At 36.5% G+C, this 72,089-nt stretch overlaps 2 protein-coding genes and 1 long non-coding RNA gene across 3 annotated transcripts in view; 1 reads left to right on the top strand and 2 right to left on the bottom strand.

Moving 5' to 3' along the window:
- ercc6 (excision repair cross-complementation group 6) overlaps window positions 1–18,749 on the bottom strand; it is an 18,868-nt gene extending 119 nt beyond the window's left edge. Inside the window, exons 1-20 of the mRNA XM_082154941.1 lie at window positions 18,606–18,749; window positions 17,744–18,139; window positions 17,507–17,627; window positions 17,114–17,222; window positions 15,761–16,469; window positions 14,020–14,151; window positions 13,005–13,163; window positions 11,115–11,250; window positions 10,162–10,332; window positions 9,593–9,769; window positions 6,521–6,637; window positions 6,182–6,277; window positions 4,268–4,486; window positions 3,722–3,832; window positions 3,499–3,618; window positions 3,282–3,376; window positions 2,713–2,858; window positions 1,690–2,377; window positions 1,022–1,100; window positions 1–941 (exon numbers count right to left, since the gene is read on the bottom strand). The exon at window positions 1–941 is cut by the window's left edge and continues 119 nt beyond it. Of these exons, the coding sequence (XP_082011067.1) occupies window positions 510–941; window positions 1,022–1,100; window positions 1,690–2,377; window positions 2,713–2,858; window positions 3,282–3,376; window positions 3,499–3,618; window positions 3,722–3,832; window positions 4,268–4,486; window positions 6,182–6,277; window positions 6,521–6,637; window positions 9,593–9,769; window positions 10,162–10,332; window positions 11,115–11,250; window positions 13,005–13,163; window positions 14,020–14,151; window positions 15,761–16,469; window positions 17,114–17,222; window positions 17,507–17,627; window positions 17,744–18,129 (4,203 nt within the window). The 5' untranslated portion in view covers window positions 18,130–18,139; window positions 18,606–18,749 and the 3' untranslated portion in view covers window positions 1–509. The remainder of the gene's footprint in view (window positions 942–1,021; window positions 1,101–1,689; window positions 2,378–2,712; window positions 2,859–3,281; window positions 3,377–3,498; window positions 3,619–3,721; window positions 3,833–4,267; window positions 4,487–6,181; window positions 6,278–6,520; window positions 6,638–9,592; window positions 9,770–10,161; window positions 10,333–11,114; window positions 11,251–13,004; window positions 13,164–14,019; window positions 14,152–15,760; window positions 16,470–17,113; window positions 17,223–17,506; window positions 17,628–17,743; window positions 18,140–18,605) is intronic.
- A 24,830-nt stretch (window positions 18,750–43,579) lies between these two features.
- LOC309486066 lies at window positions 43,580–48,203 on the top strand. Its single transcript, XR_014201375.1, has 2 exons — window positions 43,580–44,377; window positions 44,560–48,203. It is a non-coding gene; the product is annotated as an uncharacterized lncRNA (long non-coding RNA).
- cxcl12a (chemokine (C-X-C motif) ligand 12a (stromal cell-derived factor 1)) lies at window positions 47,131–54,807 on the bottom strand. The gene is made up of 4 exons (XM_082153163.1): window positions 54,648–54,807; window positions 52,827–52,944; window positions 50,324–50,407; window positions 47,131–48,832 (listed from the first exon to the last, which is right to left on the bottom strand). The coding sequence occupies exons 1-4, from the start codon at window positions 54,712–54,714 to the stop codon at window positions 48,802–48,804; spliced, it is 300 nt and encodes a 99-aa protein (XP_082009289.1). The 5' UTR covers window positions 54,715–54,807; the 3' UTR covers window positions 47,131–48,801.
- Window positions 54,808–72,089: the final 17,282 nt, after the last annotated feature.

Here is a 72,089-nt window from a genome sequence, read left to right as displayed (position 1 = left end):
TCATTTGTTCCCAATGAACAAACATTAAGTGGGAGGTAGAGGTATACTCTCAAGACATTAAATAATGTTGGCTATAACTTTAAAAGCCACCTATACTCACTAAAACGTCATGTAAACAATTTGGCACCAAGCACCTTTAGGGTGGAAGCACTATATAAATGTACATTTTCCATTATTAAAAAAAGATTACAATAGTATTACAATGGTATTGCAATAGTATTATAATATAGTACAGCAAAACAAATACTGGTCTCATCAATAGTTATCTGACCAACACAGTTTTAAGGAAATTTCCAAGTTCAAGTAATTTCCAGGAATTTTACAAAAGCAAAGAAAAAACAGCAAGCAATAAAAATGACAATTCTTTTCATACAATAGGAGTGTTTTACAATAATAGGGCCAATACAATTATTTTTTTGTACTTTTTATGGCCAACCTGGAAAGTTCTGGAAAGTTTATTGAAATGTGCATTTGCACATTTCATAATCTTTTAATATGCTCCGCTCCGTTTACCTGAAGTCAGCTTTAAGCTTCCACATCCCTTCCTGCCCGGAAAGTCTGTGGAACTCACAAATATTTCTCAGCAGTTCTCTGAACACTGGTGTTTGTGTGGAAGTGAGTCTTGGGGTGAAGTACTCCAGGATCTCCTTGGTGCTCGCCTGGCCATCCACCTGAGCTTGGAAGGCCACAAAGTTCCTCAGGTCGACCAGAAGCTCATCGTGTTCAGTAGGAGTCACATGCACGGCGGCAGACTGAGTCTCTCTCTCTTCCTCTTCCTCATCCTCTTGTCTTTGTGGTTGATTGAGGTGATTCCTGGCTCTCATTTTAGCGAGAAGAGAGGATGAGGAGAGAGAAGCGGATTCCTCCTGTGCTCCATCACCGCTGAAGTGAGCAGCAGATCCTGGCTTCTTTACCACTGACTTCTTTATAATAGCTGCATCCTATATTAAAAAAAAACTTGCTTAACATCATTTATTATTTTATTGGGGGTTCACAGGATATTGTACCCATATAGACGTACCTTGCATTTCTCTGCTGCTTTTCCCGTTGTTCCAGATGACTGAGAAAGAAGTGAGTTTTTCTTCTGTCCAAACCTTCTCCTAAGAGAAAAAATTATGTTAAAACAGCCTTATTTTATCATTGACATTTTATAATATTACAAGACACACAATATTGTTTACTTGTTTACTTATAAAATTAAAGGGTCAGTTTACCCAAACATGAAAATTCTGTCATGGATTACTCACCCTCATGTCGTTCCAAACCTGTAAGACATTTGTTCATTTTCTGAACACAAATGAAGATCTTTTTGAATGAAATCAGAGAGCTTTCTGTCCCTCCATTGACAGTCTACGCAACTACCACTTTCAAGCCCCAGAAAGGTAGTAAAATCATCATAAAAGTAATCCATGTGACTCCAGTGGTTTAACCTCAATTTTATGAAGTGACGAGAGTTTTGTTTGCGCAAAAAAACCCAACAGAAGTACTTTATTTACAAAATATAATCTTCAACGCACGTTCACGCAACAGCGTCTGCTCTCACATCAACACAACATATAAGCGTCGTGGCATATATTCATTTGTGTTCCGAAGATGAATGAAAGTCTTACGGGTTTGGAACGACATGAGGGTGAGTAATTATTGACAATTTAAATTTTGGGGTAAAATAACCCTTTAAAGGAGACGTACTTGACTGGAGATGGGGTTGCTGTCGCAGACCCTCTTGAGAAAGGCAGCCTGCAGTTTTGCCTGGAGACCTTCAGAGCTCTCAGCGCATCCTTCGCAACCCTATTGGCCTCAGCTTCCACAAGTACATAGTCAGGGTTCGATGACTCCATGATGCTGTCATGCTTCATGACACTGTGTATCCCTGATTTTTTAAAGAGTTTGGCTAGAACATAATCGTCACTCTTTTTCTCATTTTTTCTCTCCTCCTCCTCTTCCTCTTTTGTGTATCTCTTTTTCTTCACCAGGTGAGAAATACGGCAGCCCTCAAACCTGACATCCTCAGAATGCTTGCGTTTTTTATGCTTACGCTTGGGTCCGTCTGAGGGTAACGTGTCCTTTTCTGGCATTTCACAGTGCTTTTTCTTCTCTCTGTGCTTTTGAGGGCTGTTCGTAGAAGAAAGATCTTTACTAGTGCTGTTTGTCAAACGGTCAGCAATGGAATGAGGTTCAAGGTTATTGTTCGGTGGCCCAGAAGCACTGTTGTTTGAGAGACCGTTGACTGAGGTAGCGTTTCTGTTTCCTGATAGCGATGTGGAATCTTGGTCTTCAACGCAAAATGCAGATGAATGAGACTGTGATGGTCTCAAGGTCCCCTGAGATGGACGAGTGGTCTTGTGTTTTTTTGGAGCCTGCACATCTGATCCTGTGCCTATGAAATAATAACAAATACAACACAATTCAAAAGAGTTCTGTACTGTATCTACAAATGGACATCTTTATATCTTATTTACCCCTGAAAGCTGCATTGTAGTACTTTAAGGGTTCATATTATTACTCTAAGTTAATAATATACACCTTTTTCGAGTAGATAAGGTACAAAGTTGTCCCTTTAAGGGTACCGTCTTTGCATTGTACCAAACATTGTTTAGATTCTGTTTACATTGCCTGATTTTAACACATCTCCTCTTTGTCACCTCAGCCAAATGAACAGAGCTGTTCTTGCAAAGAAAATATGCTCAAATGGTTAACATATCCATGAATTACCTGCAAATATTGCACTGGTTTCTGTTCCCTGGGAGCCGTCAGGATTGCTCAGCGTGAAAAGTTCATAAATGTCGTTAGACTTGAAAAAACGTCTCTGCTTAGGATCTTTTAGCACTCGGTTGGTGAGAAACTGTTTGAAGATTTGTCTATAGAAAGAGACAAGAAATACTGTAGTTGTTTTTTAATCGCCATTAAGATACACTCTAGCCCCACATTTCCTGAATTATTTCCTTTATAGCCTAAACACTGATATGCCAAAATCTCACCCTGCTGGATGGTTTATCAGTTTAACAAATGCAGGTTAGTTTGAAATTGCAAAATTAATATGCCAACAATCCCACTCTTCGCGGTGTTTCGAAATTCCCATTGCCTCCCTACAAATAACCCAGTAGTCTACGACAGCCTTTAGCGACCAATTAGCGAATTTGTGTTGATATCTAATTAAAAAAATAATGCATTTCAATTACTGTCTATTGAGCTCCTGCAGACAGAAGTAGGATATTATGGATTGTAATAGTCCTCCTCACCATTACCAGCTCCATCTCAATGCCCAGTCCCAGGAAACTAACCTGTGGTAAATCTTCTCCTCAATAGTTCCAGCTGTCAGCAGCCTGTAAACCGTCACCTGCTGTTTCTGCCCGATCCTCCAGGCACGCTCACGAGCCTACAGGAAGAGGTCAATAGTTCAGATCATTACCGATCAACGGTGCATGCTACAAGCTGAACATTTTGCATCAGGTACAGCAAGAACATGCGTTTTGGATGTGAAATACAGCTTTGGCAGACCTGAGTGTCTGTGCTAGGGTTCCAGTCTGGGTCGTAGATTACAACCCGATTTGCTCCAGTCAGATTGACTCCCAAACCTCCAACTCTTGTTGTCAGGAGAAAGACGAAGATGTCCTTGTTCTGTAAAAAGGGGGGAAAACAACTGAATGGATTAATAAATTGGTTCAAAAGCAACGTTACCATCACAGAGAGCATAAAACACGCCCTGCTATCCCATATTTACCTGGTTGAACTGAGCAATGAGAGGCTGTCTGGACCCAATGGTAGTGGTGCCATCCATTTTGAGATAGGAGAAGCCATTCTCCCTCACGAACACCTCTAAGATCTCCAGCATCTGTGTGTGTGTGGGAGAAAGGGTTTCAGACAGAGCATAAAGAACAGGATTAGTGCTAATAGGATTAAGTGAGATTAATATTACATGTACAGAAGTACCAACTGTGTGGGTTTTAGGTTCTCTCTGAAGCCAAATCTCATTTCTATTGAACAAAGACAGCTGGGTCCTGACAGACACCCTACAATGCAATAAGATCTCCTAATGAATTCTATTAGAGGGCAAAATGACATAATAACTTTATTGGTCCTTTAGTGGTTCTGCTGGAGATGGTGAGAGTGCAGCTTATCCATCAATACTGTGGGTTTATTCGCACTCCTTTACTTCAGCGACGGCCTGATGGATCTATTTATGTGAATTTGGCTGAAATCACCCAATCACATCTTTGCTGTTGTGCATTTTGTCAATCCTTCTTTTCACCGGTCTTTTCTTACTGACCTGCCTGGATTGGGTGAAAAGCAACACTCGGTGTCCCTGTTTGAACCACAGGCGCAGCAGTGACTCCACCACAATCATTTTCCCAGAGCGTTTCCAGTAACCGAAGTGCTCCTCCTCGGTCAGCTGGTCATCAGGGATGCCTCGGAGCAGCCGTGGCCCGCCTGTGAACAGATCCGGGTGGTTGCACATCTTCCTCAGAGCTATGAGACCTGAGAAGACCTAGAACCACAGTGCAGAGGATTGAGATTAATACACCGGATGGATATGTTAATACTTTTAATGGAGGGAGAAAAACAATTCTCTTTCCATGTAAGAAATAGGAAACACAAATCTTAATATTAATAAACTTGGTTAATTTAATGAAGGTAATTGACCAGAGCAAAGTAAAGTCTCTTCCTTGAAGTAAATGCAGCAGTCTTTGCATTATATATGTGGCTTAATGGAGTTTGTGACCACATAAGAGGGGTTTGTAAACTGCTCTGCAACCCACAGCTTTTGTCAACTCAAAACACATTTAGAGCATTGTGATGAATAGTTTGTATAAAGGAGCTTTTCCTTGCTATGACACTTTGCACATAAAGAGAGTCAATAATTCACAAGGACTATTTTTTTTATGCAACAAGGCAAGCATCTTCACAGGTGTGTAAGGCTGACAAATTTGCCAATTAAACAGATTCTGCATCACTGTGATAAGGTAATTCACAGAAAAGCAAAAGTATCTGTACACATTACGAATAGTACAAGTCCAGTTTAACATATTTCATACTTTTTCCATTTCACATTGGTGTTAGCATAACAATTTGCGTGAAAAAAAAAGTAAAATAAAATGTTAGCAAATTTGTACTAGTAGTTTGAGCTATGTTTGCTTTTATGAGAGCTGTGCGAACTAGAACTGTTGTCTTGGATAACTTGACAAAATGATCATTTTTAGTGACCAAGAAATAATGGCAAATCATACAATCATTATTATTCATTTTACATGATAAAATGCCTTAAAATACTAAAACTTTACTTTTAGGTTTAAATTAGATTTTGAATCCCAGTGTGGACTTTTGAATCCCACTATGGATTGGAGTGTTCAAACATCCCACTATACAAATTCCAGAAGCTCTCTAAATGTTTTTTCTTTACACTCTTTTAAACAAGCACAATTGTGTTTAAAAAATAGCAGTACAACATCAGTAACCCGATGAACCATTGTAATAGTGTAATAGTGTAATGGAAAGACAACAAACCCAGCTGTCATGACATTTGATTTGATTAAAAAGTTGATTGGTGAGGGGAAAATGTATTAAAAAAGCAGCAAATTATAGGATGCTCAGCTAAAATGTTCTCAAATGCTTTAAAATGGCAACAAAAACCTGAAACACGCAGAAGTAAATTACTTCAACCCCATTGGTGACATTAAAATTCACAGGAACTGTGGAATGTAGTTTGTTCATGGCTGAAATACCTGTTTCTACTGTAGGTGCCAGAAGTTGATTGACTCGATGCAACGCAGATACATAGAAGTTATCAAAAACAATGGTTATGTAACTAAATATTAGTTCAGTAATTTAAAGTGAAGTCAACACTGCTGTTTTTTTGGTTTTTAACAGATTAATAATCATTTTCTTTTCTTCCTGTAAAAGAATAACACAGACTTGATAAGCTTTAATTTGGGAATTGAACGTGTAATGTTTTAAGTACATTTGAAATATGGAAATAAAAGCTATTGAAAAATATTTGCACTTTATTCACTTTTATTAATGCACTGCTATTTATTTGACCACAACTGTATGTGAACATATAATGATAGGGGATGTCACCACTCTCAAGTGGACTGAATAATGAATAAGGCTTTTTACATAGTGGGGAATAGATCATCATCAATTTTGAGCAATCACACTGGTGTTTTACACATGTATCCCTTACATGCATGTCTCCATTCAGAATTTGATAAACCTCTTTGGAGTCCAAAAAAGTCTGGTAAACCTGCCGCTGATCTTCCGTTAATCTGCAGAACAGGACCTGTTTGGACAATAAAACATTATGGGCTGTAACTGAGTTGATGTTTGTCTTCTAGTCAACATATATTTGATTATTCAACACTAGGAAGTTTCAATGTTTCAAGCTTTGACTTTCCTTGGAACTACTTTTTCAGATGAACTAACTGGCCAAACTGCCTAAAATGCAAGTGATGTTGTCATGCAAGGAATACAAAGATAACTAGTGGAGTATAGATTCACATCTTATTAAGTATTGCATGGGCACCTGTTCGTTTTTGTCAGGTAAAGAGAGGTTTGCTTTCACATCAGCCTTCATTCTCCTCAGCAGGTAAGGGTTAATCGTGTCCCGAAGAACACAAGCACATTTATAGGCTGTCTGGACCTGAGGATTATAAATAAAACACATAAATTCATTTGTGACAACAAAAAAAAGGTCTCCACAAAAATATTAAGCAGCACAACACTGATAATAATAAGCAATGATTACTTAACACCAAATCAGTATATTAGAATGATTTCTGAAGGATCATAATAATGTCTCTAAAAATCAGAGTAATGTCTGCTGTAAATGACGCTTTGTCATCACATGAATAAATTATATTTTAAAATACATTAAAATAGAAAACAGTTATTTTCACAATATTATTTTGATTAAATATAATATATATATTTTTTATAAAATATATGCAGCTTTGGTGAGCATAATAGACTTCTTTCAAAAACATTAAATAATCTTACAGACCCCAAACTTACAGTAGTGTACATGTTTGAACTTTTTGCAAGCAAACACACCAACTAAAATATATTTATGTTTATGTTTTTTGCTAATTAACAAGCATCCACTTCAATACATTTTATGAAAGCCAAATAAATGAGTGTGTCCTGAGGCATGTCAACAGCCGCTTGTTCTCTTTCTCTCCTCCTATCAGCAGATTGACACATTAAAGATTCATAAGAGTGCTGCTGGACTCCAGAGGGGGGCTACACTCTTTTATCAATAATGTTCTCCTGATCCAGCGTTAGGCCAAATGCCATTTAGCTGTAATTTAAAGGGGTTCGCAGATCAAAAGAAAGCCTGCAGTGGAACCACAACACTGCAGGGCATACAACGAGCCCAGATTAGGGCCCATTTGAGAGGACAAAAGATAAAGAGAGAGAGAGAGAGAGAGCAAGAGTGAGAGAGAGAAGCAGAGGTTAGATGTGTGAATAAGTAGTGATACAGCATATGCTTCATAATAGAGCTGGCTGCAAAAGAGCTAAAGACTTAATGTTTACATTTTTTATTTCTTTAAAGGTAGGGTAGGTAATCATTTTTCTAAAAAAAAAACATTCCAAATTTGTTTAAACTGTCTTTATATACCAATACATAATTAAAATGTAAGTACTCTGAAAAAGAAAATTTAAAAATCGAGTGACTGTAGACCTTTTAATCTGCAATAAACACAGCTCATTATTTCCATTCACTCCACCCCCTCCCTTCTGAGCTCCTTCAAAAGCCACGCCCCCAAAACACATGAACGCGCGACGCCAAACGCTCAGGCTGGAACAAGACGCATTTATTACCTGAGACGAGTGGAGAGGAAGGAGCGCAGTACATACAGTGACATCATGTCAGAATCACATGTAATAAAATACCTAACTTTATCACTATGAATATAAACAAATAAGATTTCTTTTAGTACTCACTATCAAGCTAGCATATCGATAATGGTAAAGTTTCATTCGGTAACGAGCTATATTTATAAGGCAAAACTAAAAACAGGTTGCATTGATACACGTTTTTCCATTACCATCAGTTACACTGTGATGAAGATGAATTTCGTGTAAGATTCATAACATATATGGTGTTTTGCATGTAAGAGTTTCCATGATGAAAACATTGTTGACTCTAATGAAGACTAACGTACACTCCGAGTCCGGAGACAAGTACCGCATCGTCGGTTCGAGGACAGGTCCGGGGTCGAGGGCGAAGCAGAGGAGGTCGTTCAAGAGCGCGGGCAGGGTCCGAGGAAGTAGTTTTTGCCTTGTTTGCCTTCGCTGACTGCATATGCAGGTGCTTTGAGCTGAATATTTCCGGGAACGGTGACATGTGATGAGTGCACGCAGGGCAGCGCGCGCAGTGGGGCTCGGGGCGGGCACGAGACATGAAGGCATCTGATTGGTTCTTTACATTCGCACCGAATGGCAGTGATTGGTCAGAGTTTTTACTGTCCTGCAGCTGCTACAGAGGTCTGATTTTTTTCATTCCTTTTTCTAAACACATAATGTATTGACTACTATCAGGATGGAAGGACCATTTCACCCAGTATAAAAAAAAGTGTTTCTGAACAGGATTACCTACCCTACCTTTAATAATTTCATTATCACTTTTAAGTTTTTCAAAATTTTTAAAGACCCCTTTTGTTGTGTTTGCAGAGTTATTGTGTAGCCACTAGATGTCTGTGCTTGCTTCTTTATTTTATTACAAGACATACAAACATCACACCCTTTATTTTTCCCTAGTTCGTTTTAAACGGTCCTGCAATGTGAAAGAATATTTGTACTTTTAAAAATAAATGTATCTCTGAATTAATATACGGTCATACATGCATAATTATAAAAGAATTAGATACATGTTTAAAAGGCTCTTAAACCTTTCTATAATATCAAAATGTTTCTTTTTTTTTTTTTTACAAAAAGAACTCCAGATTTAAACTCTGAAACACATACTTTTAAAGTAGAATGTCAAACACACACAAACGAGATTGCAACATGATTTGAATTAGTGCACAGGACAGACGTTAGTTAATTTTTCATATATTTTTGGTGCAAAGAAATATGTACAGCATAAAGTGTGTAAATTCGAATTGCAAGATTGTAAAGTCTTCTCTCATTTCTCAAATGAATATCCATTAAAAGAAAATGTATGAACGTATGAGGCTGGTCAGCAGGACTATGCAGACAGCTGAGAAAGGAGAGAGCACCATGAGTCAGGGGTTAGCTATCTTCAACCATTTAATAACATTAATAATTAGTAAAGGTTTTTATTATTGGCAAAGGAAACATCAATAGCCTTTTAAAGCAGTTCGGAAATGAAATCCATAAAGTAAGTGTGCTATTAAAAAGGTTTCCTAATAATGGCACATCTACATTCCATTCACCATGCAGCCATCAGTACGCTGTTAGAAGGTTTTTATATGCCTTTGAATTAATACAGGCACTTCCATCTCCGTGTAATATACAGTGTGTTCTGCGTTCATTACGCCGTTATATTTGATGTAAATGATAGGTTTATATATGAATAATAAGAGAATTATAACTGCACTGATCAGTAAGCTCTGGGTGATGAGTGGTTCACCTGAACTGGAGACGCATTAGAGTATCCTCCCATGGTAATGGGCACAGAGAACTGCTCCATGAAGACGGGCAGGGTCCCCAGCTTCCCTGGAAACACAAAGTCAAAGAGCGACCACAGCTCTTTGAGGTTGTTCTGCATGGGTGAGCCCGAGAGGATGAAACGGTGGGGTGTCCGGAACTGTGTACAGGGGAAAAAAAAGAAATCAGTGACAATCCTTCATAACAAGATGTGAGTTGATCAAGTAATCAAAATAGTTTTGGAGCCTACCTGTGCAAGCGGTCAGATACTACTTGACAGTGAAACCCCGTTTAAGATGGATTTGGTTTTAAAGCTCCATTAGCTTCAGTTTATTCAATACCAAATCAAAGTTTTGAGAAATTTCCAATTGATTTTTTTTATATAGCGATCAATAGCTCTGGAGCTCATTTAACTGGATGCAGACTGAACGAAGTTCATTTCGAAAAGGGTCAACTAGCTTTACTTGCGTGCTTTGTGAAAACCGCAAGTCTTTATTTGACAGCTTGATTGTAAAATGCAGGAAAAATCTCTGAAAAGAAAGCAACGGTCACCTGCTTGCACGCCATAGTCACCCCAGCGTTGGGGTTCCTAATCTTGTGGCCCTCATCCAGGATGACGTAATGCCAGTCGTACTTCTGGATGTAATCTTGCATAATGCGTATGTATGAGTAGGAAGTGATGAGGATACCGTGACCTGCCACTATTTCCGGGATGAGCTTCTCCTGAAAATAAGGAATAAAGTAAAACCGGAAAGTAAACTCACTCGCACAACAATGTCTTTTTTGGCTGTTAATTAAATTGAGGAAATTGCAATAGGTTGCCGGTATCAGGCCCCTGGCGATAGCGTCTTCATCAGAATGACGAGTCTATACGTCTGCTTTGACGTCTCACATGAACGGTCTCAAGAGTGTTCCAATTATAGACGTGCAAAGCGACTAACCTCTGTTCCCAACCCCCCCTCCACACTTTTTTTTTTTTTACTTTGTAGCCAATTAATCAGGTACATCTGCTCTACAGGAGTGTTAGTGTTAGCGTGAAGGCGGTATCATTAGGTGCCAACGCTGCATAAACGTTCCTCTGTCTCTCTCCCACAAGCTCTTGAGACCAACTCTCCACCTAGAGGGCAAAGCACGGACTGCCAGACAACAACCCCCATTAATCACTGTGTCAGGCAGGATGGGGAGGGGGGCAGTGAAGACCACTCACAGTAAACACTTCACAGCCGCCCCACAGCAGCTCCTGCTACCTTAGCTTTAATTAATTTAACATTTCCTTGGAGCCAATTCGACTCCACACACTAGGATATTTGCTGACAAGGGGAAAATCTCACGCTGGCATAAACGTTACAGGCCAAAGCGACACAGTTCATCTTAATCTTGTTGTCATGTTGCTTGTATAGAAAAGTTAGAGCATTGAGATTACATATGTTGAGAGTAAACAAAACAGTTTACATTATGGAAGTCACAAGAATGGACATCCTCAGCTCCAGTAGAGCGTGTCTCACCTTTTTGCTGGTGAAGGAGCCCGTGTCGTGGAGGACAGCAACACGGAAAGGAGGCCACCATGTGTGGAACTCTTTCACCCACTGATGCATGACTGTAGCTGGACACACAATGACCGTGGGTCCCAGTCCAGCATACCTATAGGAGAAGGGAATGTGGTCACAACACTGGAGAAACTAAGTTTTTACTAGGTGTTTAATATGCAATAAGTCATCTGCTTTTCATTTGGGGTAAATGAAAGCCTTCGATTAAAAATCATTCCTGCACAGCATTCCTCAGCACCAAAGCAATAATATATATATATATCAGAAATTTGGGTAAGTATTAAGTAAGTTTTTTTTAATTAGAAATTAATAGGAGCTATTAATATATAGTAAATAGGAAAATAATACTATTCAGTAAGGATGTATTAAATTGATAAAAAGTGACAGTAAAGAGTTATAATGTCATAAAAGGATTGTTTAATTTATTCAAATAAATGCTGTTCTTTTAACTTTTTTTATTTATCAAATTAGAATGATTTCTGAAGGATTATGTGAGACTGGAGAAATGGCTGCAGAAAATTCAGCTTTGCCATCACAGCATTTAAATGAATCAATAAATATGTATGGATTCAATTTACTGTGGAATTGGGCTACACTATGTTTTACATTATGTATGTGTGTGTGTGTGTGTGTGTGTGTGTGTGTGTGTGTATATATATATATATATATATATATATATACACACAGTATATACACATACAGTAAAACACATACTGTATATATACAAACAGTAAAACAGTGTGGGCCAAGTCCTCACTGAATTGAATCCATCACAGCAGTTAGTGAATCATCATCTGACTCACTTACTGAACAAGTTACAATATTTCCAGTGATGTCATCCTTATCGAAATGAGGGTAAGTTTTGTGTCAATATAATTACTGGCTGATTGTCCATTTTACATTTTGGAGAAATCCTAAAATGTTTTACTTGCAATTACACATTAAACTTTAAGGTGATGAACCCCATGAGCTTACACCACAGCTGTTCTGGTCTTCCTCTCCATCTGAGTGTTCACTAAAGAAATGAACTGAAAAAACATGCACTAAATGGCTTTAGGAGCATTACGGCTTGATATGATATTCCGGACTGTGAAAGCCATTGATAGCGAGCCATAATTGAGTTTGCAAACAATCAATTTGCGGATGGGCGACGCCAGACAGCTTATTGACCAGCCAGGAGGGCCTCCACCCCGAGAGTGTTTGGCAAGAAAAGCAAAAAAAGTAAAAAGGCACTACCTTAAACGTGTTTAATTACATGTTTCATGTTTCATTTTCCACCCTCCCCTCCCAACAAGCAGTCTCTATTTCATGTCACGTCCTTGTTTCTCCTTTGATGTCGCCACTAAGAGAATTAGAGGAATATCATAATTGAAACGTCTTTAATAATTCACGGCAAGCCTCTCTCCACCAGAAATCCAGCTGCTGAAATATTCATCGCAATCGAGACTTTGAGTCTGGGATGGGTGGGGGAGACAGCCGACGTCTGTGTTTATGTGTGCTCGTGTTTATGAGTGTTTGTACACATGTATGGGTGCATGTTGGACTCGGTGGCTGATGATGATGAGCGTGTTTTGGAAAGGAAGAGACTCAAAGCACAAAAACAGAATGAAGAAAAAGAGCGAGAGAAGGTATAAACACTATGGAAGCCCATTTCAACCTCAGATAAAGACATTAAAAATATATATACGTAATTATAATATATAAATAATATGCAGTGTATAATTTTTATTCTCATATAGAAATGATTAATTACGTAGAAATGATTTGTATTCTGAGGTAGAAAAAAGATTTTCATAAATTAAATTAGATAAATACAGTAAAAGTCTACAAGCATGTAGGGTCCCTTGCCTGTAATTGGAGCCACGTGTTTTTAGCTTGCTGTAGCTCAGGCCTGCCAGGAAGGCAATTATCTGTATCGTCTTGCCCAGGCCCATCTCGTCTCCCAGAATGCCTCCTGCCTGCTGGCAGTGCAGTTCCCAAATCCACCTGACACCTGTCTGCTGATACCTGGACAACAAAAGCAAACGCTTTGTCACACAAAACGCAGCCACAGCACAAACACAGTGGCTGATGAATTAATCATAGGGCCATTATCACTATTGATTCTGGATAAATGGGCCATAAGTGTTGCCCAATTGATGTGCTGTAAAACACATCCAGAACACAACAGCCTGAGTACTTCTTTCTAAGCCTAAAGCACTTCACAGCTCAGCTTTCAGGACTCATACATTTAAAATTGTGAGTAATTTTTGTACACATTTAATATTTCACATTGGCTGTGTCCGAAAACTTTGGCAGCTGACTTGTTGCCTCGCTGCTTTATCAGGCGATGACTTTGCAGGCAACCTTTGCACCTCACAAAACTGATTTCGGAGAGACTTCGAAAACGTAATGGTAAAGGTAATGATCCACAGAAAAAAAAAGAAAAAAAAAAAGTGAGAGCTTTGGTGAAACCTACGAATATTTAATTACTACAATAGTAATTTCTCACTATAAATGACATCAAAAGTTGAAAACTTTGGTCAAAAATTTACATTTACACACAAACTGACCACCATCCGCAACTTTCAGTAAATCTTTATTTGTTTAGCTTAACAGTTACGGAATGGAATGCACAGGATGGTGGGATATCAAAGGCAGCGAAAGATACATCTATGCTGCCTTTAAAAATCAATCAGATGAAGGTATCTCGGGAGACAAGAAATGAAGCTAACACTGGATTCAGGCGGGCCATGATGCCTTCTTACCTCGGAACGCATCCTCAGAAGGAAGCATTTTTTAACTTTCGGACGCAGCCATTGCATGTGTATGTGTAAGTTATTGATTGTTTTCTTTCACTATGTGTGATTTGTGCGAGCCATACTTGAAGAGTTTCTTCCAAAGGAAACCAGGCACTTTAAATCCTTCATCAAACTCCGCGTCACTCTCCTCAGTCTCCTCTTCCCCTGCTTCTCTCTTTGCCTCTTTTTCCCGAAGTCTTTGCCTTTTCCACTTCCTGCAAGAAGACAAAACCACAACATTACCACTACATTTGTAATGCCCTATTCACAACCGGCATCAGCTTGAAGCCTCTTGAAGCTGCACATAATCACAGTGCATTCACCAACTATCAACTAGGACTACAGAATCAAGAAGATGCTATCTAATGAATAAACCTGTTTACTTTACAGGGCTTTTTCTTTTTCAACTTAAAATGATTCTGTTCACATTGATTTGTTTCTAAATAACATCATGTAAAATAAATATAAATTTCATTGCATTGATTCATTTCCAATCTTTAAATGAAACGTGATGTAAGTGTGATGTCATTTATATCGGCTTTACATTGGCCTTTGACCACCTTGCACTCTAAGTTATCAGCATCAGCTATCAAAAGTATAAATCTTTAAAAATCTTTTAAAAAATCTTTAAAATAATGAAATGTGAAATTTTTAAATGAAATGTGATTTAAGTGTGACATACTGTATATAACAGATTTATATTGGCCTACAACAACCCTTCTCTCTAAGATATCAGCAAGGCCTTAAAAAAATCCTTATCGGCCGACCACTAAGCACAAGGTTCAGTAACAAAATGGCTTGAGTAGCCGTGCATCATCGTGTTAAAAAATAGAAACAGGCCACAAACCGGTGTGGACACAGCGTCAAGCTAAACGACAGACCCCATCGAGACATTTCCCATGCTGAAGACTTCACATAACGTATTTGATTAACGATCTTCTCAAACTAAAACAAGTCTACTGCTGACATTTAAAATTTGACTCCGTTAAAGATGCCTCCAATGGGAAAGTCAGCAAGGTACAGTCAGGTACCAAAAGTCCCTGGCCTCGGTTTTTAATTTCCTAGCCAAAGAACTACAGACAGACAAAGACAGAAACAGAAGAGAGAGTGAGAGCAAGAGCGAGAGACCTTTTCTTTCCTCTGCCCCTCACTCCAGCAGGCCAGATTTAATTGACCCACTTCTGGCTTCAGGGAAAGCTACAGCAGTTAGTGGTAGTGTCGTCAGAAAAGCAAATTAAGATTGATACAGACAATTAGGAGTTTGAGCTCCCGAAGAAAGGAACGGAGAGAGGAGTGTAGGGAAAAAAATCCATCTTCATTTGGGGTTGGTCCTGTCACTCTGCAATGAAACTGTTCCCTTTATCTGGGGCTTCCGAGACTGCACTTGTAATTAAGTCAAGACTAAGCATTGGTTCAGTTAATTATGTTTTTTTCCCCCCTTTCCTCCACCACTCAGCATTGCTGCGCTCCACCATAGCAGAAGAGAGTGGCTGCATTCACATTTAAACCAACCAGAGCAGGGAAACTATGGAGAGAGAGAGCATGCCAACTCAATTTGCTTACTATAAATACGAATGCATAAATCTTGTTAGGTTTGCTTCCATCTATTTGCACGTCAACACTGGAATAAATACATGCATACCATAATGAGAAAATATGAATAGGCATAGAATTTGCTTAGTCAAGGAACAGCAGCCAATTTCATCAGTGGATTAGACTATCTGTTCTAGCATACATGCTAGGCAAAGTAACTAAACATATGAATGGCCTTTGACTGTAATGATTGTGACAGTTTAGGAAATGATGGATTCAGACTAAACTTACCTAATCCTTTGCCTGTAACACTCAATATCTCCATCATCTTTACATTTCTTGACTTTTCCGTCTTTCTGAGAGTCTTCATCCTCTGAGCTGCTAGGGATGTACTCGTCGCTCTCGTCCTCCTTCTTGGGTTTCTTGGTTTTGGCCTGGTTCTTTTTCTTGTACGGTTTAAGTTCGTATTCTTCATCTTTATCCACCCAGAACTCATCATCATCATCTCTCTCTGGTTCCTCAGGATCCATCAGCTCATCACTCGGGACATACTCCGAACCCTCGCTATCTGACGTCTGTTCCCCATCGCCTTTCCTCCTCCTGGCTCGGGACGGCTCCTTCTCCACCCTAGGCCTAGCTTTGGGGTGAGCCCTCAAGGCGGTCCTCTGGAGCTTACGCATTCGCTTTTGGAGCTTCTTATCTTTGCTGGAGAGGGATCCGTTCGTTTGCTCTTTGCCATGCGTCGTCTCTCCTGAGAGCTTCTTGGTGATCTTCTTCTTTAAGATGGGTCTCTTCCTGCTATCCGCTAACATGGCTTGATCGTCAAGGTACTTGTCAAATCCTGAGTTCTCGCTGAGCATAACCTTCCGCGGCTCTTTCTTCTCTTGCTTTTGAGGGATCCGTGAACCGAAAGGGGTCATGTGACCTGTGCGGATGAGCTCTTCCCATTCGGACTCCTGAGCTGGCATAAGCATGCTGCCCAGAGTGGATGGGCCTGGTTCTAACAGAGACAAACAGAGTATAGATTAGTTCCACTATTGTCATGAAAGCATTTTAAAGCAAACAATCAAAGGAACACAACGAGAGAAATTAACTGGATCACACTTTCCATGATACAGCCATTCTGTAACATTCTGTTGAAATGTTTTCACAGTGTTTTTTAAGAATGAAAGAATAAATAAATAACCTCTGAAAACACTGTACATAAAGCACTCCAAAATATTTCAATTGCATTAGAGAATTTATTGTGTTATCATAATTTTTAACATAATTTAATATAATATTTAAAAGCAATAATTGTCAATATTATAATTTATTTAAACTGATTGAGTCAGTGGTCAAACATTTCAAATATGCTGTAAAGTTTTATGATTAGACAACAATATATAGTGAATATAAGGTAAAAAAAAAAGAAGAAAAAAAAAGGCGCCAGCGTTGCCCCTTAAAAAATACCACTACTGGTCCCACAATAGCATATCAAAACAAACATCCAAGATACAGACATTCTGAAAGTGTATAATTTATGGCGCCCATGGCATATAAGCAAAGTGATTGTTCAGCAAGATCAAAGGAGTATATGATGCACCAATGATAAGGCTAATAATGTATGTAAAGCTTCTGCAAAGGTCTGTGCTTCAAACTTACCTTCATCATCCTCAATCAATAATTCTGCCTCAAGCTTCTGGATATCCTCTCCATCAAGAACAGCCTGCAATCTCTTCTGCTTGGCTCTGATCTTTTTTAACTGCTTCTCCTGTAAAAGATAACAGGCTTCTGAAGTATTGTGTGGTAAGGGTTACAACAACAACCAACAATGTGTTATTGAAAATGACAAGCTCTTTTTTCATTATGAATATAACGTGTGTGTGTGTGTATATATATATATATATATATATATATATATATATATATATATATGATAGATTATGCTTTAAAACTGAGATGGCAGATATCTAATAAAATTCCAACAACGTAAAATCTATAGTGGTATAAGCTAAACCAAATTATAATAATAACAACAATCCAGCATATGCTCACCTTGTTCTCTTTTTGTCTTTTGACAGACTCAATTTTCCGACTGATGTCCTTGCTCGAGGCAGCATAAGGGGCTAACTGCTCTAAAATTTTGTTGATGTGCTTCAAAGCACTTGTACATGACCTGAAATACATTACAAGAAAGGTGACATCACATTCCAGCATTCACACTGAGATTTCATTCTTTGACAAATGTACATGTTCAATGTTTCAAGATCAACAAAGGAAGCATAAATTCACCTGACGTCATCCAGTACAGACTCATATTCTTTCTCTGCCTCTGCTTTGGCCGCAGACTGGTTGGCCTCCTGAATGGCCCTGTCCACCTGCTGCAACACACCTTGCTCGAGAACATCTTGGTCATATACATCCACTCCCAATCCCTGCAGCTCAGCAGCCTGAGAGTTGTGGTCCACTGATCGGATCTCATGACGGTTGATGTGGAGTAGGGGCTGCGATTTTCTAGGATTCTGTGCCCCAACATTATCCGGACATGTAGCCGCTGGCTCTTCCTTACTGCTTCCTGGGATGGAAAGGCCATTGTCTTCTTGGACTCCAGGAGTAAGGGCACTGACAGGGCTGGACATGGGAGGCAGGGCCTGGTCCTTGTTACCTTCTACTGGCATTGTTAAGTAACTGTGAATAAGGATGATCTAAGACTGTAACTTTGGACATATTTAATTAGACACCACAGTAAGAGTATTATCATAACAGGGAAACTCTACAATAATTGACAATGGCTTATGTATAGAATCATAAAGTTTATTTTTTTCGTAGTTATCTCTATAAATGGTAAAACATATAGACTGAGCAATTACAGTCACTGAAGAACACAACAAAAGACATACACAATGACTGAATGCTATAACACAGGCTCGGTTTTCACAGTAACGCACAATAACAACGCGACAAATTGATTAATTTGAAGACAAATGTGGTTATGCTGATATTTGATTATATCCTTTCCAAATAAAACAATTTAAAGAGTGTTTTAAGCAGTAGTATTGCTTATGTGCTAAATGCTAACTGCTAGCATATTATTATTGTCGTTTGTCCTCAACTTAACTCAGACTTTAAAAAAGCCCAGCAATAAACAACAAACCTTCACAACGACCCGACTCTTTCAAATGATTTATTCGTTTAACGTGAAATCCATTAAGATTCGTTGTTTCGTTGTGTACTACTATTTAGCATGTGAACTTGTTACACAATCAATGCATAATAAACTGTGAAGGAAGAGAGTTTAAGGCACCGTAAATGTCCCCGGCTGAGGAAACATGCCAAAATAAAAGTCGAGAAAAATTTCGAAAAAAACCATATTTAGATCCTCTGCTTATTTGTTAAATAAACCTCCGATATAATGATAAAACCTGGATGCATTTTTCTTTAAATGTTTAGAGTGTTTTTCTTGAATGAATGAATGAATGAATGAATGAACTCTGAAAACACAGAACACAAAGCACTCCCGAATATTTAAATGTTATTGGGGCATTTATTGTCTTATCATAAATTGTGCAATATTTACATCTATTTTTGAATTTTACATTAATTGTATTTAATATTTAACAGTCATAATTGAAGCCAGTATTAGAATTTATTTTAATTGATCGAGTTAGTTGTCATAAATTGACAATATGCTGTGGGATTATTATATGTTTAGAAATGTATAGCGAAAATAAGTTTTTAAAACATCTATAAAGAAAATATCTCCATGAAAACAAATTCCAAGGCGCCAACGTTGCGCTTAAAAAGATTCTTATCATACAGCGCCCTCTTGAGATCAGAATTTTTTACAATTCCTTCCATGAATTTACCATAGCAACCCTCTTGGTACCTTCTGATTTTTACAGGAGCAAGTAGCAACAGTAAGCTTTATTAAGGGGTTGAACTTAGTATCTAAAAACTATTTCTCTCTTGTTTAGTGTTGATTCGGTAGGTTAAGCAGGCTCGTGGTTGAATACTGGTGAATGAACTGTAGATGGCGGAAGCGAGTTGCTTGATATTACAAACTCTTAATCTTCAGTCACTACCTCCAAACTTCTAGAGCTGCAATCATTTGTGAAGTGCTGTCATATTTAAAGACAAAGGAAACATGGAGACGTTTGAAACCAAGCAGTAAAACCCGCAAGTATCATAGTTTTACTCTGTTTTCCAGTCGTGTTTGTCCTCAATGTCCCGAGGAAAGAATGAGTGACAGTGTTTGTGACACATCAAAGCAAGCGATCAGGAAAACAGCCATTCCATAATACCATGTGCTTGGTGTGCACATCTTTGATACTGTATTACTTTTTTTCCTGATGATACCATGCCAGCCAAATCCAATTGTTCTTAGTCCTTGAGTTTGCTGCCAAAATGTTTCTTCCATATGACAGGTTTTCCACTCCCATATGTTTCCTTCCAAAAGCCTGAAGGAAATCATATTATATTTATAGCGTTGTGTCAACCTGGGATTACTGAGGTACTAACTGATATATCCAGTGTTTTATTAATATCCTCTTCTAAGTGTTTTATCATTAAAATGAATGAATTTCTATCTGCTATAGCCTACTTGCCTTATAGTCCCATCATGTATCTGTGTCACATGATTTTATTCTTATTTTTAGTAGTGTATCTTACTCGACAAGTTCAATGAAATTTGTGTTTGAATTGTTTGCAGCAGTTTAAGGGGATTTTGAAGTGTCTGTTTTTGCAATAACGCCTCGTAATTGTGCAGAAATGCTATATAAGTTGCCAGTAAAAGACAAGACTTTATTGTAATCACATATTATTTATTTCAAGAACCCAAATCTAAAATAAAAAATCATTACTTTAGAATAAGAAATGAATTATAAAAAAGGTAGCCTACATAAAATCAACACCAAAAAGCAGATATGACACGTATTTTCTTCCTTTCCCATTTAGGACCCTGAGGACCATTAATTAATTAACTTAATAGTATATTAATGTTACAAAAAAAAAAAAATCCCTTTCTGTCATGCATAAGAAACATGAATCTAGGCTTTAAGTGATGAATTGCATCAAATGTTTTACTTCATATTGTAAAATACTACATATTGTGCTCCACCTGCAGGTTTCAGTGGATCACCCTGAGCGTTCGTGTGCATGAATCTTAGGCCATTCTTCTGATGATGCTATAAATTAAACTGTCACTTCTTTCCTTTACTTTGTAGTTTCTGACCCCCGAAGTTAGATCTTTGCGCAGTATGAAGGATAATATTACTTCTTTGGAGCTTCAGATGATTATTGATTGGTGAGCAAGTGTAGTGCATTGGATAAACCTCAAATGAACTTTTTCTTTTTCACAGAACCCTTCAGGAACTTGACTTGAAAAGAGATACGGCTACATCGGCTCTGTATATTTTACAAAATTCGTTCCTAATGTCTTGATATGATTTTTCTGTTTATTTTTTTGGCCTAGTTTTCTATACCATGAACAGAAACTGATGCAAAGCCGACGGTCTATGTGCAAAGCGTTTATTTACAGTGCATCTCAAAATAAACCGAGGATTTAATTAAAATCTTATTCACGCTTCACTCAGCCATTCACAAATGCAAAGGAATCTTAACCAAACATTGAAATTGTTCAAATATACACAGCATGTGGTGGCAGATTTCTTATGTTTGTACATTGTGAATGAACTTTTTAAAAGTCACGTAGGCCCACTGAGCAGAAGCAGAATAACTTATTGCATATCCATAAGGAGTTAATGCTAAAACTAAATAACAAGGTTTAAGCAACAAAGTTAAACTTTTGCTGGTGCTGTAAACAGATTTGCTTTGCTTCAAAAAGCAAACATTATTATTTTATTTATTTTTCATTATATTTAACCAATTACAAATGTTAAAGGTGTGCTATTCACTATTAATCTTCCTCTCTGGTGAACTGAGGAATCACTGTGGCTTCATCATTGTGTCAGTGAGCTCAACTTGAGAACTTGACTCGCAAACAAACTGATTCACATATGAATCATACAGACTGGTTTGATTCATTGAATCAACCTGAATTGGACATAGCTCAAAACTTCAGTAAAAAATAAAAACTCAAAAGTTTGTCTAACCAAACTTGAAATATAGTGCACATGTTGTATGACTACTTTTATAATTATTTTGATATTTTTGCATCCTTACATTTAAAATAACAAATTTTTAATCAGAATTCACTGAAAATTTGTATGGCACTATACAGGCCACTGTAAATCTCCTGCCATCATGAACAAATGTAAGTATGACGAAATCACTTAATCACTGCTTTACGTCTCTCTGCCCTCTGTGTGAATTCTTTTGAAGGTAGATGAGCAATTAAAATATTTACTCAGCATGTACAGTGCATGAAAAGAGGAAAGCTCAGAGGAGGGAAATGTAAATTGATGTTTGAATTGCTCCCAGCACAAGTCTGTACATGTTGCTCCGGGGGAGAGTCTAGCGGAGAAAGCTTACTCAAATAAACCACGCTGCCACAAATGAATTACCTCAGCAAGTGATATGCTCTTAATGTTGTTTGGAATCAAAGGCTGACCTGTTAGGAGGAATGTAAACTTGCTCCATACTTGGGGGGGAATTTTCCCTGATCTGACTTGCCTGCATATCTGAGCCGTTTATTGAATCTTTTAAGATGGTAGCCAACGAATTGGGCAACTCCCTAAATACGTAGATGTAATGGCTGTACGTATGTCCTTAGAAACCTGTTGGTGCTGGTAGATTAAAGTGCAGTGCATGTACATCTTGTACAACTTTATGTTCAATGCAGCCATGTTAAAAAGAAATATAAGTCCTATATATTTTCTGAGCACCAAATCAGCATATTAGAATGATTTCTGAAGGATCATGTGACATTGAAGATTGGAGTAATGATGCTGAAATTTCAGCTTTGCCATCACAGGAATAATTCACATTCTAAATATATATATATATATATATATTTTTTTTTTAAACAGACTGAACCCACACTTTTGAATGGCAGTTTAAAACCACATAGTAATCAGGATATACTCCCTCCCTTCCCCCATTTCAAATATAACAATAAAAATAAATAAATATTTACATAAATATTTACTAGTTTGTGTGTGTGTGTGCATCACTGTTGCATGACATGACTCTAATGTCAGATCTGGAGTTGGCATCTGCTCCCAATTCCCTGCCCTCTTAATTCAGCACTACTAAGTCTCGCCAAAATTCCCACAACAGTAGGGGAGATTGAAGACTAATATGTGATTTCTTTGAAGCAAATGAAGTGAACCGAAAGTCTTTTTCTTTTTTTTTTCTCTTACCTTTTGCTTGACATTGTCACCATGGGAACATAATGTGTTTGGAGACCCATAAGTTCCTAAAGATCTTTGCCACCACATCACAGATGCATTGAGCAGTTACCCACAACTGTGCGTACAAAGCAGGCACGTAACAATGGGTGGGCTAGCATGGACCTGCATTCGTGCCCACCCAGCCACAATGCACAATTTTGGAAACCAATCCGAATAGAAAATCCTGCCTACACCCCTGACACAAAGATCAACTGGGGCTTTTGATCAGATATTTAAATTTAAGTTGCCGTTTCAGTTGTGCAGGAGCAACTTTGTAGGATTGCACAAGCAGAAGGCACCAGAGCTAATAGACATGAAATAAATGCCACAAAAATAAATTTTTATTTGTATTTCATGGGGTCGTTAAACTCCTTATACTTGATTGCATGGCTTGTTTGTCGTTTAGTTCATTGTTTTCACTGGTATAGGTTTGAGAGAGGTTTACCGGAATAGGTTTAAGTGTTGAAAAAGTATCATCAATAATAATAATTTCGACTCTGGGTTAGGTGAGGTACAAAGAGAAAAGGGGCATTTTTTTAGGATTTAATTGCATAAGTGAAGCTTATCATTTTACAAATGCACTTATATCAGTTCTTATGTATTTGAGCTATAAAGCTTTTAAAATAATTTTAGGGTTTTAGGCTTTAATGAAGATGTAAATTTGGATGTAACTGTATAGAAAAGGTTAGTAAGGGTTTTGATGACACTGAAATCATGTTAACATGCATACTATTTACGTCATGTGGCAATACTATTTAAACAGTGAGTGTTTTATCATTTATGAATTGGTCCCATTCACTTTTCAATGTAAACTAGGCCAAGTTTTTTTTTTTTTTTTTTTTTTTTAAAGAAAAGGAAGGGCAAGTCGAAAATCATTGTTGTCTTTTTGTGGTAATACACATGATATCTTACAACAGGTGCTGTTAAGCTTAGTTTGTACTGAACCTTCAAGACTCTTGACTGAGGCACTATAGGCACTTTTTTAGACTCTAATGAGAAGCCAGCTGTGTTAGTGCTTCTGCTATATCATGTACAGATAATCATTTATGAAATCAGAGCTGGGGAACTGTCCATTGAGATTTATGTCGTTTGTAAGATGTCATTATATGGATCCACAGTATAAAGATTAGTTTTAGGGAAGGAAATGAGACTCATACATCTGTAGGCATGCAGCAAAACATTTCCATTTCAATCACATTCTTCATGAACTCCAATTCAGACAGGTGGAGTGTAAAAAGATCACTGGGATAATTCACCCTCTCATATCCCTAAACAACACTGCCGGGATCTAATATGTCTGGCTTAGATTTGACTTACAAATGCACTAAAAATGCACAAATTGTTTATGTGACCAAATGGATGGACTTCCTGTTAAATAATTTAGCTTGCTATTTCATATTAAGGTCTTGATTCATAGGGATTAATTGTTTATACACTGGGGATAATCACTTGTTCCTGATTGTACAATTACATTTACTGATTGGACATTTATCAACAGCTGACTCTGCCGTTCACTGTACTTGTATTAACATAATTTACTCAGAAATTGCATCATAACATGTCTTCTCTAAGGCTCATGTCCTTTCTTCTTGTATGGTTGTAATTAAACTGTTCAGTCTTTGTATGGGAATGACTGCAGAGAACAGTTTGCCATGATTTTGATGATGATAAATGACTTGAGCCTTTGCTTCATATTTAGCTTGGATGAGTTGGTAGCATCACGTCTATTAGCTAAGCAGTATTGAGTTAAAACACATCTGTAAGTGATTTAGTAATTGAAGGGACCATTATATCCTCTTCTGAACTAATGCTCGCATCTGATGTGTTGACAGGGCATGAAGGTGTGGAGACCGTTGGCGTTGAGGTGTCGGCGTCAGACAGCAATTCACTCTCTCTGGAGTCAATCTCACAGGGTCTCTAATCATCCACTGCATGTGTGTCAGTTTGCTGGAACCGATTTGGCCACTATCAAATCATAGCCTCAGTTGTGTAAGAAAAAGCAGCTGTAGTCAAAATAATGATTAACCTGATGAGTAGACATGTGGTCATGTTGGCGAAAGTGTGCCTGGAATTCCATTTGTGTGTGTGTTCAATGTTGGCTGTATCTTTTCAGAAATGGCTTCGGGGATCCCATTCACAGGCAGAGCTCCGGGGGGGTTGCAGTTTCCAGTTTGGAGGAGTCGAAGGCCTGAGATTAATAACCACAGAAATGAGCGTACAACCAAAACACAACATGTCCGTCCAATCTGCTGTCTGAGTTTGCGCTGACACTGAACAGGTACAGATGCATAATACAGTGATGGCAAGGGCTTAGTTAGTACTTAGTACAGAAGGACAAAGGAACTGCTGCGTCCTTAAGTAATAGTTCACCCTATTTGCATACCTATCTGTTGAAAAGAGTAACTTTGATATTATGCTATTAATAAGTCCTTTGTTTCACACATAAGAAATAATATCATATGTGTTAGAACAGCATGAGTTTGAGTTAATGATAACAGAATGTTTATTTTTTGGAGTAAAAAAGTTGTTACTGGGACAGGACCATTTCAAAAGCTACACATTTGTACCTTATTTATCCGTAAAGGGTGAAACCTATTACCTAAATGGTACATATTAGTACCTTTTGAAGGGCTACTGTCCCAGTGACAGTTTTTGTACCTTTTTTCGGAGAGTGTAGCATTTGAATTGCATTCAATTCAAGGTCTTTAGTAGTCGTCAATAATAATTTAGATTTAAGATTGAGCTCTTTTCCCTGTTTTTCTGATGTGAGGTCAGCCTTGTGAAAGTATGTGGAGAAATAAAAGTAAGGCTGCAGATATAGGTGTTACATCATCATTCTCATCTAACAGATCAGTGTGTTAAATGCGGCTCTGGCACTTTTATAGTCTTCCTGTGGTAGGAAACATGCTTTCACTGAGTTTCCCCTCTCTCCTGTGTGCCACCTTCCCTTTGTGTTCATGTCTCCCTTTATGAGAATAAATTCACTGTCAACACTATTAATGAGCCATCACGCCTCCCTGAGTCGGCAGACACACTGTTTTACTCTTTGAGTTCTAAAGAATCAAATTAATCATGAGTAAGCATATTGTGGGCTTATTTATGATTTAGCTGCAAATGCCATTGTTTGAAAGATAGATTGATAGATAGATAGATGGATAGATAGATAGACAGACAGATAGATTGATAGATTGATAGATAGATAGATAGATAGATAGATAGATAGATAGATAGATAGATAGATAGATAGATAGATAGATAGATAGATAGATAGATAGATAGATAGATAGATAGATAGATAGATAGATTGTGAGTGACCTGGAAAGGTAAATCATACTGAGTCACTTTTGTTTTCTCCCAGAATCGTTCTTTTTGGCACAATATTTAGTATCTAAAAGCAAATGCATGCAATCCCAGGATATATGAATGTTTACATTCATTTAAGAGGCTAAATCTGTTACAATGGGCTAAATCTTAAAATAAGTCTGCAGCGTTTTCCTTTTTAGTTTAAATGAAAGTGTAATCAAGTTCATTCTACTTTGAATCCAACTCATAGAATAAGAAAGTATTACTAAAGATGCTCTGTTCTGCTTCCAGACAATTTCTTTAATATACATTAAATCAGATTTTCTTCATTTCATCTATATGTAAAAGGTTTAGAGTATGCATCATTTTCTAATGTTGACACTCTCTGTTCGTGACTGATTATTCATACTTTTTTACATTTTTTTGTTTTCCTTCATAAACACAAGCATGTACAGTAGCATTATTGGGGAAAGAGGCGTCTTGATGCATTACAGCAAGCTCAAGTAATTACAGGCTTTGCTATTACATTTATGAGAATAATTAGCGTTTTACAGTAAGCAAGAGAACTGGGTCTTCATCATTTAGAAGTGCTGATGCTTGAGCAGCAGTGAAAAACTTGAGGAGTTCAGTGCCCTGATATTAACTTGCCCCTCTATTATCTCTAATGAGACAAACAGATGTGTGTGGCATTGTTTTTTACAGCAGTGCAGTGACTTATTCAGCAAAAATAAAGCGTCCCAATGGAGATCCCATGCATAGAGTACAGGAAATGTAACTGTGGTAGGTTGCAACACAGAAGTAGCCCTGGTCTGATGCTTACATCCTTTTTGTAAAAAGTTATTTTGTTGAGGAAAACAAACTGATGCGGTGTCTTTGCAGTTCGAAGAGGTCAGTGTTTCTTTTCTTGGCTGTTTTCTCAAGCATTGACCTTGGGTTTGGACAATTAGTCTATGCTATTGAACAGGGACAGACCTGAGCTTCCAATCAAGACTTGGGCTTTTTGTTTTCCCAGAAGTCAGTGAGAGACAAAGGTCTCGGGTCAAAAGAACTGTCCCCCCGTATCGTTCTGTCTTTTTTGCCCATGTCAGTTGGTGGAGACACTGATATTTTCTAAAGTCTGGAAGAGACTGAAGGCTCACAGATTGACTGTCTGGCCCAGGGCAGAGCGCGTACGTGGGTCTTGAGGTTGATGTTATTTAACTCAGGGGGCCAAATCAGAAAATGAGCAGTCACAGATCATTTACAAGGGACCTTAAAAGTTCAACCAAGCACCAATCCGAAGTTCTGTCCTCACTTCCAGCATTAGTTAATTTGCAGTCTGCCCCGCTTGAATGCTGGGAAACAGATGCTGCTTTTGTCAAGCACAAGAAAAATCCTGGTAGACTGACGTTTTATGATATTAATCTTGGATGATGAAATAGCAAAAAAATATTTTGGAAGTATAAAGAGGACATTCTGTCTTAGATCTTGTTCATGCTTCTGCATGTTTAGAACTGGCACGTTCATAATACATAACCAGTGGATTTTGTGTACATTTGCTGGTTCCAGCCCCACAAGGGTGGATATGCTACATTGAATTATTAATTTAATTTAATTCAACACACACACACAATTTATCTAAATATTTAGGATGCTGCATTTTTCCAGCATTTAGATGTAGACTGTGTTGTCAGTTAAGCAACTAGAGAGAGCAGACCTCAGGTAGACCTCAAGGGTTCAAACTTAATTTGTTTCAACACAATAAAGTCATGTTCTGCAAAGGTTGTAATGTCATACAGAATTAAGGTTGAAGCTGTGCAACCTTCTTTTAGCGGCCCAGGGGGAAGACCTGTTTAACACTTAAACGAGTTTAACCAGCTACAAATCCCACCTGACAGAGTCACAGCCCGTGAAACGTCCAATTGCTTTTGTTTTTATCATTTTATATATTGTGCATGAAACCTGGAGCTTTCAGAAATCAACTGCAGGTCATGTAAGACATATTGTGATGGATCTTGCATTTTACTTAAATTGTTATCAGTTGCACAATCTCCTCTGGGAGAAACATAATGCTCTTCATCATTTTTTTTGAGGGGTCATTGTGCAAGTGGAACATCAGGAACTGGAGTAATAAAGTCAAGAATCAGCTGGCCACATTTAATAATAGTTTGAAAACGTGAACAGAATGTGCCAAATTTTTTAGAAGGTATGTATGGCAAAGGTCTAAGATTTCAAAAGCAAAGTGTCTTTTGCCTTTGACATCTTAGAGGTTCACTGCACCCGAGGACTATAAAGAAATAAGTTAGCGTAATCAAAAATAAACAGTAAATCGACATTGGAGGGAATGATGAATGGTTCTTTGGAGGGTCAAGCATACATTCTAGTTATGCAATGTTCATTTACTGTGTTACAGAATGTCCAAAACTGACCACTAAGGATTTTGGGAATGGATTCCTTTGGACAGATTTGAGACAAACACAGTGTGAGAAAGTCCCAAAGCCCCAAAAGCTTTACCTGCTCTGTGTGTTACATGACTGTCAACACCTTTGTTGTTTTATTTCAATAAAACGTAACTAAGAGGAGTACAATATGTGTACTTTTAGTTTTCTGGCAGTCAGGAAGGAAATCATGTTGACATGGGTTGGATTGGCATTACTAACAGAGCATGTTCTTGGCTTCGTTCTTTGTTTTGCTTCCTCGGCACCCAACGTGGCTGCTGTCAGCACCTGGTCAAGGTGCCAGTTAGGTGCAAATAGATCATTGTAAATTCCGGGCTGTACCTTCATTCATTCACAAAAAAAAAAAAAAAAAAAATCTTTGCAGGAAAAACCACTTGAGTGGTTTCCTTTTCCCAGGACCCTTGTTATCATGCTCTAGGCCTGGTGACATTACATTTGTATAATGTCAGCTTACGCTGCACTTCCTAATTTACTTTTAGCAGAAAGAGTTTATTTCTTGCAATCTGTCCTTTTTGGCAGACGATCATTTAAACCTATTGGGACTTTCTTTTTGGGGTTTTTCAACTGTCTTGCTGGTTTTTAGTTGAATCTAATCAAGTGAAGGTTATGTGAACTCTGGGTTATGCTGTGACTTGGCAAAGCTTTCAGAGAAAATTGATTTTGTGACGAATCAGATCATATGTCAAATTCAGTGCACTAATAATTTGACTGAACTCACAACAAGTGTGGAGGGAATAGCAGCTCTTTTCTGGATAACTAAATGGCCCAGAGTAGAACAGCAGACATAGACCACCCCTTAATATATTATTTATGTACATGGAAAAGGTTATTACAAAGAGACTCAGTTGCATGATCACTTCATAAATATGCCCACTTGCTGCTATTCGTTTTGATGAAAAGAAAGAAATATTTATTTTTGCACATTATCCTTAAAAAATAGTGAATTTGTACATAGCAGTGAGAACAAAGTTCAAGCAGACTGACTGGCTATAACATACTTAAAGGGATACTTTATAGCATTAAGCTTTGTATCAGTAGAAACCCGGTAGTATTTTCGAATGACTGTGCTTCTCTCCCTCGTGTCCCCCTGAGATGCGAGATTTCTTTATTGTGTGTCTGAAAAAAAACCTCTGATGACGCAAAAATCGTCATTTTGCGTCATCGGAGGCTTTTTTGGCCAGAGGCTAGTGACTACAGCCAGTAGTAGGAGCTCGTTCCGCATGTTTTCAACCCGCACATTGGGGGTGGGATCTCACGATAAAACGGCGTCTTTTTAGTTTCGAGTCAACTAGTAGCCTAGTTGTATAATTTCTTCCGATACTGCCCTCTGTAACCGGTAGGCGTGGCTTGGTTTTGGCGTCGTAGGGCAGCGAAGCAAGTGCATTCTGGGAGTTGTTGTCTTTCATCCACATGAGCCAAAAATACATTTTCTGGCTTTTCTCAGTCTAGAAGGCACCAACTTCTAAAATAATTTCACATTTCTACTACATAAATGACAGAATTTAAATACACATTCATATTTCCAGCGGTGAAATATCCCTTTAAGGAACATAATTTAGTTTTTTACGTGTAAAAAGTATAACTTTTTGACCTGTTCCAAAACCTAGTGAGCTGGTGACCTTCTAGTGATTTTTTTTTTCAAAAAATAAATAAAATAATAATATATATATACAACATATATTGTAAATAAAATGAACCCAACTACACTCTACAAGTTTTCCACTGGTACATTTGATAAATAGAGTGACAACGGGTCAGGATGTGACATGTTATATTCGGACAAAATGGAAAATGGAAACCACTGTATAGTGATGTATACAGTTATCCATTGACTAATCTAAGGCCTTCAGGGCACTGAAGTCTTCATTCTATACTTTATATCATATAAACTGTTCAGAATATAGTCGCCACCCTTCATTCTCCCCATTGACAGCAGTCAGGCCTTCAGGGCACTGGCCAGTAAAGAGATTCTCAGAGACAAAATGTAAAGCTATAGAGTCTGTTTAGCTGAATCTGATAGAATAGATCCTGTTCATGTAAATGAGAGGTGAGAAGTTGGGGACAAATGTTCTATTGGGTTTCCATTCCAAACACTACAGATTTCAACTCATATGTGAGGACCAGATGTTTTGCCACAGGGATGGAGTACATTTCTCATCTAGAACCGCACAGGAACGTACACATTTCTTTGGGAATGTGCCAGAAAGGGCTTACGTTCTATTGAAGCATGTCTTCCTCTACTCATATTCACAAAACACATATTTCCTTCTTGATAAATAAGAGGAGGTTAATTGTATTTTTTTCCTGTATAGGTGAAATATAGCAATTGGCTGTGTCTTTGCTTTATTTGTGCAATCATTCTATTCCTGTATAAATTTCTTCAAAGAGTCTGGGTTTGGGTTTGCTGCTCACAGCTAGTTAATCAAGTGAAATCATTCAATCCATTCCTGGATTCCTAAAAGCTGAGCGTAGTTTCAGCAAGAGATTTCTGTAAAAACTGCAAACCCAGTCATTTTTAGTGTAAGCTTTCTGATAATTCTACATTGTGTTTTTGCACATGCAGTAATGTGTTCATCTATTTTATTCTTTGACCTTTCACAAAGAAAAAAAATGCTGAACATGGAATTTGCAAGTAAAACTTGACAGAGAACCAAAATCCATCAGTCTCTATCAGATAAGACCAAACATTGACTACAATCTTTACTAATCCCAAGGGTCCAGAGAAAAATATATGTGGCACACTGTTACCCCTTCCAACATTAGATTTAGTTTTGCTTGCTTAAGGTATGTGTATACAATGTGTGGGGCCCTTTATGCTGAGAATATATTATTCTGTCAGTTGGTCTTTTTTCCCATGATCTACTCATGTTTAGAGTATCAGGAAATCAATAGAGTGAGAACACATTGGTCAGTTTAGTCTAACATTGTTTTTTTTAAGTTGTTAAATATAATATATATTTTGAATCTCTTACTATGAAAGTCAAACTTTCCTTCTGATGAATTTGACCTTCTGTACTCTGGTGAAGGAGTTTGGATAAATAAATGTACCTTCAGTGTGTCCTGCTGGTCATCTCTGCAGTACTTCCTGTCCGACCTCTATCAGGTAGCTGGATTTCCCGCCCTGACGCTGTTGACTCAGCTGGGCTTAGTGAAATGTTTCTATTTGAGCACACTGAGTAATACAGGTCCAATTTGTAATGCTGCTAAAAAGGTTGCAGCCTTACTAAACAAGCTGTAAGCCCTGCTTTATTATCCTTCACACCTTTAGACCAGCACAAAGCTCTTTAAAGAGAATCTCACTCAGGAAAACAAGCTTCTGCTCTGAGGCCCTCTTATGAGCGTGTGAAATCCCTGAGCATTGGTGTTTTTGGAAGCCCAAGCGTACAGAGGCAAAGGTCAGGAGAGCTTGGAGGTCCCATACACGAGGTTGCCCCTAAGATATTTTGCTGGGGCTTGAAAGGAGTCTAAACTTCCTCCCAATTTCTTGTATGGGATAAAGAGAGGTGTTTTACCGGGAGGCTTAAACTTTTTTTTTTAGTTTTTTTTTTTTTTTTTTACTCTTGAAGTGGTTCTTTTTTTTCTCAAGATTAAACATAATAAATCTCCAAAAGTGATGGTTCTAATATGTTTTCCCTCACTTCTGTTGAAATAACAAGAGTTGTAGAGTGGTTTCATTCCTCTTCCGGTGGCCGCTTTCTGAATTAATCACTCTCAACAGGTAACTTTCAGTGGGCGATCATGATGAATAGCACCCAACTCCATTAAAGTAAAACACTGGTGATTAATAACATCCCCAGACTTCGCATACAGAGCAAGACAAATACACATCTCTCCTGACCTCTTGCCGTTCAGGGTGAAATCATAACCTTCCTCTCCCCTGCACACACACAGCAATCAAAACAAACTAAGCCTTAAGCTGGGGAACATTGGAAATGTGAAGCACACACTGCAAGAGTGAAACTTATCACCCTTTGAATGTTTAAAGTGATTGGATCACATTCTAATGCTGCTCTTTTAAATACAGTAAAAGTGAATGGTGGCTACGGGCTGTTATCTGAGGAACAGAATGAAATTAGTTACGTTTTTTTATAAAAGTCTTTCTGTCTTCCTGACAGCAGTCATAACCATTCATTTTAATGTTGGTCACAATCTGGAGCTCTTTTTCTCTGACTAGTCGCAGATTATGTAAGAGCCTATATTGTATTATTCATTTTATTATTTGAATGTACCATTTGTTATGTTAAATATAATATTTGTGGTTACACTTTAATTTAAGGTGTGCTTGTTACAGTGTAATTATACTGAGTATATTATACATATTATACAATTCTGAGTAATATTGATTAACAACATGTACTTACAGTAAGGTTTATTGGTTATAATTATCTATAATTTACTGTTATTACTGTAGTTAGTACATGTACCATTTGTGAAATCACTGTAAAATAAAGTGTCCTTGTTACAGTGTAATTATACTGAGTATATCATACATATTATACAATACTGAGTAATATTGATTAACAACATGTACTTAAGGTTTGTTGCTTATGTATAATTTACTGTTATTACTGTAGTAAGTACATGTAACGTGTGACAATCACTGTAAAATAAAGTGTTACCATTTTTACTTATTTACTTTTACTCCTTTCTTTTAGAGTAGACTTTTTTCTGTGTTTGTAACCCAGCTACTTTAAATTCCCAATATTTACAGGTTTAATTTTAAAATGTTGAATTATTTAGGAGATAGATTGACAGTTTTCTTGCCGTCAGTTGGTCGTACGTTTGGTTGGTCTATAATTTCACTGTTTTAACCTGTAAAAAAAACGAAGAAAAGAAACCAGAGTTTTACATCAGTGGTTTGGAAGTACAGGCTACAAGCTTTTTGTGTATTTTTTGTTTCAAAATAATACGTTGGTCATATTGTATTTGTAACCATGTAAGAAGCTTCTACAAACTTCTACGAAAAGAATGTTGAAAAGCTTGTAGCGTGCACTTGGCTTTTAATCAGCACAGCTGCTCTCTCTTTTCAATTCTGCTAAATTCCCTTTATGACCGTTTACCATTTGAGAAATTAGTAGTCAGTTGTGTTTGCCGCATCTCATTCTGGTTGCTAGCAGCGTAGAAGTGTTCTTTCCACAATTATTGTAAACATCTGATGTGTTTTGCTTACAGAACCCTTCCAATGCATTCCATATGGCTTTCTTGATGCAGTTTGGTTATAGGTAGCCACATGATCGCCTTTGAACCGATTAAGCAGGTCACGCAGGAAGCAGTGTGTATTTCAGAACACATTTATCATAAAGTATCTGATCTCTGCGGTCTCATCCGGTTTTAGTGTCAAGAGCACAAATGAGCTCAAGGCCCAGAACAACAAGCAACATAAACAGCTTTCAGTGTTCTCAGTGGGGTGGCTGCTCGTTTATCTCTCTCAGTGAAGCAATCGCTAAGTGAAATATTTTCACAACTGTTTGTTCAGTGTGGGGCATTAATGGGTCATTTGGTCATTATCTGTTCTTTGCATTTCTAGTTGAGATTCGTTGTTGTCAAAATCATACGATCTGTGAAAAATAGTTACTAGTTGTGGATGACTTGATGTCAGACCTCAGGCTGATTACTAATCTCTGCTTTAGCTCAGCACTAAGGGAGCTAGAATGAAACTGTCATTCAGGAATTCACTGGAAACCTTTACGGTCTTGTTTACAAACCATCTAATAAAAAGAAACTGAACTTTTCCACTTTGTAGAATCCGCTATTGAATATTTAATATTGAATTTGTCATTTAAATGATTTTTTCAGATTGATCAGTCCTGAAATATCACTGATCATTTAGTATTAAATATATTCATCCATATACTCTCAATTATCATACATATTTAGAGTTTTATTATTTGACATATCTTAAGCTTTTTTATTGTTAAAAGATAATGTTATTAAATAAAATAAAAAATGTATTTTTAAAATACATACATTTTGTTAATATTTTATTATAATTTAACTATATGACAAATAAGGTGTAACTATTAAAAATAATCAAAACTTATGTAGCCTATGTTTGTAACACTGATTGAGCAATTACATGAGAGGTGATACATTTTAGTAAGTTGGACTACATGCATGTTTTTTTGTGCTATAACTTGTAATAAAGTGGAAGAAAAGAGTTGCGCTCCACACTGCCGCTTGAACTGAGGCGCTACAGCGATCTGTCACGTCACATTTATTAACGCTATTTATTGTTTGAATTTCATGATAAAATTGACAGAATTTGAAAGCTGAGACTTTTTCTTATGAAAACAAAGTATAAAGCTCTTTGCGATTACTGGATAAGAAGCGCTATAAATATTATGTTTGGTCAAGGGAAAAACTACAGATCTGGCAACCCTGGCTTGAACTACGGGTGATTCATTGCCATTGGGTCAAATAGACCCTGCTTTAATGTCGCTATTTAGCGTTAATTGTCACGTAGGAAGACCTAAATTCAATACGAGACAATTTATTCAGACACAGTATGAGTTGCAGACACGTTTTTCCGCCCCTTTTTGATTGACAGCATATAATCGGCCCTGATCAACGGCTGTTTTTAAACAATCAGCTGATGGCCGATAGCGAAAGTAATTGCTTTTATTGCCCGATACATCGGTGCATCCCTAATATTTTTATAATATATACGCATAAATTTAAGGCAACAAGCTTGTGCTAAGCATATGTTGCTCTAAATAAACCATTTCCTTTTATGTTATAATATTATCCAAAGAGTTCAGCTATAGGGTTGTTATTCATTGAAGATTGTATAAATAACCAACTGTGTTAGAAGTTTATTCAGAAAGTTTATTCTGAAGCAGGTTCTCACATTAAACTAATTATCCTGTGTTTCACTAAAACAGGTGTGAATGTGACTATCGCACACACTGCTCCGTCAGTTTCATTGAACATCAATAAAACCTGTGTAACTAATATCCTCCTGCTCTCTCAGGATCAAATTAAAGTACATACTTCTCACCTTTGGAATAATAAAGCAGCAATGGTGTGAACTGCTCTCTCACCTCAGGAAATTATACCCTTTGCACAGGCTTTTTTTTTTTTTGTATGTATGCCAACAGCAAGCGAGAGTACAACATTTATATAGTCAATAAGTATTTCCACCTGTATAGGGGATTCTTTATACATTCAGCTTATTTTCATGAAAGTTAATGCAAATGTAAATGCAGTGTAAATCTCAAAACAAGATAAAGAAATCACATAATGCATAGGGTTAATATTTAAATATAAAAGATTAAAAGATTAATGGTATATCAAGGGATATCATTCATATGTAGCTTAATCTATAAAGAATTTAAATGTATTATATAATGTTGTTATGCTGCATTCAAATTGGTTAAAGCACTGCAGTGAAGTAACGACAGTGCATCACAGACAGATTCTGATATCTGGGACTAAAGAACTGCAGGTGTTTCAACCCGAGAGTATTTTAGGCGGATATTTAAACTGGTCATTCATTATTTTTAAATAGCTGTCTAGCGTGAAAGGGAATGAATTATTTGACCCTTGTGGGTGAGCTTTGAGTTTAATGTGCGAGTCTGAAAATATGAAAACCTTTAAATGGGGAGCTCGGGTAGATTTACTGCTGGAGAACATCAGAGGATGAATGTTCTTGGAATTTATTCCTCTTGTTGGGGTAAAACTGCTGGGGTAAAACTGTTTCTCACCCCTAAAAAGTTTCTGTATTACACTCTTGAACCTTTTTTTGACTTCTTCCAGTCTTTCTAGTTTCAATATTATTTCCCCTAATTCCCAAGAGTCTGCCAAGTTATGTATTTGCTATCTTATCTGCTTCTTTCTTATTCCGTCCTTTCAATTATTTCTTTCATTTCTCTGTCTTTCTCTCCCCTGCTCTTTCATTTTCATTTTATTATTAATTTCTCAATGTAGAGCTCTTTTGTTTGCTCTAAACAGTTGACTCAGTGTATTTTCTCTCAGTCCAAGTTTGGAAATAGTGTTTATGTTCTTTTGTGAGACATTTTCTAGAATGTTGTATTGAGAATCCATAATTCAAATGTCCTCAATACAAAGTTGACGTAATTTTCTAGTTCCATTTTGGACAAAGCCTTGTACTGGGGAGTTTCCAAGTCCGCATTCACCAGAAACCCTGAGGGTTTGAGTCAGAAGATTTTCATGGTGAATAATATGACTCCTACCATTATATGAAGTGTTTTCTGCTGTGATTTATGGTTAAAGAGGCTGAAATCTTCCTTGAAATTACTTAAATTAAAAATTGCAGAAATAATTTTGAGCACATTCAGACTGCATCCTTCACGCTGTGAGATTTAAGGTTAATCATTTTGGACTCGTCTTCAAAAACTAAATGACCCTGCAGGGTGTCAAAGTAATCCCACCCAAGACAAAACAGCACGCCTCTAAATATCAAAGTTTTTTTTGTTTCTTCAAGAGGTGAAACATGCATGTCTGGAATGTGTGCTCAGTGGTTAGGTAGATCTTAACTGGTCCAACTCAATTACCTTTTAATTAGGCCTGGAAACCTGGTGGCGTCTCATTGGGGCAGGAAGTGATGAAGGACTAAAACATCTGCAGGCTGTTTCTTCAGACACTCATGTTTTTGCATGAGTGTGTTTTGCATGTGCATGCTTTCAATTGAGCAGGAAAAAGTGTTAAAGCATGTTAGTGATTCTAGATCCAAATCCCTAATGATTTTACCAATATATTTGTGCTTGACACATAATACACAGTTTAGTGATGGTGCCATGTTTAATACAGCACTATGTTCTGCCTTGTATTTGTAGGACTAATGAAAATGGATTTGATTGGCCTTCTTTGGGATGTTCCACAAAACATTGCTCATCTGGACAATTGTTTCTGTCTGTTTCTCATAAAAAAAAAAACTGTTTGGTTGTGTGGTTTGGCTTTACCATTGATTTGTGATAACAAATAGGATTTCCTTGGAATAATAAAAAAAAGTTCATAAGGCAAAGTTTGGTTCTCATTGACTTGCATAGTCCTCAGGGGGGTTTTTAACAATCAGAATGAGCAGAGAAAGAGCGGTTTCTACAGCCTTATAACACATTTCCACTGCTGGTGAAACACTAGAAAAGGATTGCAGTTCTTTAAAGCATATTGCCAGTGTATTCTGTTTGAACCCATGCCATTAGTCCACATTGTCAGAATCAATGTGAAAATGTCAGGGGTTTTTCATTGAGAGATTGACATGCATAGGGGTTTCATTATGTGAAGAGCCATCTGGGGGATTTTCATGTGCCCATTGACCCCACATCTTTTTGCTATGTAGATCCAATCATGTAGAGAGTCTTGAAGCCACAAACTCATAAAAAAATAGTAACAGTTAATGTACAAGTAAGTAATAATTGGTATAGCAATCCGCAATTTACAGCAATGGCAAACATTAAACTTAGACCTGTTATAGGCGTATAAAGTATGCAATTTTGAGTATGAGGTCATACAAAACAATTGAAAAAGGTACTAAATCCAAATGGATTAAATTAAAACCTTACAAAGCATTAAAAGCATGCCAAAGCAGACACGTGATGAACCATTATGGTAGATCATTTCATTCTTGACAGAAAAAATAAACAATATTCCTTAAGAAAATGCAAACTTGCAAAAGTACTCATCACAAAGCCCAAAAGGTGTTTTTATCTGTCCGATCACAATAACACATGCTGTTATGTACCTTAAACACTTGTTTGATTACGCAGTTCCACACCTTGTTGAGGAATCAATTTTATTATCTTTGGCTTCAACATGCATTGGCTTCAAAGGCACATGTATCTTTAAAAGCAGCCCATCATTTTAAAGTGCCTGATTGCGAAATCTATTTGGCTTTTGTCTGTACGTAATGAATACATGGTGAATCTGGATGGTAATCAGTGCGTCAGTTAAAATGCTGAATGCACTACTAGTAGAGCATGAATGAGACCAAAAAGTAAATGACGTAAAATGTGTTCCAGTAGCTTGTCTCTGCTTATTAGTTATACAATAGACTCAGGTCATATTAATCTGAGGGATCCGGGTAGTGTTTTGTTGAAAACTCTTCATACGTAACCATTTTATTTTCACAACAGTACAACTCCTGTTCTGTGAAAAGACAGCTTAATTGTAAAAGATTAGAGATTAGACTTGTTCAGATCTACCAAGATAGTACTATACCAAATATACCAATGAGGTCAGAGTGTATACAGCGGTTTAATTTGTTTAATTGGTTTAGATTTGGCTTGGTTATTTATTTTTTACTTTGGCTTGTTAGCATGATCAAGTTGCATGATCAACCCTGTTGGTAGGTGTTGTAATTATAGTAAATACAGCAAGGTTTTTAAACACTATTTCTAGAAAATTAAGAATGTGCATCAGTTTTTTTTTGTTGCTTTTTAACATTTTATTTATTTTTTTATTTATGAAGGCACTGTGAACTTTATCATTGCATATTATATTGTTATATTACAATGCTATTATATTTTTTTGCAGGGAATTAGCTTATTTTGTTGTTAATAAAAAAGCCTGACAGTGTCACTGCTAAATACCTATATTGTGGTATTCTGTCATGTTTCTCACTGACAAGCCCCCAACTAATTTTTTTGCGCACAAAAAGTATTCTCATCGCTTCAACATTAAGGTTGAACTACTGTAGTCACATGGACTATTTTAACTATGTCTTTACCACCTTTCTGGGCCTTGAAAGTTGCAATGACGTTGCTGTCAATGGAGGGACAGAAAGCTCTCAGATTTCATCAAAAATATCTTCATTTTGTGTTTCGAAGATGAACGAAGGTCTTAGGGGTTTGGAACGACATGAGGGTGAGTAATTACTGACAGATTTTTGTGTGAACTAACCCTTTAAAGAAAATCCCGAGCTTCCCACTCATATTTACGACTTTGTGGTGGCATCCATGTGCATTCAACTCATAAACAAGATCTTTTCGACATGACTTGAACGCACCATTACACCATCTAGTCGCAAAAGTATCTTTCTCTATTGAACGCTATTTAAAAGTGTATCTGTGTATTCCTAATGAGATATATTTTGCAAGTATTGTAGTTGATGTATCATATCCTTTATTTTCATTTTATTTATTTTTTAAGTTTAGTTTAGTAATAAATCAGCTTGGAAAATGTAGCCCTATATTGATTAGATCTTTTTACTCTTCGTCCAATACATATCACTTTACTTATTTTTTCTCTTATAATCCCTTACATATGTACAGCAAGACTATGTACAGCATCCTATTACCATTTCTTCCCAGAATAGCTCACTTCAATAAACTACAAATTATCACCGGCCCTGCACTCTCTCTTTTCCAACCGTCTCAGACATTTCCCAGCCGTGTCAGTGCTTTTTATTAGTGTAAAGGTCCTTTTGCTGATTTAACCGCTTTTGTTGGTTTTGTTGATCCAGAGGAATTTCATAAGGATCAGCTCAAACTTATTCTTTCACAACTGAAACCTGTATAGATGAACTGATCAACAGCCATATACATGATTACATAAGTATGTTTGTGCCAGTACAGCTCTGACCCAACTTGGCTTCTCATGTCTTTTGATTAATATCACTCCAAAATAAAGAAACTCAACACCATTTGGTCATTCCAGTTCGAAAAACAAAAACACTCACATCTCTTCAGCTGCAGCCCTATTATAAAGACTGAAAAATGTAAAAGTGAACCTAATGAAATTGCATATAATGAGCTCTATTATGAAACTAATGTTCCAGTCTATCATGTTCCTATGTTCTACATCTGTCATCTTAATTTCATTTCATCTGCAGTAATCACCATTCATTTTGAATGGGCTGAACATCACATTCTGTGTTGTGTTGTCCACACTTTCACAGCTTCAAGCCCTCACTTTCAAAACCTGAGGGAATCCAAAAATTTGAGTACGGCTGGTCATGCATAAGTTTATGTTTAACTTGGAGAAGACAGATAATATCGTCTGGCCTTTGTGTTTATTGTGCTGTCCCATTGTCTGCAGCACAGATTTAGAAAAGCTTGCTTATGAAATAATGCAAACATTTGTAAGGACAATAAGCATTCAGGCCATTGCCATGTTGGGCCATTGACTATTAAAAATACATATGTTAATGTTCATTTCTACATATACTAATAAATTTGTACATTTCAAATGGAATAAATTAACATTAGATAATTTATTATTAACAAACATGAATTAACCCTGAACAATAATACATTAACATTAATCCACGCTACGTTCAAACGTTTAGGTTCAGTAAGATTTTCTTTTTTCGAAAACAATTCGGTTACATCAAATTGATCAAAATTGATCAAAATTGAAAGTAAAGGCTTTTACGCGGTCACAGAAAAATTCTATTTTAGACAAATGCTGTTCTTTGGAACTTTTATACTCCTCTAAGAATGCATAAAAAAATGTATCATAGTTTCCACAAAAACATTAAGCAGCACGACTGTTTTTAGCATTTGATAAATGTTTTTTGAGCAGCAAATCAGCATATTAGAATGATTTTGGAAGGATCATCCGACACTTAAGACCGTAAACAAATTCAGCTTTGCCATCACATGATTACAATACATTTTAAGATATATTAAAAAAGCAAACCGTTTTTTTTTTTTTATAACATTTCACAATATTTCTGTTTTTGATGTATTTTGATCAAATAAATGGAGCCTTGGTGAGCATTAGAGATTTCTTTCAAAATCATTAAAAAAATATTCTTAAAAAAAAAAACATCTTAACCCCAGATTTTTCAACAGTATGGTGTATTAATAAATGCTGTAAAAATTGTTCATTGTTAGTTTGTGATACCTAATGAATTAACTAATGTTAACAAATTGAACATTCTTAAAGTATTTACATGGTAATTTTGTGAACAGGCATAATATAGTCCAAAAGTCAAACATGACTTTGGAATAGAATCTTTGCCTGTTTCTGATTCTAATTATTTAAAACTTCATTGGATAATGTTTCAAAAATCACATGAGACCACCAGTACTTAGTCTAGACAGCAGTGGTTTAGTCACCTATAGGGCCTCACCATCCTCAATTTTCATCCTCTTGAGATTTTGAGTCATGATATCCCATAGCACAAGAATATATTCTACTATTACCGCTAGTTATGAAGTACAGTGGGATGAATGAATAGAGAGTTATTTCAGTGTGGCTTCAGATTTTTTTTAGGTGTGTAGGGAAGCAAAAACAGGACCCCTCACCCCTTGTTAGGCCCCTCAGTAATCATTTTCGATTGGTCGCTTCACCACATGAAATAGTGTATTGTCTTGTGAATATCTGTGATCAAAAAGGACACCAGCCATCTGAAAGAGGGATTTCACATGGTTGGAGGATGGGGAGCCTCCATCAGAGCCTGAGTCACTCCAAAAGAATCTGTCTGTGCATTGCTTTGTCTGAAGTTCAGACCTCTCGCCAACCTCTGTTCACCCTTGTTGAAGCCTACAAGTGTATAATCCCTCGGACTCTTAGCTATACTATGGAAATGTGTGGCATTAAATATAATAACCCCCATTAACACATGAAAGATATAGCTAAATCAACCATTGGGGGCTGTTTTATCATATTTTGAAGGGACTGCAGATGTTATGTACAAGAACACTGTTCAGTCATTGCTCTTCCCTCGAGAAATTCTGCAGAATTGTTTCCTTCTAGAATTGATTTATGTCTCTGTAGGTTCTATCCAGTGTGAGCACAATTAAAGGCATTAAATGGGCTTTCAGCTATGTACAATCAGGAAAAGTTTCAAATGGAGCCATTCCGGAATCATTATTACCCTTTTTCAGAGAAGCGTTTGCATGCTGTATCATAAAGGGTCATCAGATACTGAAACAATAAGTGCTCGCCAATGCGCAGCGATTCCCCGGTGGATTGTGACTTAGTGGTTGTCACACAACCTTGTGTAAGTATTTGAGCACATGCTTGCAATAAGGCAATGATATGGAGTATGTTAAATGGCCATAGGCCACATCGTACAACTTCAGAGAGATTGTGATGAGAAAGTGCAGTAGCCCTTGCTGTTTGTCCTCTAGGGAGCGAATTAGAAGGGTTTTCAAGCAATTTAAAAGATTAGACAAAATGTAACGCAGGGGTTGATGCAGAAACCATATGAGAATTAACCGCTGTGAACTATCACTGATTTTAACAAGGGTAATGTAGGAATAATTTTTACCATGCTCATTTTTTTTATAATAATTCCAGCGCATGTTCAAAAAAACTTTCTAATTTCTTTCAGGAATGATACTGACAAAACATATTATCGGTTATATTACATGTTACTGTAGAACCTTTACTGCTTGTTTTGTGAGATCATAAAGTTACAGAAACTGGAAATTAGCTGAGCTAAAAGCTTGATGGTGATGACTATGTAAAACAGACACACTTCTTTGTTTCTTTGAACTTGTATAACGTATTTCCTTCCTCTAAATAGAGTACAAATGTTTAGATGGCGGTAAAAGCTTTTTAATGAATATTTCCGACATGATGCATGTCAGTATTTGTGCCGTCGCCTTTTCTCTAGAAATGTAACATAATAGATTATAAGATGTTGACTTATTATACATTTATGCACATTTGATACTTTCCCTTTTTCAGTTTAAAAAATATTTTTGACAGCTTTTTGTTATTGTTTCACAGAACTTGTTTTGTACATTCAAATGTTAATTTATGTTCGGAGTGACTGATTATTTTGTGCTCTCTTGGGACTTAATCAGTGTTTTTGCCATCATAAATGTGCCAATCTTTTGGACTGCTGTGTTAAACAAGTATTAGTGTAGCAGCAGTTTTAAATATGTAAACTGAGATTTTATTTATTTTTAAGTATATCAGTGACAAGAATAATTTGCCTCTTTTTTTGCTTTAGATGGCACAATTCAAGCATCAAAAGTTTTCATTGAAAAGGAAAGTTAAATGGATATACTGCAAACAATAATACAAACAAAATATTGACACTGAAGAATATATATATATATATATACATATACAGTGTATATATATATATATATATATATATATTTAAAAAAATACTTTTTCTTTACAATATTTGTATCACCTTTTGAAGTACATTCTTTATCCCCTGCGGTGTAGTTAAACTGACACTCATAATTCACTTCATCTTATCTGTCTTCACAGCAACACACAAACCACTGATCTGGTTGATGATATCTTTGTAGCTTCCTCTTTCAATACTGTAACTCATTCCATGTAGTTGATGATAGGCTGTAAAATGAGGCATCCTCAAACAGATTTACACAATAACTTTAGACTGTAGATCTGGCATAAATATTTCATAGTTCACCACACAATGACATTTTGATCAATAATCTTAAATAATTCACTTTCACTATACATTGGTTTTCAAGTTTTAGGAATTAATGAACACGGAATGACTTTCCAGTTGGTTTAATAATTCCTTTGGCTTCTGTGAATTTTTGCATGTGATTTCATCAAGAAGTCTGAGAAAGCATTTAACTGTAAGGTCGCATTTACATTACATGGATCAAGTGACCCAATTCGTGTAACGAACACTGAAAAAATGGTATGATTAATAACTTATGACAACATTGCTTTAACTCATCAAAATAAGTTATATAGTTTTTTTTATAAGTTATACAAGATTCAGCACTTTTTTAAAAGTCAGTTTAAAGTAATTTACCGGTAAGTTCAAATGACTTAAACATCCAAGTTTATTGTACTTAAAAAATAAAATAAAATAAAATAATTACAGTGAACATGTAAACAGGAAAAAAGCTCACAGATTCCAATACTCTCAGATCAGTTTCAGGCCTCATTCATATTTGGAAATAAATCTGATATGAATCAGATGTGGATCTGTCACACTGTAAAAAAAAAATAACTTAAAAGTTTAAGGCAACCAGCTGCAGGACATTTTTGAGTTTTCTCAACTTACGTGTTTGAGTTATCTCAACTTTTCTCAACTTTTTTCATGTTAAATAGTTGAATAAAATTTAAAAACTGAATTTGTCATACAAAACGTAAGTTGAATTTTTTACAGTGCATGTAAGTGGACAGATTGTATATTTCCCTGACAATGCGAGTCGTATTTTATTGAAGCGACAGTGTCAATTCTGCCGAATGATGTGAACTCAGATGGTCACCAACCGTGACCACATGACTTTTTTCAATGGCGCAATGGAGGACGAAGGCTCAACTCAATGTTTTGCTGACCTTTAAAGATGGTGGGCAAAGCAAAGTCTTGTATTATCGTTTCGTCTTCGTCCATTGCAAATCGCACCGTTTTTACTTCCTTTTCAGCCTAAGCTTTTCTGGGTCAGTACGTCTACCTTTTGTTGTTTTGCCAAGTGTATAGTGTAAAATGCAGATAATCACATATGAGTCACATTTAAAAGATGTAAGCTGATTGTCAACTAATGGAACTGGGCATCAAGACCTGCAGTTTAAATGCGGCCTATAAGTGTCCTAATTTGTATGCTTGTTCAAAGTAGCTTGGTCTATTATTCTTACTCGGAGTTGCTCGGGCAAACTTGAGTTTCTGTATTCAATGTAAAACTTTTCCTTTAATTCAACCTCTGCTGAATCTATCAGCTAATCTCTGGAGACTTCTAGTTTGACCTTTTAGAAGCATCAAATTAGCCTTTAAGTGGCTGCTTGTGGCTTTTGTGAGATTGGTGTCAGAAGTTGCGTTGAACTAAAACTTCTAATTGTCCACTTAATTCTAAAACTTTTAGTTGCTAAGGATAACAATAAAAAAAAAAAAATGTTTTTCATTCTGAATTATGTTAAATATCTTTCACTTGCATGAGCAATTTACCTCTCTTATCATTTTTGATAATTTATCATTCTACAGTTTTCATATCACATTACGCATATAGGCTATTGTTTAGTTTTGCATCCCCTTTGTCTTTTTTTAATTATTGTACGTTGTAAGTAGTCTTCATTTGATTCATAATTTGCTCAAAGTATCTGTTTTGTAGTTAATAGAAATATTAAACAAATCTGACCTTATATGAGCTATACAAATGACATAATGTATGTGGTACAAGATGTATGTACTTTTATAGCATGCTATTAGGATCATCAAGTTTAATTTCTGTTTTGAATCAGTATCTTTAATATAAATTTGATTTAATCTCTTTTGCACCTTATCAGAGCATACGTGTTTCATAACAGCTCTGTACCAGATTTTATGACTGCCAATACTATTAATTTATTTTGCCCTTATTGCGCATATTGATTTTGACAGCTATATGACAGCTGAATTTTCCCTGCTGTGCAAGAGATTATTTCTTCTGAGAGTAAGGATTTTATTGGGGTTCTTTTTCCATTTTTAAGGGAAATTGAAAATGACAGCTTATAAAATGTACAAGGCAAATATTTTATTTTCCACTAATACTCATTGGATATTTGGACAAGTGAAAAAAGTCGTCCAGGGTCTCATGTAAATCTAAAAAGTACTCCCAGGATTATTTATAAGAGCTGTGAGAAATCAAGGTGTGATTTTTGAGTCTGCTTGCAATTCTTGACCCCCGTTTGAAATCTTAATTTCCCTTTTCCTCATTTAACATCTAGATTCTAATGGTTGGAGACATATAGGTGGTAGGTTACCCCTTTTCTCTTGGTGTGAACCAAATCACAGGTGACAATACATGTACTGATGTTCATATGCATCCATTAGTAAAACGTCATACAGAATTCTTCATAATGATTTATTTCAAAATAAACACTTTAGGGACTAAATCAAACCAATGTACAGACACACAAAAGAAAGAACAACAAATGTGCTTTATGCTGTCATAAGCTGCCATATACATAGAAGTAATCTTCACATTAAGTGGGGAAAAGGAATGGAAGGACAGTATATGCTACAGTTAACTATACAGTGTTGAAAATAGTGACAATTTGATGGAATGTAAATGAAAAAGCTTCCCTTACTTTTTTTTCATGAAATCATGGTCAATTTTAATTCAATGGCATCACTACACTGGGACATGTTTTTTAGAAGAAAAAAATTAACCACATTCTGAAATATCTTTTTTCAAAGAAGTACATTATATTTTTGCAAGATATCTTTTCCCTCCATGTTAATAGGAATGCAGCTGTATAGCGGGGGGCTCTAACCCTTTACCCAGTACACAGACTCCAGTGGAAGTACAGAGTAGGCATTATGTTTCCTTATAGATTTTGTGCCCCAGGGTTGTGTTTGTAAATGAGGCCTGGTGCTTTTAACAGCTCAACATTATGAAATTGGCAGTAGTAACAGACAAATTCCATACACTAATTTTCTTTGGAGAGGCACAAGGCATTGACATACTTTGTGTGGTGTTCACGTTATGTGTATTCCTAGACCAAACAGTTGTCCAAGGGAAACAGGAGCTTTAGGTGTTAAAAATTAGGGATGCACGATATATCGACCACCATATCTCTATCGGCCGTTATATGGCCATTTTTATTGTTAGCGTTATCGAAAATAAGGTTAAGTGCAGCGCAAGTCTGTCATATAGGCAACATAAAATTATAATGAGAACGTTATAATTGTGTGCTTGGGTCATGGCTTTTAATGGTAGGACTTTTGTTTTTTCAATCAGGATCTAAACATTTTTTAAAAATGTGAATTTAGATTTATCGGCCAATATATCGGTTATCGGCTTTCAAATACAAAGGGTTATCGGTAATCGGTATCGGCCAATCTGTTTCCTAAACGTAGATGTGAAATAATCCAAATATTTAAAAACAAACCCACTCAAAATAATAAAATCTGATGCTGAAGATACAAATGTTTAATAAATTTGGCAATACAGTCATACTATTTCTAAACACAGAAAACTTATGGCTCTAGAACTATTCATTATGTAGTGGACATCATCCAGAATCAGATTTTTTCCCCCGTAAATGTCACATGGGATTATAAAGTGCATTGTTATATATATATATAGGTAGTAATTACGTCAATTAGTTCTGTCTCAAGGTCTACCTCAGATGTTCCACTAACACTGCTTTTTTTAAAAGATTATCATGCCTACAATTTTTTTGTTAAATTCTCCAACCTCTTTTTTCTTTGTTAATTGATGATGTGTTTTGAAGCACAACTGTCTCTAATGTCATAATTCTGCTGAGCGTGAAGCAAAATCTAACATGTTGTGATGCATGCTGAGTCTCTTACGCACACTCAGATCGGTCAATTAACAAAATAGATGTTTTTATACCAACAGAACATTGCAAAAGACTCTCTATTGGCCCACGAATGCCTTCCAGTAAAGCTAATTACATAAGACAATGTCTTGGTTCATGCAAGGTCTAAATAGTTCATATTTGTTTGGCAAAGTAACCCTTTCCAAGAATAAAACAAGTGAATCTTTTCCGTATATGCCATATAACGTTTACAAGCAGTTTATGCTGTTACAGATATCTAAATTATGAACTAAGTAAATACATAACAAAAATCAAGGTAAAAATCAATGCCCTTCTTTTTGTGTCAAAGAACTTGCATGCATATGAATTTTCAGAACTTCATTCCTGCTAATGTGAAGTCACATAATTCCTAAAAAAATTGCCCAAGTCATTTTTGGTTTCTCAGAAAACACAAAAAACTGAACCTAACTTCAGAGGTTGAGTAGATTTTCGTTCTACTTGATACAGCTGCCATCTTGAAAATCTTGTAAAATTGCCTAAGTCTTTTGACTTAGGAAAAATAAAACGGCCTAAGTCACACTCTTGACATAGGCCTTTATACTACAGGGGTAGAATTGCATGATCTGTTCAACTGAGGATGTGGGCGATTTTACCAGAGGTGGCCAGCATCATGAGGAGATGACTTATGCAAAAAAAATCTTTTTTGTCAAAAAATAACTTAAGCAATTATTTTAGGAAGGTGATCTTTTGCATCTAAGATTAAACTATATACAGAGTTTTGAATGTTTGCTCCAAAATACCTCATTATCTCAATACTGTTCTGCCTAACCCAACATAACCCAACAAACAAAGGAGCAAACACGACTCCAAAAATATCTCTTTACTGTTTTTAAGACGATATAAAAAAACATTGTATATACACATCATACGTAAAAAAAAAACACAGTCATACATATATAATTGCACTTGGCGCTAACAGAGGAGACTACATGGGTGGTGAGGATGGGCTGGTGGTCTTTTGCTGAGTCATTTACTGGGGATGCATATTTGGCAGGTTAAGTGCTGGGTCAGCAAGCATGCCAGAGGTCTACATGGTACATATCTGTGACGGTGGGCTGTCAGATTCCCGGGTCATCTGGCAGACTTCTTAGTTTGACTGTTGTTGGGCCTTTTTCATTCTGAAATGAAGAGACGCAAAATGTTAAAATGTCACACACCATCATTGAACTTTTGAGTACATTTATTTTATCTGACTAGTAAATAGTAGCAGGACATTTTTAAATAGCCTTTATCTCCACAGTGATTAAAACAATAAACCTAAATTATGCTTCTGGCAAAAATGTAACAGACATGTCTGCACTTTTTATAGGCAGTTTCTATTAGTAACTGCATGCAGTTAGTTTTAATTGGGCTGAAGCTGCCACTATTGAAAATCCTCTAATTTCAAGCTGAAGTGATTTTTTTTAACTACTGTAAAAAGTGATCCTTTGACTTAACTTAAAAAAAGTGAGGAAACCTGTTGCCCTAAAATTAAGTAAATAAACTTAATGTAATTGAAAAATGTAAGTTATGTGGAATTGTCGAGTTTGGCCTAAAGAAGGCTTCCAGTACTTCCAGTCTCAAAATATTAGGTTTGATAGGTGTTAAAGTATCTCAACTTTTTTTAAATTACTTTTTAAAAGTAAGTCGCATGACCGGAATGTCTGAGCTGTTTTGTAGCTCATTGACCAGAGGTGTTGCAGATGGCAGAAACCTCCCTCACTACCTGCAGATGTACAACTTCCTTTTTCACTTATTGAGCTTTACTAAAGACCGCACAGTATGTGCTCATTAACGTCCAGAGACCATTCATGGGTGTTCAGCCTCAAGGAGCCATCGTTCATCTCTTACTACGAATGTTTTGTTGTGCAGACCGGACAGTTCACACTTTTCTACCCCTTTAGACAATGCTTTTTGTTTAAGAGGTAGAAACACACCAATGAAGGCAGCGCCTATGGTTTGCCATACATCCATGAGCTTTATATTCACCCACCCCCTCTCAAATTCAATCTTCCAGCTAGCAGTGAAATGAAAGACGATGGCAACCAGTCTCATGATCTAATACATCAAGCTCATGATCAGATGTGGGAAATGTCTTTCTTCTCATGAATTCAGAACAACAAAAGCTTGTTTTACTTTGTTTGGACATTCACGATAACAATCAGCGGAGGAACTATTAAGGCAAGGCCGCAAAAGCCTGAACATGTTTTTCATTAGCTCGGCAGAAGCTGCTAATCTTGCACATCAACTTTAGAGAAATATTTCAGAGCAATATAACCGGACAAAAACATTCAAAAGAGATCTGAGAAACAAATCGGGAATGGCTTTTGTGAGCATTTAGAGATGTGTGAGATACAAAAAAGACCAGTATTTTAAAGTGCGGGTGACTTTTTGTCAACAGAGACTACTACATAAACTATTACACTGAGGCTTTATTTGATGCGATACATAATTTTGTCTAATTTTAATTTGTCTAAAAGTCTAATTTGGTTAATTGGAATTGACTCTGCAAGGCTATTTATATTGCATTTGTGAACAATGCTATAAAACAAATTAAGCATTGTGGCCCTGTATTTCCGCTCCTGTTTCTCCCATTTCTCAGCTTCTGTTTGTCAAGAAGGTTTCCTTACTTGTTCAGGGCGTTCTTCAGGTACTGTTGCAGCCATTTGGTCTCTGGGTTAATGCACACTTCCTTGTTGCTCTTCAGTTTGGCACTGTAGGGTAAAAGTGTAAGTTTTCATTATATCTTGTTCGAATCACGGTGCTGAAATTTGAACTTTTTAGACATTCAAATTGCAGTATAAGCAAGCAATCATTGCTAAGTATAAAGCTTCAAGAGCCCATTGTGAGCAGATTTTGAATGCAATACAATAGAAACCCCATAGTCAGCATCAGCCATACAATAGCAGAACAGTTGTGCATTCAAGCTCAGCCAAGCAGTTGGTTCTCAGTCACTCCTCTCTCTAGTAAGTGATATTACACTGCACTCTCTCATCACCCTAGGTATTCTTTTCCTGCATCTGCATTCCCTATTTCCCTACAGGTCTTAACAGATTGTCAGATTGTTATCACAATCTTCCTTGTAGCTCTCGGCAAAAAGATTAGATTATAGGTGTCTTGTCAGCACAGGTGAACCATTTGTTTTCAATTGTCTACAACTGACACAAACAAATCATTAAACTCTTTCCAATGTAAAGTAAAGTGTTTTTGAATTTTAACAACAACAAAATGTTGGTAACACTTTACCGTAAGATTTCATTAGTTAGCATTAGTTAACTACATTAGTTAACATGAAATAATAATAAACTGCACTTCTACATCATTTATTAATCCTTGTTAATGTTAATTTCAACATTTACTAATACATTATTAAAATCGGAAGTTGAATTTGTTTAACATTAGTTAATGCACTGTGATCTAACATGACCAAACAATTAACAGCTGTATTTTTAATAACTAACGTTAACAAAGATGAACAAATACATTAACTAATGTTAACAAATGAGACATTATACAATATAATATTGTATTTGTATTAATAATAGAAATTAATTTATTACATAAATAATTGAAACTTTTTATGAATGAATGTAGTAATAATAATAATAGTAATAATTATTATTATCAGCATCTTGTTTTAATTCAAATGTTTACAAACAATTTTTTAATACATTTTTGTCTGCTTTGGATGTGTGTGTTGTTGCTATAAATGCTTACTATGAAAAGTTCTTTAAACCCAGGGTTTCTGGCATACATTATAGTTCATGTGATGATTTGGATGTGACACATACACACACACAAACGGTCTGCTGAACTTCACAACTGTGAGTTGTTCTCATTATCCTGTGAGTAACACATTCCTAAAGGAGCCACAATGAACGGCACTACATAATATAAAGTACAAAAAAGGTGTGCACATCCCAAACCTTCATTGGGTTCAGGTGCAGGACAAAAAGATGACAATCACAGAAGTAAGAAGAGTAATGTCTACACACTGAGTTTACAGCTCCAAAAATATTTATTAATAAACAGTGCAACGTTTTGACCGTCAGGCCTTCACCGGGCACCAGTTTATTAATAAATGTTTTTGGAGCTGTAAACTCAGTATGCGGATATTACTCTTCTTACTATATAATGTAAATACTTTAACAGTTGATGAGGATGAGAACATTCTTCTGAGACAAGATTAGCTTTAAAGTATGTGTCCACTATCATCATATCGGTATCATTAAAGTAATCAGTTCTTATCTTAAATTCACAGATCCCCTCTAATTTGGTTAGCTCACTCTTTTGAAGTAGCTGCAGTTTATCAGGGCCTGGCATTTGTTGGTGTATCTCGATCTAGTCAGCAGGAGTTGGAGAGGGTCTGGACTGGGAACAGCAGATAGTAATTACCTCACAGCAAGCCAAGGCCAACAGCAAACACTGGTAGATAGTGTTACCAGCATCACTCATCAATGCAGATTTGAAGTATCAAGGGCTCTCGAGCTTTGGGATTCAGGTTCTGATCTGCTCTCCAGGGCTTTGCCAATGGCTTTTGTGGCAATCGTTTGTCGGCTTGTGATTTTTGAGTCTAACCAGCTGTTTTTATCTCGCTGACCCTTTGACACGGTTTAAGTCTTTGTTTACGCCTTGGTGAGCGTTTATGGTATGGAAAATAAGTGACATTTGTAATGGAGTTTGACAAGCCACTGCCATTAATCTTTGTTAAAAATCCAAATAAAGCAGCTATTTTGAACACTTCACTCAACAGAGGTGAAAGCATCCAGGGAGGATAGTTCTCATCAGCATGCAAGGCTATGGTGTGTGACTAAGCACGTCATTCAAGCCCTTTACATGTGTGAGAAAGAGCTTGAAGAGGAACTCTTTCGGACCCCTATGATGCTGTTTTCCTGTACAAAATACAAATGCATCCATGCTTAAAGGTCCTACCCCCTCCTATAGCATTTCCCCCTGGATGTGTGCAATTGTGAGAGCCTGTCCAACGGTATAATGCCAGACAGGGGAGGCCAATTCCTGGCCCATTCAGCATCCCTTCAGTATTTAGAGATTGATGGGGTGAAGTGATGTGTTTCTGGGTCATGAAGAGCTGCTGAGCGAGTAGGAAAGAGAGAGTTTAGAGAAGATACTCACATGACTTGGAAGGGGCAGTTGGGTGTGTGGAGGAACTTGAGCTCGCGAATGCTTCTCTGTGGGACAGTGTTGACTGTGGAACGGCACCAGCATCTCTCTACCAGGCTGATGGGCTTGGCTGGAGAAGAATTAAGAGAAAAAGGGAAGAGAAACTCAATTCAGCTGTTACTGCAATTCTTGTAATTCGGTGCATGTGAGCGTCGGATGAAATCATGATGAATAATGATGTTTGATGAGAAAGTAGACAAATGCAAATCACTTTCTGCCCTGCATTTTAATCCTGAGCTCACACCACACACTGTAAAAAAAAAAAAAGTTGAGAAAACTTAAAAGTTTAAGGCAATCAGCTGCAGGATATTTTTGAGTTTTCTCAACTTACGTGTTTGAGTTATCTCAACTTTTCTCATGTTAAATAGTTGAATAAACTTTAAAAACTGAATTTGTCATACAAAACGTAAGTTGGATTTTTTACAGTGCATGCGCTTTGTAAAAGAAAACAACATCCTTGACTAAAAACGAAACTTTGGTTTAATTTTCTAGATCCATTTATATAATCATGCTCTAGCCTCCAATTCACTATTGCAACACTCTCTAATAACAACCAGCACAGTATTCAGACTGAGGGTGCATGTTCCTCTATTGGCTTTTCTATGAAAACTGAAAGTTATAAACGAGATTCCTTTAGCAATGCATATTTATATTAGGCCTATATTACAGGGCTATGATATTAAATGTTATGCACTCTATAAATGATTATGAATGAATATGCCTTTGAAATTCAGTGTATAATATTATAAGGTATACAGAGGTAAGTGACATTTTTAGATGCATTTATAAAGCACTTCAAGTGAATAGATTTGATGATACATGTTTAGTGCACTCATGGTTTAACCTATATTTTAGTTCATACAAAAAAAGTATTAAAGTGGACATTGCTAGCTGTATGAATTGTAACGCGCATGCACGCAAATACCTGGAGGCTGTTTTAATAGCCTTCACGTTCTTGCACATTAAAGCGAGTGATTTGTATGACAGCGCTGGGATTATTGTTCCATTTGGCTCAGACCTGTTACTCGCTCAAGGAAGCAGAGACTTAACAGCTCGAGCAGCTTTACATTGTAAGTGAAGACGGAACGGCGCACGTACGCAGATACTTTAACGGACATTGCCCACTCACAAGCCAGAGGTGTAAATTACCTGCGACTTAACGGAGCTCTATCCACTTTAGTCCACTTGTAAAATGCTAATGACATCTCTAGTAATCTATTTTCATTGTGATGTAAACGCGCAAACCATCGTTAGAGCCGCGCGCACTGGCTCGATTGAAGTAAAGACTGGCGCTATCTCTGCGGTTCTGTTTTATCCTCTAATTTGTGAGTAATTAAGAGAAAGCAAAGAGGGCGACAAATACACACATTAATCAACGCCGTGCCAGAGCCTCTCTGCTCTCCCGACCGCATGCGCGTCAGTCTGTTACTTACAATATTTGGAAAAATCACGTGCGTTTATGAAGTTGAAATATCAAATCAAATAACTTACGTTTTTTAAAAAAAATTCTGATTATGGAAAAGGTATGAAATCAGCCTCATATTTTTTTTTTATTCACACTATAAATGAAAATGCACTGAAATATGCGTCGTTTCTTACACATGTGCACGTTATAAACCTAAAAATATGTTTAACTTTGTAATAGTTGCATCGACTGTTTTTATGAACGGAATTGCATAGCCACCAAATAGTGTCAAAACATGCATCTAAGCTTTATGCACAATGCAAAAATAATGTAAACATTTGCAAAGTATCTATTAAACAATAACTCACCATTTGAAACCGGTGCATGAATGACGACCGCCATCAAAGCGAATACTACGATCACTTTCACATCCATGTTTGCAGTGTGAAGAAGAGATCCGCACAATGTAGAATCCAGGAGCAACTGTGACAGCAGCAACTGCGTCTCTGAGTTAAATTTGCGCACAGCCTCTAGTCCAGACACCCTCTCCGACCCCCCTACCTTCAAAAGGAGAAAGTGGGTGTTCCCACGATTATTTGTCAGCTTTTGGCACTGCAGATATCCTCTATTCTGGCACCAAATTAAAGTACTTACTTTTTCTATCAAACAGATCTTTTTTTATTCATGATTTATTTAGTATTTGGAGTTTGGTGATGGATATTGTGAATACAAAAACTTTGAGCCAAGATGTGAGCATGCATTTATAAAAACTTAGTTCAAAACATGCCAAGTTCTTAGAAATGTAAAAACATTTATAATATTTTCAGCACATTTTGATTTAACAACAAAGTGCTTTCAATCTAGGTTACAGATTGAGTTAGATTTATTTAAATTTTCTTTTATTTAATATGATTTAAAACCGTATTGCTTTACTGCTTTTTAAATAACAATAAGCCATTCAAACTAGTTATGCCAAACCTTTTCAAGAATTTGAGCTTTTAATATACCTTTTACCGCTTCTGCATAGTTACACTGTCTAGACAATTTTGGCCCCACCAAAAAAAAAATCATAAACTAAAAACATTCACCACAGAAGGGTTGAATTTAAGTCATTTGTATGCATTGTATTTCTTAATGTGTTTTTAAATAACATCCATGATTAATTATGTCTTTGACCTTTACATTTCTCAAGTCTTTATCTATTTACATTGTGCATTCAGCGTTTCATTACTGTGCATTTCTTTATTTTGCCAAATTCAGCCACAGAAACCACCAAATTATTCACAGAGAAGCTAAAGGTCTGCATCTGTTTGCCTTTAGTCACGGTAAACTCTTAAGTTCTATAGACTGAAATAGCCTAATTTACATGAATACAGATTCACAGCTTATCTTCATAATGACGGTTTTGGAAATTAATCAATTGCATCCCTAGTATTAGCAAAGCAATCAAATAGGGATGCAAAACGTAATTAAAATAAATAAATCAGTGTTATTGTTCCATCTTACTCTTAAAAGGAAACAGAGAAAGTGAGAAATGGAAAGCAAACAATTAGTTTTATATTGGGCCAGAATTTTCCACCAAGCCTTCCAGTTAAATCAGAGTGGGGTGACGTGGATGGGGAGGGGGTGTATTAGTGTGTATAACAGGACACAGATGTTTTCTCAGTTTCCATGGATATAGCTGTGCCGTGCTAGACTTTTGTCCCGTAACGAAGCTCCAGTGGAGAGGGGAGAGTTCTTGTGTAATAGGACTCAGCTCACCGGGTCAAAAGTGGCCCGTGTGTGCCAGTGCAGTGAGAGGTACAAGTGTTGGCACGCATTTAATCACTCTCAGTCAATTACTTTAATAAGTGTTGGGGCAGTTCAGATTTTATGCCAGACTGGCTATTTTGTGCCTTTCTGCTTCAATCTTGAGACCTTTTAGCTTTTCGTTTGAGAAAATGTGGAAAGGATTTGAGATGGAGAAAAAACAACATTGGACATTATTTTATAGCTTTTAAATGTTTGTCTCTATTATCTTGCTGTCATTCTAAGTTTTCGTTACTGTGTGTTTAAACAAACTTTTTAATGCCTTTAAAGTCTTTGAGTGCTCAGCTTTCCTTTCTTCAAAAGCCCGGAGGTGAATGCAGATGTCATTTTACAAGGTGCCACCGGTGGGAGAGTTCACACCCACCCTGAGATTCTGCAGGCACGCTCCCAGTTGGCCAGTGGATAACAAGAGATGGAAGTAGAGAGTTTTATGGTTTTCACTTCAATTCTAAAGCCTCATCCGATCAGCAGCCCTGTATTTATATTTATCTGCATAACTCAGTTTCTAAACTCTTGGGCAACATCTGAGGGGAAGATCAAACGAAAACAAAGCATGTTGTAATTATGAATTAGCGTACTTTTTTTTTCCTAATCTAATTTTTTTAACAACATATTCAACCTTTTTACCACCTGTAGGTTATTTGAATGCTTTTATTACATGTAAATCAATCCAAATTGTCTCGTAAACAGTCTGGGCCATAACATCCAGTGTAATCTTTAACTAGTCCACTCAAAAATATTGCATTGTCAGCATTTCTAAACATATTTGCAAACATATTCGTTTATACATATTTTAAGGAAGCTGTCAGAGAAGTTTAAGGCATTAGTGCATTTAGTTATATGGTTTATAGACCAGCTGTGTGTTTTTGAATAATAGCATATGGATTTGCTTTGCGATGGTAATATGCTGGTTTAGTTTGCATAGAAACAGTCTAACTTTTTACGGTGCAGATCTCATGAGGAATGAAGTGATTGTACTGAAGTGGATCAGCAGAATGAACTGATCCATTGTATCTTTAAGAATAAATTTGTTAAAAAAAGATCATCTTAAACTGTTAGAACCTCATTACTCACATAGAGCATTTCAAAGCCTCAGAATAGGAATATTCATTAAGTAATTTTGGATTAAAGCTCATTAACCCTTTCGATTATCATTTGACTGTAATGAGGGAAGTTCCATTTACAAGAGGTGTCAGGTCATCCTCAGATCTTGCCCCGTCCTACTCGCCCCCCACATGGAGGGTTGGAGCTCTTGCTGTGGAGCTCCCCTGAGTTAAGTAAACATGCAGCCAACAGGGGAAACCAGAAGTGTTATCACTGACACGAGAAGAGCCTTCTAGGGTCTAAATCTAGCCCGGCAGACTCCATGCCCCCCATCCGCCTGCAGAGTGATGGAGTCCCACCCAGACATACCAGCCATCAGGGTGACCATATCTATGTCAATATTGTGTTTAACCCAATTTTTTTTTTGTATTGAAACAACTCAATTTAGGTTGCTTAGGTATTTAACGGCTAGGGTATTGTTTCAATCCTGCTTCATAGTAATGTTTTGGCTAAAGGACATTCCGGTTTAAATGCTTTTCTTTACACCATGTTGTTTTGCTGTGCAAGTTGCCAATCTGGCAAAAAAAATATCCATGTATAGAACTAATAATGAAAGTGACACATGAAGGTAACCCATTCTCTGTATTTGTCCTCTGTATTTAACCCAGCCAAGTTAGTGCACACAAATGATAGGAGCAGTGAATAGCAAACCATGGACACACACCCGGAACAGTGTGCAGCCATTTTTGCTGTGGCGCCCAGAGAGCGATTGGGGGTTAGGGGCCTTGCTCAAGGGCACCTTAGTCTTTTCCTGCAGGTATTGAGAATCAAACTCAGTCTGACTCTCTAACCATTAGGCCACGACTGCCCAAAAAAGGCAAACCTCTTAAAAGAGTACTATGATTTTTGAACCCATCATCACATTTTTTGTTGTTAAATAATACAAAAAATTGTTCTACTGTAGACTTTCTAATAGATCTAGGGGAGGGGTATCCAACCCTGTTCCTGGAGGGCTACCTTCCTGCATTCTTCAGTTTCAACCCTGCTCCAGCACGCATACCTGTTATACCCTTGAACACCTGAAAGCTGGTTCAGGTGTGTTTGGTTAGGGTTGGAGACCTCTGATCTAGGGGCTAGTTGTCACACTTTTTACATTGCGAACCATTTTTTTTATTTTACATTATATGAATATTTCTCACATTTTTCAAAGATGGTTTCTTTGTAGGTAAATTTTAAAAGTCTTAGAAAAGGCTGTGGAACATTATTGCACAGAAAAAAGTTACATACACAGGCACTTTTATTTATAGCCTACAGTATAATAGACATTTCAGCTCAATTTAAATAGTAAAACAATAATGAAAAATTCATAAAATTCGTTAAACATAAAATGTAAAAGGCAACAAAAACATAAACCATTGTTTTGACCAAGAAAAAGAATTAGAATTACAACATTTGTCAACTTGCCTAAATGAAAATTTAACAAAATGTCTGACTTGACATTTATGAAAAATGTCCTTGTTTTGAAAATGCAGTTCTCTTTTTGGTTAAAATCTATCTTTGTTATATAACTGTCTTTTCCCTGAATTTTTGTTCACTTGATTTTATTTTTTATTTAATTTTGTGCCAAAATGTGATGACATTGGAGAAATTGTTCAGATTTAAGACTGTAAGGTGTTTGAAACGACACAAAACAACTGTAGATTTTTTCAAAACCTCAGTCACTGAGATGCTACTCTTGTGACAGCATCTCCATGTGACAACTAACCCCGGTCTTCCATCTATGGGAGACAGATTGTAAATGTGCCCCATGATTTTCTTCCTTTATGTTGGTAATGAGTCACAGGGCAGTCTCGTGAATGGATTCTCGGCAGGATGCCTCTGCACTGTTTGTCCTGTACACCTCGCACAGATCTCTGACAGTTAGACTGAGATGGAAATGAGGGGGCTGGCTGCAGATATGCAGCTCCTAGTGGGACTAGACGACCCGAAACGCTGATAGCTGGTAATTAAACAAGAGGATTGCTCATAGCCTGCAACAGGAATCACATAAGAGCAGTTTTTAAAAATAAGATTCTTATTCTTGCTCAATTTGTCCTTTTTATAGAATTAGGTTGATCCTTTTAGGTTTTGTCATAGTCTTACGGCTATGAATAGTTGTTTAACCGTAGTGTGGGACTGTGTGCACAACATCTGCTATTGCTCTTTGTGCTAAGAGGGAAAAATCCCATTACGCTTGTCTTTGTTGTTGGCTCTATGGCAACTACAGTTGATGAAGATGAGTTGGGAGGAATCAAATTAGCTGATCGAGGGGAATGAGAGCAAACGGAGAGATCTGAATGCAGATAGAGCAGATGTTTCACACATATTTACTTATCTCACAGTCAGTGTTTGTGCTGACAATCTTCCAGTAGGGATCACTTAAAGGAATATTCCTTTCTGCAAGCAAGCAAGCACTCTTTTCCTGTAGTCAGAAGAGGATAAAATCAAAGATGAATCAGATTATAACAACAAATGAAATTCATCCCACTTAAATGTGTCCACATGAATTTTGTTTAATTGCAAAGACTGTTAGACTTTAACCTTATGCCATATCTTTTGTTCAATTGATGTAATTGGGATGTAATCTAGGCAACATGTGCATCTAGCAAGGGTGTAGAGCGGGAAACACTGTCCCACAGGACACAACGTACCGTCTAGAATCTTGCATGTAGCGTTTTAAGTTTAACCGCTACCGCAAAAATGACTATGGAGGTTTGAGAGGACCTTTATGTCACACACAGTCACAAAATAATGGCTGAAGAGCAGACATTTTAAACCTTTGTGTGAGCGGCGGTCTCTTTCCCATCATTGACGGTTAATGTAGAGAGATATTGTTTCTTGGCTGCGGTTTGTGATTCACTGAAAAAATTTCTTTGGTGTCATCCCATGCGAAAAGGTCTCTGTTTCTCCCAGAAGTAAAATAATTTTGCCTGTGTTTACCACACGTTTAAGAAATCACAGTGCATACTAGACTTGTTGCCTGAAGGTGTGGTTGTTTTATGTTGTTTTTCTTTGTTAAAATCACTTTTCAGAAATTTGCAGTGTTTGTGTCACATTTCACAGTCTTGCAATTTAACTGGACCTTTTCTGATAAGGTTTATGCCTAAAGGGATAATTTTCCCAAAAATGTAAATTCTCTCATCTACTCACCCTCATGATATTCCAAACTTGTATACTGTAACTTTCCCCCCGTGGAACAGAAAGGTTTAGAATAATGTCCCTTTCTCAAAGCCATTGAATGACTTAAGATGCCTTCAAATATAGCGCATTTACACTATACTATATATACTGTTCAAAAGTTTGGGGTTGGTGAGATTTTTTTTTTTAACATTTATGAAAGAAGTCTCACCAAGGCTGCATTTATATGAACAAAATACAGTAAAATGCATTAATATTGTCAAATCTTATTACAATTTAATAACTGTTTTGAATTTCAATATATTTTAAAATGTAATTTATTCCTGTGATGGCAAAGCTGAATTCTTCATCCAATATACTGCATTTCTTATGCGTGTTCTTAAAGGTGCTCTTTTTTGTGGAAACCAGGATTTAAACTTCTTTGACGAATACAAAGAACAGCATTTATTTGAATTAGATTTCTTATGGAACTATGTAACAGTCTTTGTCACTTTTGATCAATTTAATGCTGGAAGTATTTATTAAAAATAAAATCTTACCCCAAACTTTTCAACGTTAGTGTATTTCATATTGACTGATTTAATAAATTTAAAATTTTTGAGGTTAGACGCTTAGTCTTGGGGTCTTATATTGAATAGGATGGTGGGGATAATCTTTAAAAAAATTACTATTTACGAAGAAAAAAACTCATATTGGTTTAGAATGACATGAAGGTGACTAAATGATCACAGATTATTTATTTTTGGGCAAACTATTCCTTTAAAGGAGGCAGTGTATTGTTGTCACATCAATGAGAAATACCACTAGAGAATTTCATGTTGAAACAATCTTTATCCTTTGAATTTGAGGCCAATGTGTAAAGCCGACAGGATTCATAATTTGATATAATGAAATGAGTTTGAAACAACACTTCCCCCTTGAAAACAGTGGATTTATTTGAATCTCCAAAATATCAATTGGATAATTTAAGCTTACGTAAAGCCTTTTGGCTCGATGATGCGATCTCCATTGTTAACATTCTGTCTTTGCTCTAACAAGCTTGTGGTTTAAGCACGAAAGCTAATCAAAACATGCAGGGCTCTCACGCTAATGCCAGTAAACATTGTTCTCAAGCGTTGCTCAATCTGCAAGTAATGTCCCTGCCATTTTTATCGAACTACCATATCCTGTTAGTACAGAATTGTCAGGGACAAATGGTCCTGTATGATCTGTACATGGAGATTCATCCAGAAGGTTCTGATGCATTGCCAGCTTTATTATGTAAACGTATTACACAATTCAGGAAAGTAACTAAGGTTTAGAGAAGCTATTAGTTGAACACTAGAGTTTAAAGGGCGCAACATAAACCCTCAACACCAATCACAAGAGTATTTATCAGAAAGTGAGAAGTATGATCTGAAACTGCAGGCTAGTGTGGTAATTTGGTGTGGTGGTCATTTTTTCACAAGGCATCTGTTGAGATGACTATGGGTAAGTCTGTTAGCTGATCTCAGTTTACCCTCACTGTGCACTGCATTTGCTACACTTTGCTAAAAAACATGAAAAACCTGCTCCATTCCCCTGAAGCATGAGCGCGGCACTGAGATTTACTGTTCTCCATAATCGTTCACAACTGTTCAACCACACTAAGATGCCTGGCTGAATCATAAATCTTCAATACGATACAATCAGACACAGTAAGAGAGCACTGCAGCATCAAACAGACCAAAGTGGCATGACATTCTCACATTTCTTTGGTGGACCAGATTAAGTATCTCTGCAGAATCCCTCTTGGTATGATTTTGGTGGGTCAAAATGTTTCACTTCTTTAAATTTTCTGCACACTGCGTGAAACTAATTATGATTCCTTTAGCTTTCTTTACTATGTCATATTGGTGTTATTTTGGTATCACTTTAATTTACGCTCCAATTCTCACCATTAACTCTCTTATTAGCATGCATATTACTAGGATATTGGCTGCTAGTACTTATAAGCACATATTAATGCCTTATTCTGCATGACCATATTCTACATCCCTTAATCCTATCAATACCTAAACTTAACAACTACCTTACTAACTATTAATAAGCAGTAATTAGGAGTTTATTGAGGCAAAAGTTATAGTTAATAGTTAGTTAATAGTGAGAATTGGACCCTGATCTAAAGTGTGACCATTATTTTTATTAGATATGTTATAATTGATCATTTTCATTACAACACACACATATATATATATATATATATATATATTGTGTGTGTGTATATATTTATTTATCATCATAAGAAGCATGTGAGACAACATGTTGAAAATGAATTGGCTGAACACATTATGAGAGTGAGGCTTTAAAGTTCCACATTAGGGTTCAGATGCTCGACTCATCCTGGGGTGAGGGAGCCATTGAGGTATCAAGCCCAGCGGGGGGCACTTCTGCTGGTTCATTGTGGGTCTAAAGTGGCAAGGGACCAGCCGGCTGTGTCTTTGTGCCTGCTCCTTTACCTCTTCTGTTGTGTCACAAACTTTTTCCTGCTTTGACCACCAGTTGGGCCAATCAACAGATGGAGCAGAATACGAGAAATAGTGACAGCCTTTCACTGCTGACACACAGAAAGCATCAATTCTTCACTTGATGATATAGACAATGCAGTGCTCCAATAGTTCTCGACATCAGTAACCCATGGGAAGAACTGGAGAACCTGAATTCTGATTGGTGGGCTCTTCATGAAGAACAGATGTACTGTAAACCTTTAGTATTTTAAATGAGTATTATGTTTATTCAATAATAAAATAATACTGTTTAATTATACCATCATTTAATAGTGGATTAGATGTATTATTTTTAAATGATCTGGATGTATATCGGGCGTATAAATCAAATGTGGCAAAAGTCAAATTTTCATTCAGTATTTTTTAAGAATGTTGTGAAATATAGCTTTATTGGTTATCTATCGCCTGTTCCATACACTATACTGTTCAAAGGTCGGTAAAACGTTTGAATGTTTATGAAAGAAGGTCACCAAAGTTGAATTTGTTGGATTAAAAATAACCTAAAAACAGCAATATTCTGAAATACTATTACAGTTTTATTCCTGTAATGGCAAAGCTGAATTTTCAGCATCATTGCTCCAGTCTTCAGTGTCACATGATCCTTCAAAAATCATTCTAATATGCTGATTTGATGCTCAGGAAACATGTTTTCTTAAATAATGCTGAAAACAGTTGTACTGCTCCATATTTTTGTGAAAACTGTGATTTTGTGTGTGAACTCTGTCAAACATAGTTTATTTTTTAACAATGCAAAAGTATTTACTGTCACTTGATCGAGGAATAGATATTGATAGATAGATAATCTTGCTAGCCCCAAAATTTTGAATGGTAGTGTGAATATTCTTCTGTGTTTTAGAATTTTGTGAGACTTTAGAATGTTGCTTTCACTTTCCCCTCATTCCTATGTCCAATGTCTTTATTTGTTGTTCTCTTTGTATCTTTTTTTTGTGCCTTTTATATAAGTGGTTGCTCAACACAGAGGGCTGGTGCAGAATTAGAATTCCCGTAAAAGCCTGAATTTTGGCAAGACGGTTCAGCGCTGTCTGAGAACCTGCCACCTGGCCTACAAAGAAGCTAAAGCAGGCACTGGAGTCATCTTTCATATGGTTGCCATAACTACTCTTAATTATTTTTCAACACATTAGATGATTATGAATATATGATCTATAACATGAGTTTACAAAAAGCATCGACTACATTAAAAGATTGAGTGATTAGAATTGCCAGTGTTCATTTATTTGTTTGCGTAGCATTCCTGTTTTACAGTGTGTTAAAGCTGGATTTTGTCAGGGTGATGACAGAGATAGTCAGCAGGTTATGGACACTCAGTGGGGTGTGAGAGCATTTTGTGGGAGTTGATCAGGGCAGAGGGATCTTTTGCACACATCAATCAACAGCACCAAACCCAGAGGTCCCGCCTGCAGAGAGGACATTGATTGCCCCGTTGCATTGAAAGCCTGTCCTCTGCAGTCATGAACCGATGCATCCTGTTATATGAGACCAGATTCCTAATTTCCTCTAAATCAAACAGTGGAATGCACAGGGGTTAAGAACAGGACAGAGTCATGTCCTGATAGCCTGACATTACGAGTCAACACAAACTTCTATGTTTGCCAGTAAAGTAATAAAAATGTTGAAATTAATCTAAATAGCTTCAAGCATGCTATTGATAAGTTATTTGCAATGAGTCAAATCTCATGCTAAAAGTTTAAACATTACTTTTGATTTCAGGCACTCACAAATGTTGCACTAATGACACCAATTAAGAGAAACAGCAGTGAGGCAAAGAACACAAACTGTAGTCTTAGTCATTCATAAATATTAAGCCTGCTCAGACAGTGCAGACAAGTTTATTTTGTCACTTGAAACTTAAAACCACAAAGCCCAACATGTGCCTCAGGCAGCGGAGTGAACAAGAACATTTCTTGCTTAAAATCCTCTGACTTCTAAGAGCAGGAAAAAAGGTTACGACTAGACGGCTCTTTTATTTGTTTGAAAGCAGGTCACATGAGTTACTTGTAAGGATGTTTCGGGATCACGGATCACTCTGTGACTTCTTTAAAGCTGCTGACTGGTATTGCGGCAGTGGCACTACAGAGGCAGCGGACCGAGTCTAGGTGAAGTACGACCCAGACATGCTGCCGCTATACTGCGGCTAGTCCTTAAGTGTCTTTCTTCATGGATCCCTGAGCCACAAAGAGCTGGAAAATGTCAAAAATGTCTTTATGGAGTGGCTGCTCTCTAACAGGATCCATATTATGTCTTTGTAGCATTCCTAACTTGCAAGTCGCTTTTGATAAAAGTGTCCGCAAAATGAATAAATGTAAATGTAAATGTTTACTTTGTGATATAGCTTCCTCTTCAGCTATCTGGCTCAGTTTTAGAGATGATTTCCATGAGATTTTGATAAATATCAATCAGTAAGTGAACTTCCTCATCTGGCACAATTTATTAATAAATACATGTTATGGTCTGCATACTTGGTTTATTTATAGTTGTATAACTTTTCACAATACACATTGTTTCACAGTAGCTTTACAGAAAATCATGTTAGTTTATAATATCTTAATATCGTCATGCCTTATAGTTGCATTTAGCAGATTAGATCACTTTGAAACTCTCTAAAACCCAAACAGAAAAGGTTTTACAAGTACATTTTGTTTAACTTGTTTTTTTTAGAATTGTACCAAATCTCAGAAGAAATCAATTCAATGTATTAGTTTGTATTATAATAATTGGGACTATTAATTTAACATATGTTTAGTTAATATGTTTAATATGCATGTTAATTCTTTTAAATATCAGTTGTTTATAGGCTATGTTTCATTTAAAAACAATGCAGTGGACCAGATTCATTTTGCAGAATCCCTTTGGAGATGATTTTGGTGGGCCAATATTTCCATAAATGGTAATAAACAAGTTTTTCACTTCTATAAACTTTCTGCACAGATGCGTGGAACTACTTATGATTCCTTCCACTTTCTTTATTGTGTCATATTGGTGATATTTTTATTAGATATGATATAATGGTACCACTTTATTTTGATAGTTCACTTTAGACATTATACTAAGTATAACTTTGCACCATATCAGCTCTTATTAGAGTATTAATAGACTGTCTGAACGGGATACTATTTTGGCATCCATTTATCATCATTTACTCACCCTCATTTATGTCCTTTTTTCTTCTGAAGAACTGTCTGTTTTTATTTAATTATCTATATTTTTTGGTTCATAATAGTAAAAGTCAATGGGATGTTGTATTGACTTATTATAAATGTTTGAAACATTCTTCAAAATGTTGAAGACATTCTGCAATCTTTTGTGTTCCACAGAAGACATGAGGGTGAGTAAATGATGAATTTGAACTATCTGTTTTAGTCTACTGCAAAATGGATTGCTGTGAACTGCATGGAACTAAAATAAACAATGTATTGACAAAAAAAAAAAAAAAAAAACTTTTGGAAATGCATATTCAAAGATGTACTTATTCTGCAACATATTTTTCTTCATTTGGTATCTTTTCTCAGCAAATATTGGAATAAGGGGTTCATATAGTAATTGAAATAGTTTAAACAAGCAAAGATGCCATCTTACAGCTCCTCAGGCGAGAAACTTTAATGAATTCGGTCATCTGTTGGTAAAACACCGTGACTAATGCCACAGAGAGTTCTTGTTTACTCTGTGAATGGGATCAGCATGTGTCAGCGCAAAGTTGGAAGTTAAGAGGTAAAAGACTCTCGTATAGAGCACACCACAGTGGCCATCACTAAAGACATGCTGCTGTCCATCAAACTTCTTTCTCAGAGCTGACACTTCAACTTTATTTACAAGCCCCGTCTGCACCATAAATCGACATCTGTTCACACTTTACAACATTTTCGTCTTGATTTCAAAGATTCAAACGGTATAGGTGCGTTTAAGAGGGCTTGCAGATGCTCCAGCGTCCACAGGCATTAGCTGTCAGTCACGGCGAGCAAGAAGCTGTTCTCTGTTTTCACTGCACATAATGATCTCAATGGAAACATGTTTAAAAATAAAATCATCATTAGAAGTGGGAAAATGACTTGATGAAAAACTAAAACGCTTATGATTCTCGCTAAGTAAACTAAGTCCCGCTGAATTCACTTTGCTTATGCTTAATTGATTAATTATGTAAAGGTGAAACACTTTCTGCTGAACATTTTGACATAGAGCAGTTGTTAAATTATAGTAGGGGACTTCAAGTTTCAGTTGCTTGACCTTTGTGTTACCTTAATTGCCTTTGTTTCTTAATGGCTACTATGATTCATTGGGTTTTGCCATGTGACTTTTGGTGAATGTTGTTTACATAATCTATAATTGTGAGTGAATGCCCCCTCAGGTCTTTGTGGTTCTCGTACAGGACACAGGTGTTTTTTTGATGGTAATAGTATATACTGTAATAGGCTTGATGTTGTTGCTCTGCTTGTTTCTCCACAGTCTGTGCGATTTTTCTCTGGTTATGTTACTCAACAGATGCCTGGCCAGGTTTAAGATGGGGTGAACCCTGGCTGAGTCAATGAAAGGAGTAAAAGAGAGAGAGAGAGGTAGAGAATGTTTTGGGCTCAGCTGAGCGAAGGTTGTTGCCAGAGCTGTGTTTGATTAGCCGCTCCGGCCGCGCTCTGTTCTCAATTAACTCCAGTCATTTCTTTTCTTCTTTCTTTGAGGACTCTTTATTCTGGGTGGCTTGAAAAGATGCATGAGGGACTATCAGCCACCCAGCATATATTCTCAGCCTCGAGAGAGAGGCAGTAAAAGTGTGTGATTATCTTGCTGACGTGAACACGCTCAGGTTTCAGGCGCTCGTGTTATTGTACACTTTATCAGCAGATCACCAATTTTGCTGTACAAAATTAAGGAATGAATTTGCCAAATGTTCTGGATTTACTCGCATGACATGCTCTGCAGTGGCATTTTAGTATCTAAAATTACCGAGTAAAATTGGGTTTCCTGCGAAACAGACTCCTTTTGAAAATAACCAAGGTAACAGATCACTCCTACAGGCAAAATTCAGTCAGAACCTCATTAACTCAATTCTTGTCCTTAATAAAAAATAACAGATTAGGTGAGATTAGTTTACAACTTTATTATACATGTACAGAACCAATGAAACATAATTTAATAAAAAAAAAAGTTTTATTTGTACAATTTAAGAATGTAATATGTAATTATGTAATTTATATTTCATTTTATAATTGGTTTTATATACCATTTTAAAATAAGCTATATTCATTTATTTATTTTCATATTTTAGTTATATATCATTGAAAAACGTTTAAGTGTATATGTATATAATAGTTTAGATATAATGTGTGTATAGATAGATATAGTTTTAGCAGTTTATATACACATACATATGTACACACACATATAATATAATATAATATAATATAATATAATATAATATAATATAATATAATATAATATAATATAATATAATATAATATAATGATATACAAGTTGAACTGTAGCATGAATTCCTACACTGCTCAACACTGAAGCTTATCTGCTCTCCCGATCATTTGATGGGATGTATTCAGGGTTTACAGGAGGGAAAGACCTTTAATTATTCTAATTAAGAGTTTAGGGCACAAGCAAGGGCGATTCCTGAGCGTATCTGTAGGGTATCCAGCTGTATGTGCTGGACATGAGTGCAGTTCGGGGTGAATCAGTGTTCTGGCATGAGCTGAGACTTTCCTGCTCCTGTGTGGCAGGTCTCCATAAAATCCTATCCAGATTTCTGCATGTTCTTATCATGATGGAGAGGGCAGGCATCCACAGGAGGTCCTCCACTTAACACCAATTTGCCTCCCTGCAGGTGCTCTTTGATGTGGCCATCATAGGAAAGAGGGAGGGAACCATAAATAAGTGAACTTTCTAAGTTACCCCATCATTACACGGCCACATGGACCCAAGCTCGGCAACCTTTCCGGTCCAGAGGTCGTAAACCCACCACAGGCTACACAAACAGGACCATGAAGCAGAGAAAACTTCACCACACACCAAGTCCGGCTAGCTGACACATACATGGCATATTTCAACTGTCTTACAACAGAAAGGCCTAAAAAATGTTGATTGGATTTTGTTTGTTTGTTAGTTTATTTGTTTTCATTTACCGAATACTCCCATTTAACATACTTTCTTTTACAAAGAAAAATAGATATTATATTATATATAATAAATAATTAATATATTATAAAATGTGTATAATACTCTATGTGTATATATGTGTGTTAAAATATATATTATAATATATATTAATTATATATTAATTATTATTATATCTATATAATTAAAGTTTTTTTTATATATTTCATCTATATTTTTTAAATATGTATATATTTTTATTCCACTTTCTATTGGAACAAAAATAATTGTGAAATGTCATAAGCAATGTTCAGTACACATACTCTTTAAAAAAAAAAAAAGAAGCTTGCAAATAAATAATATTGATATGTTCACAGTGACAGAAATCCCCTATCACTGAGAAGAGCTTTTTAACAGCTCTTGCCACCGATGAAGCATGCAGAGCAAAACCGTCTCTACAAAGAGCTTAGCGTTCCATTGCAATCAGTCCCCCTCTTGCTTTAGAAGCAACTTAAAAATCCCGTCATGTTCCCATGTCTTGAAAGGATTATAGTGGCAGTTGGCAAGCAGAGGGTGTTGACAAAGGCCTTCCTTTTCAATGAGAAATACCACTGGCCTCAGCAAAAACCCTTACTTACACCTACCATATACATCATATTATGTTGTATTTTATACACTGTGGAAAAAGCCAACACGCTAAAAAGAGCAGTGTAATAAAATAAACCAAAGTTTTGTACTGATGTTGTACAAACCTAACAAAAAGTAGGACAAAGTCACAGTGAGATTTTCCCAAATCCACTTTTCTCAGACGATTGTGTTATATTGAAGAGTTTGAATTCGAATCAACTCTTCTTTTTTGAGTTAATTCTAATTCTATTAACTCTTTGATGGCTTAGAAAGCTGTATAAATGTGTCTGGCTGGCGAGGTTTTGTTGAAAAGGGTGTTGGTGTTGGCCTGCCGCACACTAAAAGAGTCCTGCTTGTTAGGGCTGAATAAAGAACACAGGGCTGAAACGCAGGGAGAGCACTTCACTGCATCGAGAGGGGTCGTCTCCGGATGCTGACAGAATTCTGTTAACCCCTGACTTGCGTCACAAAAGCGTCCATTGTAGCAGTAGGCTGGATGTGCGTTTTTGGGGCGCTTCGGGTGAATGTAAAGTAAGCCGTCGCCTTTTCTTCCTTTTTGTATTTCTTACACCCCCTCGATGCTTTTATTTCACACAGATCTTTAGATTCAATTTACTTCTGATTCATTTCCATTGAAGCACATTATAATGGTCAAGTACTTCTGAAATAATATGCTGTTTTCAGTTGCAGGTCTACCTTTGAAAAGCGGGCCTGGTTTTCAGCTGCACTGACTTGAATCCCATTATCACATAAACATTATGCATAAACGTTATAGGATCACAGCCCCTGAAAATACTCCACTATGCAGTATTCAGAGGCATAATGCAAATAAATGAAACAAAGGTCCTGTTCTAAATGAAAAAATACTTCCTTTTTTTGTCATGCAAAGCTCAGTTGGAGTGACCAGTGTTTATAGTACAGTAGATAATGGATCCAATTCTGAGATCCAACAGGAAATATGGTAAAAACAGCAACAGCCGTGTCATTTCTAGCCTGTACAGTTTAACTGGCCAGTAGCCTGTAATATAAACAGCAAGTGATAATGGAAAGTGCTTGATATTGAGCAACCTCGTCTGAGACTCAAAAACCATCTTCTTCTAAAAGAATAAATATATGTATTTATTTTAGATATTACATATATTTACTTAAGTTTAAACATGCTATTGTGGGTATTATTATTATTGTTAATGTTAACTTATTGTATTGTTATTATTAATATATATTCTCTGAAAAAGTCTTATCTTTCTTACATGTTGTTTTGCTTACATTTATCTTGTTTGAAACATACAAGTACACAAGATGTGGTTGTAAGTAACTGTGAAAAAATCTGAACTTATAACTGTATATTTCATTAATTGATATAATTCTAATATACCTACTTTAACTAACAACAGCTGCCTTTTTACCTTAAAATGTACCGATATGTAATCACCACAATAATACAAGTGAATCAAAGTTCATCGTACACGGCTTGATCATAAAACGGTAAATGGTAAATATTCAAATATACTGTATATTGTGTACAGGGTCATACATACAAAGACAAAACACCATCAGGGTAACGCACATGACACTAAAATAAAATGTAATACAAAACACACTTATTACTGATAACAAAAATAATTTATAGAATTTAGTCTTTAATTATGACATTTTTTGTCATATGTGATGTGTAATGGAGAGATTTCTGGGAATGTCTTTTTACTGTTTTTTTTTACTGTAAATTATATGGTAATTCATATTTTTTTCTTGCAAAAAACATACATTTGACAGTATTTACACTAAAATTATGTATAAAGTGATTTACAGTTGTTTACCGTATATTGTAGGGTAACTTACAGTTAACCAATTAACATGTTTTTACTGTAGCATTCTACAGTATTTATAAACAACTGCAATTGCAACGCATTCATTTCAACATATTTAAATTTTCCAACAAAACCATTGATGTATCATAGTTTTCACATTTCAGCCAAACCATTGTTTACCATTTAAGATCTTCCATGGTTTGGGATTTTGTTGTTGTTGTGAATGTAATTTTAAAAGAACAGGTTACTTAGGACTTTATGAGCAGCAGCTGAGTGTCTATGTGTCTGCGTGCTTCCCTGCTGTGAAAGCTTACTAGGCTAATAGCCATGTTCTCGCGCTCATGACCAAGCTGTGGCCCAGAGGCTGCAGAATGACATGTGTTCGGGGCACAATGACAGCTTGAGCTCTATCTCCAGATGTATCTTAGATAAACTTTGCACCTGGTGACAAGCAACAGACAAGTGCTTTGGTAAGAGAGCGTTTTTTCGTACGCCTTCATAAACACAGCTAATGATGACAAGCCTTTAAGGAGATGAGTGCAGAAAGAGGAGATTGTTAAACCAGTGCAGGAGAGAGCTTGTTTTCATCACGAGAGACCTTAAGCTGGTTCAGTACGTGAATTAGGATCTGTTTAACACTCCTTTGATGTTCTGAAGTCTATACTGGATTCGTAGCACACTTTTTGCTTCTCTGTAGAATGCTACTGTAAAA

The sequence above is a fragment of the Leuciscus leuciscus genome, assembly GCF_965113295.1.
Source record: "Leuciscus leuciscus genome assembly, chromosome: 22".
Classification (NCBI taxonomy): domain Eukaryota; kingdom Metazoa; phylum Chordata; class Actinopteri; order Cypriniformes; family Leuciscidae; genus Leuciscus; species Leuciscus leuciscus.
Note: the sequence above shows the minus strand (reverse complement) of the source record. Positions and strands in the feature narration are given on the sequence as shown.

Coding starts and splice junctions, on each gene's coding strand:
- cxcl12a (XM_082153163.1), bottom strand. CDS start 54,714: ATGGATGTGAAAGTGATCGTAGTATTCGCTTTGATGGCGGTCGTCATT. Junction 52,945..54,647: donor TCATGCACCGGTTTCAAATG/GTGAGTTATTGT, acceptor ATTCTTCTCCAG/CCAAGCCCATCAGCCTGGTA. Junction 50,408..52,826: donor AACTGCCCCTTCCAAGTCAT/GTGAGTATCTTC, acceptor TTTACCCTACAG/TGCCAAACTGAAGAGCAACA.